The 72089-nt window shown below is 40.3% G+C and overlaps 3 protein-coding genes across 8 annotated transcripts in view; 2 read left to right on the plus strand and 1 right to left on the minus strand.

Moving 5' to 3' along the window:
* The first annotated feature begins 581 nt into the window (after positions 1 to 581).
* On the plus strand, positions 582 to 12660 carry p2rx7 (purinergic receptor P2X, ligand-gated ion channel, 7). 5 transcript variants are annotated; one of them, XM_074639504.1, is made up of 14 exons: positions 585 to 716; positions 747 to 937; positions 2520 to 2667; positions 2762 to 2833; positions 2947 to 3019; positions 4085 to 4181; positions 5189 to 5269; positions 6423 to 6558; positions 7846 to 7982; positions 8304 to 8394; positions 8704 to 8769; positions 10040 to 10144; positions 10228 to 10335; positions 11557 to 12660. In XM_074639504.1, exons 2-14 carry the CDS (start codon positions 822 to 824, stop codon positions 12103 to 12105), a joined length of 1779 nt encoding a protein of 592 aa, XP_074495605.1. In that variant the 5' UTR covers positions 585 to 716; positions 747 to 821; the 3' UTR covers positions 12106 to 12660. The 5 variants fall into 5 exon arrangements, with proteins under 5 accessions (XP_074495604.1, XP_074495605.1, XP_074495607.1 ...); XM_074639506.1 differs by lacking the exon at positions 585 to 716 and having other exon boundaries at positions 752 to 770; positions 801 to 937; XM_074639503.1 differs by having other exon boundaries at positions 582 to 937.
* Positions 12661 to 30281: 17621 nt separating this feature from the next.
* On the plus strand, positions 30282 to 37512 carry LOC141769943 (putative G-protein coupled receptor 21). Its single transcript, XM_074639475.1, has 2 exons — positions 30282 to 35573; positions 35681 to 37512. The coding sequence occupies exon 1, from the start codon at positions 31944 to 31946 to the stop codon at positions 33012 to 33014; it is 1071 nt and encodes a 356-aa protein (XP_074495576.1). The 5' UTR covers positions 30282 to 31943; the 3' UTR covers positions 33015 to 35573; positions 35681 to 37512.
* A 30491-nt stretch (positions 37513 to 68003) lies between these two features.
* Positions 68004 to 72089, minus strand: part of LOC141769956 (spermatid perinuclear RNA-binding protein-like) — an 84937-nt gene continuing 80851 nt past the window's right edge. The window contains exon 18 of one of the 2 annotated variants that reach the window (XM_074639501.1): positions 68004 to 69281. In XM_074639501.1, the coding sequence (XP_074495602.1) occupies positions 69193 to 69281 (89 nt within the window). In that variant the 3' untranslated portion in view covers positions 68004 to 69192. Of the gene's footprint in view, positions 69282 to 70799 lie in introns of those variants that run through there. The other variant, XM_074639502.1, reaches the window with a different exon arrangement.

The following is a 72089-nucleotide window of genomic DNA, read 5'->3' on the forward strand; positions in this document are numbered from 1 at the left end:
AAGCCGTTAGGATTTCTGTCCATTTGTGATGTCACAAATATACAATATTTAGACGATTCACACGGTTTTAAGCGTAAACATTCTAAATGTGTCCCAGTTTATTTCCTGTTGCAGTGTATGTGAATAACATCAGCTGACAGGAAGTAAACATGGACCCAAGCTGTTGCCTAGCAACGCAATTCCGTTGCAATTCTGTTGAAATGCACTAAAACGGAGCGTTTCAGACAGAGGGTGAATACAGGAATATTCAGGCAGACAGTATGAGGAAAATAAAAGTTGTTTTTTTAACATTACACCATGTAAACATGTTCTAGTAGAAACACAAAATACAAGTATGAACCTGAAACTGAGCACGATATGGGCCCTTTAAATAACATTTTTCACTTGCTGACTGTTTTATTCCAGAGTTTAGGCTACTCTTATTTCTCATAAAACATGCCTTCAGATTACAATACATTTTAATAATAATTATAACTCATGTAAAGCATGCATTTTACAACATTAGAAAAGAAAACTGCTTTTATTTGGTTGTCATCTGCAGAGACTTCTTGGATCAGATTGCTGTTGCAGCTGCAGTGTTGCTGCTGCTGATGAGAGCAGCTGCAGGAGTCTGGACATGTGACCTCAGCACAGGAAGAAGAGTCAAGACATGAGTCACAGATTCCTCCTCCACCAGAGAAACCACACAACAACCCTCTGAAAGCACCACAACAACCACCAGAACCAGAACCACAACAACCACCAGAACCAGAACCAGAACCAGAACCAGAACCAGGACCAGGACCAGGACCAGGACCAGGACCAGGACCAGGACCAGAACCATGCCGTGCTGCGGAGCTCTGTGTCAGTATGAAACCATCAAGCTGGTCCGGATCCAGAGTCTCCGGCTCGGATCTCTGAAGTGGAGCCTGAACGGAGCCATCCTGCTGTTCATCTGGTGAGTTAAAGAGGAGACGTTTCACTTCTTCACACTGCCAGAGACAAACCACAGCCAGAAATACATGAACTGATCATTAATAAAGCTGTTTATTAGCGTTTGAATGAAACTGAACCGCCTCTTGTTGATATATAACACAAACAAATAATCCTTAAAATGTATCTTATTTTGTAGGAACTGCCCATCTATGGCGTTTATTGTTGCAATTTTAAATCATTTCCGGTTATTTATTCAACTGAATAATGTTTTTGAATCAGATTTATAAAATGCTCAATGGTGACCTTAATTAATCTAAGTTTAAGATATGTTTTAACTTTACAGTAATAGTACAATTAATAAGGTGTTTCTATAAGACTTGAAGTTGTGATGCGAAATGTGTTAGCCTACTAATAGGTGTGTTTTACAAATGTTTTTTATTTTCTGATGTACTCATCCGTGTAGGATGTGAAACTTTTCTGTTCTCCATTTCCCAGTTTAGTTTTTGTTTTATCGTACTTTAAAGTGTTACTTTGGATACTGGTTGACTCACAAGAGACACATTTAACACACAATGGTGTAAATTGAAGCATCAGATCAGAGGATCAGTCGATTAATCGACTAGATCGACTAATCGATTAGACAGAAAATGAACCTACAATTATTTTGAGAATATATATACATAGTATATATATTCTCAAAATAGTGTGTGTATATATATATATATATATATATATATACACATTTTAGCAAAAATGCTTCTCTAATGTGAGGATCTGCTGCTTTTCGCTGTTTTATATCTTTGTCAACAGAAAGATGTGCAAAGAAATGTTATATTTGTTGGTACTCAGTTGCTTTTATTATTACATTTTAAATAATTTCTGGTATTCCTATACAGGTTAACAACTTAATACACATATTGGAATAAAATATTGTGAGTATTTACTGAGTATGTGGAAGAAATACTGATGAGACACATTTAACACAGAATGGTTAATGGAAAATTAAAGCAGCAGAGGTCGCGATAACTCGACTAGAGCTGCAACGATTACTCGACTAATCGATTAGTCTGTCACCAGAAAATGAACTGGCAACAATTATGATAATTGTTTAATCATTTAAGACGTTTTTTAAGCAAAAATACTTCTCTAATGTGAAGATTTTCTGGTTTTATATCATTGTAAACTGAATATCTTTTGGGGGTTTGGACTTTTGGTTGAACAAGACAAGACATTTGAAGATGTTAACAAGGACATCAAGACATTTTTAACTATTTTCTGACATTTTATAGAAAAATGATCGTTGATTAATTGAGTAAATGGTCTGCAGATTTATTGTTAATGAAAAAAAACACATTATTTGCCGTTCTAAACATGACTTTATGTACCGGTTATGGGTCTAGCTGCTCTTAAAAAAAACTTCCTATAATACAACTTGATGGCATCTTTCATTAGACCCTGCCTGCCTGGTACATGACCACGTGCTTTAAACTCCATGCACTCAGTACAACAGGTACAACAGTCATCACTCCAGCTGTACTACCAGCATATCTTAAACCTTAATGTGTAAAATCTGTGTAATTGTTTTTATGCGTTTTGTTTTGCAGCCTCATGTTGGTGTGGAACAGGGCGTACCAGCAGTTTGACCTGGTGGTGAGCTCCGTCACCACCAAGGTGAAAGGAGTCGCTCAGACCACCCTGCCCGGGGTCGGGGACGTGGTCTGGGACGTGGTGGACTACAGCGGGCCCTCTCAGGTAGTCTCAGTCCTCTGGGTCCTCTGGGTATATGGTCCTTTGGCCAAGAGGAGAATTTAACCATAATTTAACAATTTGTTTTGTTTGTTTTCAGGACAAAAACTCGTTCTTCGTGGTGACGAACGTCATCGTGACGAAGAATCAGAAGCAGGGGAAATGTCCCGAGGTGCTCTTTCATCCTCACTATTAATATCCATCAGATGATGTTAAATTAAAAGTGCTGACTCAGATGAGAAGTTAGCAAACCTTTCTTATTTTGCAGCAGTGTTTATATTCCAGGTTCCTCTGAAAGACCGATCGTGTCGCTCTGATAAAGACTGTGAGAAAGGAGGCTGGGACCAGCAGAGCCACGGTACGAACACCCCTCCTTCATTTATATTTACCTGCACACAAGAAACCAGGTTACGTTATGTACAGTAGTAATCCTGTATCCTAATCCTCGTATACATGCAGCTAGCGGTGGAAGAAGTACAAACGATCTTGTACGTAAGTAAAGTAGCAATACTATACTCTGAAATACTCTGTTACAAGTAAAAGTCCTCCATTCAAATGTTTACTTAAGTAAATTGCAAAAGTATTCACATCAAAATATACTCAAAAGTAAAAGTATTGGGACGTTACAGTTGCTCTTACAGTATATAAAAGCATAAAGAAATAATAGAAAAATATAAATAAACAAGTATGTAACATGTAAATTCTGTACATAATGCTACAATATATGGAGATAAATATAAATAAATAAATAATAAAAATAAGAAATATATGAAATATGTACAAATATGTGTATCAAACAATATTTAAACATAAAATGCTGAGAAGTGGGATCTATTAAGTGTATTAAATATAAATGAAGAATAGTATAAATACAAATTTAATTACTTAATTATTACTGGTTTTAATTACGTTGTATACTGCTGGGTAGTTTGTGAATTTTCTCCTGAGATTCAATAAAGTTTTATTTTAATCTTTAATAATACATCCAAATTTATTTGTTGATTATATTTTGTATTAATGATCTGAATCTGTAAAATAACTTAAGTTATCAAAGACATGTAGTGGAGTAAAATGTATAACTGTCCCTCTGAGATGCAGCGGAGTAGAAGGAGAAGGTAGCAGAAAATTAAACCCAAATAAAAAATAAAACCAGATTTCTGTCTTTACTCCGCACCTCATTTAGCAAACACTACTAGTTTATTCTAACTGTAGTGAAACTGACTTCTTTAGACTTGTAGAGGCCACTTAGTGTGACTTTCACTTCTCCGTTGTCACAGCGACTCTCTCTCCGTGTCCTCGTTGGGTACCAGTCGTCACCTGTTTCCACAAGAAGCCGAGGAATGTCTCGTTGATGTGTTGCAGTTGTATCTTCAGCCGAGTATTTCTCAGTTTGAATGCAGCACTGTTTGTTTTCTCTCTGCAGGGCTGAAGACGGGATCATGTGTGAAGTTTGACGTGTTGAGGAAAACCTGTGAGGTCTCCGCGTGGTGTCCAGTCGAAACCAAGACCAACCCTCCGAGGTAAACTCTGCTATTTAGATCAGGACTTTGTCACGTAACATCTCACTGAACAGGAATTTAACTTTTCTTGATCCTCTGACAGATAATTCTGGGGCATCAACAGGTCAAAATGTAACTAAAACCTGTAATAACTGATTTTGTTTTGCCACTAGGGGGCAGCAGAAACAAGTTGTGAATACAACACTGATACATCATCACATTTAAAGTTGATATTTTTGGTATGAATTGTTTTTTATTGGGAATTTAAAAGTACAACAACTCAAAAGATGGCGCTTAAAAACATTTATTTCCAATGTGGTCATTGATGTAAAAACAATACTGTTAGTATTGGAAACAAGCAAATTACAACATAAACCTACTAGTCTCCCTTGCGACTCCACACCCATCGTTCAAACTCCCCCCCTTAAAAGTTAACCATCAACATTCCCCACAAATCTGCCTTAACTTTTGTTTTAAAAATTGTTTGGCTTTGTTTAATATGCAGTGGCAGGTTGATCTGTAAGGAGATCCCAGAATAGAAAACGAGTTTTAACACTGCATGACATAATGCTTGCTTCTTGTGTTGGCTTCCAACCATGTTATGTGTTGGAACTTGTTAGCAAACAGTTGATTAATGACACATCCAGCAGTTATAGAGCACCATGATGATTGATTAGGAGTTGTTTCTGTCCACCTGATGAATGTAAGTCCAATATTCTCTCTCTTTTATCTCTGTTTTTGGTCTCCTCCACCACCTGAGGGAAATATCTGCCTCTTTAGCTGCTAGATGCTCCGCTATGTTCACCAGCTAGTCTCTAACTGGGTCTTTCTGTACAGTGAGTTTTTAGCGTATATGAACGTTTACTTAATTGTGTCTCTTACATATTCAAAACTAGCTTAGAGCTAGTATTCGGTATCAATTTGGGGCCACAGCTTTTGCTTTTGAGGTACAGTAAATGTTAGTCTGTTATTAAAATGTTCTGTATTGTCTCCAGTGTGTCTAATAGTTTGTGTTTTCCACGATGCAGGCCCGCTCTGCTGGCAGCAGCCGAGAACTTCACCGTCCTCATCAAAAACAACATCCGGTTCCCTGCGTTCAACTACAGCCGGTGAGACTGTTTTATATGATGGTGTTTGAAAGACTCTCTTCACTTTATGCAGTGTAGCCACAGCAACAAGTTTCACATCTGTGGAAATGAAAGAAACATATTTTATTATTTATATTAACTTTTATTTTGTCATAGAAGATCATTTTCATGTAATGCAGCTGTGAAGAGGGACAGTTTGAAGTCTCTTCCATTTGTTGTGTTCAGGGACGCTCCGACATCAAAGAATTTAGTTTCCTAGCTAGATTGACAATAAGGGGGTTTCTGAGCAGTTTACACAACACAAGTGCTCGCCATCCAATCCTAGAAAAAAAAATGCAAATTCTATAGCAGAAATCTCCAAATGTTAAACGTTTTTCATCCCAAATCACAGCATGGCTTTTTCTATGGTGTTCCTCAAGGTCTTGGTGTCTTAATGTGGTATTTTGGAGGGATTATTGATCATTTTTACCAATTCTCCAGTGGTAAAATATGGTTAAATTTAGCAGCAAATCTGTGTAACAAACGGTATCAACCCAAAAATGGCTGCATCTTATGAGACGTAATAGAGCATGGGGATGACCATCATATACTTCTATCATAAAGTCCTGATACGCGTTCACAATTTATCTTAATTCATTAATAATTATTTTTTATATATATATATTTCTTATTAATGACTAGAACAACTTGTGACAGTTGTTCCACAGTGCTGAGCAGCATCTCATATTAATCTCCAGATTCTCAGCTTTCAGATGATGTACACCACTTCTATGTGACATCTACTGTTGACCTGCTATCTCCCCCTAAAGACCCCCTGTACCCCCCTAAAAAAAGACTAAAACTGCTCTTTTGTGGGTCTCTTAGGGTTAAAAAAGCATGAAAAATCAGTCTGCCAGGATGTTAACAAAGGAGTATCTCCTCCGTTATGGTTTTAATTACTGTATTATCATGTCACTTCTGCATTTTATCATGTTGAAATGATCTTAATATTTTGCCATCAAGTTTTATCCTGCATTATTTTATTCTTATCAGATAAGAAAAGCCCATGAAACATTTAGAGCATCATAGGACACTAAAACTCTGCTGAAAACAGACTAATGACATTTCTAAAGGTTTTGCAGCTCTGACTCTCTTCAGTGGGAGAGAAACTGTGACTTTGTGTTTTGTTTTGCAGGAGGAACATCCTCCCCGTGATGAACGACAAATACCTGAAGAGCTGCCAGAGAGGAAAAGACTCGCTGTGTCCCATCTTCAGACTGGGAGACATCGTCCGAGACGCCGGAGAGAAGTTCTCTGAAATGGCCGTAGAGGTGAGGTCGCATGGTCAAATGATTCTTCTAGACACCATCACTATATTATATCATATCATATCATATCATATCATATCATATTATATCATATCATATTATATCATATTATATTATATTATAATATAATATTATATTACAACCTTTTACTGAGTGACTTCACTGCTTGAATCTCAGCGACACCAGACCAGTTAGTTTTTCTCTTGGCTTTCTCTCAGTGAGCCGTCTGTTGTCCTCAGACAGAGATCACGTAAAGTAGAAATGAAACAACCAGAAACAGGAAGTGTTGCCTCAGCAAACTTTCTTCAGTCTGTGTGGGTGAAAGTGAAAAGTCAGCACCCTCAGTGTAACAGAGGATATTAAAAATAGATTTATGCTTCACAAATCTTTGAGCTTTTCCTTCAGTAGAATTACCCTTTTTTTGTTATTATAATTTAATTTAAAAACTTTCATTCTAAGTTCATTCCTAAGTCCTTTTATTATTATTTTCTTAAAACACAAGTCATAAAAATCTTTCTACTTCTACTGTAAAAATATTTCATCCCTCTTCCAGTGAAAATCAACTTATTTCAACTAATGATAAGAAGTAAAATTGGGAATGTGGGGGCGTAGGTGTTGGGAATCTGGTGTTTTAATTTATTTTATTAATTAATACATTTTTTATTTACATTTTGATCATTTTAATTTGCTATAATTATTAGGTTATATTTTATTTTATAATCCTTCATTTATTTATTATAATTTTGTTATATTTTTTTTATTTTGAAATTTCCATTTATTTGTATTTTTCTATTTTATTATTATTATTATTATTATTATTATTATTTTATCCCTTTTTTTTAATACTTATTTTTCAATTTACAGTTACTATCTGTTATTATATGTACGTATTATTTTATTTGTTATGGTTTAGGTTGTTTTAGGCATTTTTCTTAAGGAAACAATAAAAACATGATTAAAAAAAATGTAGAATCGGTTTATTGTAGTGTTCTTACTTTTCTTACTTTCTTTTATTTTAAGACACACTTTTTACATTTTTAGAAAAATCTCAAAAGAAGTTGATTTCTGTTGGAAGATAGTTGAAATATTTTAATGCATGGGCAGATTTTATACGTAGTTAGAAAATAAGGCTTTAAGGACCCAAAAACATGCAGAGCTCCTCAGTGTCCATCTATCTTTCACTCAAATCCGGAACATGGCTCAAGTCCAGTTGTGGGTTTTTCTCAGGACTCCTTGGTGGTCTGTGAGGTTTTTGTGGTTAATGATCCAGACTTCCTGTGTCGACCACAGGGTGGCGTCATCGGCATCCTGATCAAGTGGGACTGTAACCTGGACCGGCTGATGCAGCGCTGCCTCCCCACCTACTCCTTCAGACGGCTGGACGAGAAGGAGAGCAACAAGACGCTCTACCCGGGCCTCAACTTCAGGTGAGCCGGAGTATCGTGTGCTGCAGTGCTTTTTATTATTATTATCATATTTATTTATTTATTTATTTTGCACAAACATAAGAAAACATTAAATAATATAGAGTGCAAGAAGAGGCAAAAAGCCCACTGGGCTTATTTGAAGCCTCTACCTAAATAGTGTTAAAATTTCACAACGTTATAGAGAACACAAGATTAATATACAGAAATAATATGACTCCATACTAGTGATGACAAACAATTAGAACATGATATATATATAATAACAATAAATATATCAAAAAAGACAAGAGCTGTGTGTGATATCTGCTGTCTTGTGATCAGATATGCAAAGTACAACACGGTGGACGGAGTGGAGGAGCGGACGCTCTACAAAGCATTCGGCATCAGGTTTGAAGTCATGGTGTTCGGACAGGTGACTTTATTTATTTATTTATACTCTTATTTATTCTCTTTTATTTTAGATTTAATAACTTAAAATTGAAACAAAGTAAAGTTTTTGAATTTGCAGTAGGTCTTTGTGAAATTCTGTCATGTATATTTACTAGTTTGGGTATTTTTATTTGTGATGTATTTAGGAGGAAATGGTCCAATAATCCATATCTGATCAATAAAATAAAATAACTATCATAAACTTTATTCGTCCATGCAAACACTTTTGTATTTCTATACTTTTGGAGGAGTTATAAAAACAAACAGTTGACAGTTTGATGTGTTTTTCCAGGCGGGAAAGTTCAGCTTCATCCAGCTCATCATCTACATCGGATCAACGCTGTCCTACTACGCTCTGGTGAGAGACCACACAGTGTCCATTCATTCATTCATTCATTCATTCATTCATTCATCGGTGCTGAACACAGTAGCAGTCAGTGTTATAGTGTAGACAGTGGAGGCTGCATCTGCACTAAATGAATGAATTTCACCACATAAAGAGCTGAATGAACTCAGTCTGTAACAGAAAGAAGTTTGGTGTGAATGTTGAAATTAAGAAGTGTGGCTTCAACAGAAATGAAGTGAGATGTCACAGCGGCTCTCACTGTTAGTTATACTTGTCTTCAGAAGAATTAGAGTTTCAGAGACTTTGTTTCCTGCATTCTGGTGACTTTTAAAGAATGGAAATAACAAAATATAAGTACACTGCAACAGCATTTTGATGTTAAATAGGCTTTCTTTTAATTTTACTTTTAATTCTCAGGAAAAGAATATAAATACATATCTTCTTTTTAATGGTCGTGAGCAGCTCTCTTCCACCGGGTAACGACATTTGGTGGAGACAGAGTCTCTGTATTGTCATCCAGGTGGAAACAGTAGGCTTATAGTGCCAGAAGCATGTTGAGATAATGAAAAGGGGGAAAAAGGTGTGAAAATGAGGAGAAAAACGGGAGTCTCCTGGGAAGATCGGGAGGGTTGACAAGTATGCTGTTAGCAGAGACTCCGGTCTGCTGTCTAGTTTCAATGTACTTCACTGATTAATCTCAGTATTATACTGCATTTTATTCAATAAATACCACACAAGCAATAAACCATTAGTTTATTTTTGGGAAATATGCTTATTGGATGAGTTAGCTGAGACGATCAGATATCAGTCTCCAGTGGTGGAAGAAGTATTCTGATCTTTTACTTCAGTAAAAGTAGCAATACTATTAGTGTAGAAATCCTGCATTGAAATTGTTACTTGAGTAAAAGTACAAAAGTATTATTATCAAAACATACTTAAAACTACCAAAAGTACAAATTATGCAGAATGGCCCATAGAATAATATATAGTATATAATTCTAATTATTGATGCATTAATGTGTGTTTGTTGACACATCGGCATCGTGTGTGCGTGTGTGTGTGTGTGTGTGTGTGTGTGTGTGTGTGTGTGTGTGTGTGTGTGTGTGTGTGTGTGTGTGTGTGTGTGTGTGTGTGTGTGTGTGTGTGTGTGTGTGTGTGTGTGTGTGTGTGTGTGTGTGTGTGTGTGTGTGTGTGTGTGTGTGTGTGTGTGTGTGTGTGTGTGTGTGTGTGTGTGTGTGTGTGTGTGTGTGTCTGTGTCTGTGTCTGTGTCTGTGTCTTTCAGACGACCGTGATGATCGACTGGCTGATCGGAACCAGCTGTTACTCTGCAGAGGTCGGACAGATCTACTCTGAGAGGAAAGTGGAGTCCGTCCAGGACCAACAGAAGGTGATGAATGATGTCAGAGTTTAATAATAACTTTTGAAATCTCTGTAATCAGCTGGTTTGTGATCAGTGATTGTGTGTTGCAGTGCGTCCTCTGTGTGTCCTACGTCGACGAGGACAACATTCGGCTGGTGAAGAGATCGCAGAAGAAAAGTTTACAAGACGTCAAACCGATTTCTGTTCAGCCACTCAAGGTGAGCCTGCTGCAGAGAACAACAACATGTTGAAATGCTCCTTTATTACTGATGAAATATGATGAGATTAACACCTAAAATCTATGTTATTCCAAGATATTAGTTTCAAAGAACTTTCAGGGTTGGACTTCATGATCTCTGGTAACTTTATCTGGAACCAGATATGAAGCATTATTGTCGTTTTGTAGATTCAAGTCAATTTTATTTATTTAAGTTGAGTTACGTTTTGCTCCCGTTCTAGAATATAAATATATAAAAATAAAAAAATATAAGTAAGAAACATATATAACAACAGTGCAAATAATAATGCTGAAAAATATGATCTATGCAAATAATATAAATGCATGCATTTATAAGAATGCAAGAATAGTGTAAAATAAGAATATTAGTTTAAATGTTCTGTATAAATAAACGCAGTATTAATGTCGGAGTAAACCAGATTATTGCACTAAATTATTGTACTGTTAAGTCAGTATTGCTCAGTTGAAGATGCACTAAATTATGGGGTTATGTGTGTGTATATATATATATATATATATATATATATAAAAAGTTACGCTGAATTAAACTTCCCTTTTTGTCTCCATTTTTGTGTATTTTTGCAGTTTTTTCGAGGTAAAAAAAAAAGTCTTCTTCAAACTTGTACATCTTATACGCAAGTAAACAAAATGTAAAAGTGCGTGTTTTTTTTAATACGTTTTATCTACTATATCTATATCTATCTATATATATAGATAGATAGATATATATATATATATATATAATATAAATAACGCTCCAAAGTTACGCTAAATTTGGGTGATCATGACCATTTTCATTTGTCATTGTTGTTAATTGATTTCCAATAATAAATATATACATACATTTGCATAAAGCAGCATATTTGTCCACTCCCATGTTGGTAAGAGGATTAAATACTTGACAAATCTCCCTTTAAGGTACATTTTGAACAGATTAATTTGCGATTAATCACGATTAAAGACCTAGTATAAATATGCAAATGAGGCATTAACTAATACTTTCTGAATTTCTGAAAAACTACAGAAACAAATAGAAAAAAATAAACACCTAAATGCATATTTTTGGATGTTTTCTGTTATGGAAGCAAAATGGACCAACATCTCTAAATGTCCCAGCGCCTGTGGTGTCTCATGTGTAAACTGTTTAAATTACAGTCTGAATGTTGTCATTGACTTCAGCGACGTCTTCTTGTCCTGACAGGAGGACTCGGGACACCTGAGAGCCGTCCTCTGTCTCCTCCAGCCGGGTGTCGGCGTGGATCACGACGCTCAGCTTCCACTCGACCAGAAACCCGACGCCGACCCCAAACCTCGCCGCCCGGCCTGGTGTAAGTGTGACCGCTGCGCCCCCTCCTCCGTCCCCCAGGAGGAGCTGTGCTGCCGGCTCGGCGACGGCGCCTGCATCGTCTCGTCTCCGCTGTTCGAGCAGCTGGTGTTGCGCCGCTCGCTGCTGGAGGCCGTCCTCCTGTACCGGGACCCTCTGTCTCCCCCTGCTGGCCGAGGCCAGACCACCGCCTTGCGTCACTGCGCCTACGGTCAGTACATCAGCTGGAGGTTTGGGGTCACGCCCGATGACGCCCACGCCGCCATCCCCAGCTGCTGCGTGCGGAGGATCAGGGAGGAGTACCCGAGCCCGGACGGACGGTACAGCGGCTTCAGACCTGCCAGGGTGGCGTCCATGAAGGCGTCCATGCAGTCCTGCCCTAACTTTGTCAGCTTGATTGCATCAGTTGGGAATGAAAGTCAATAAATCATCCGTCATCTCGCTGCTCAGTAACAAATATAAGCATTTTTTCTTAGACTCACTCCCTTTAAGCAGCTTTTTGCCTTTTTTATACGGCATAAATATCATTTCTAACATCACTAACAGACTAAAGTTTTCTCTCTTCTGCCAGGAATGTGTTCACATCCGTCATATCGTATGGAAAGACTTTTATTCCTACATGGGAATTAGCAAACTCCAAACAGTTCATGGCAAAAACAGTTTAATGGCAATTAAAACAGGATCAAAAAATGATTTGTCTCTCTCCATTGACTATCGTAAGATCCAATTGTTGCTGGGCGAATGGATAAACAGTTCGGCACGTCGTCAAACCTCATTTTAAACAACCCCCCCTGTTTCCAGTCTTTATGCTAAGCTAACCGGCTGGTTGTAGCTTCATATTTACCGTACAGATGAGAGAGAGGTTTTAATTTGCAGATTTCTCTCTCAGTATGAAAGCGAATAAATGTATTTCCCAGAATGCAGACATGAGATCTTCTGATTTGACTCTTGACAAGAAAAGAGAATAAACCTGTTTCTTAACATGTTGAACTATTCCTTTAAACGTCTTCTCATTGTTTAATTGGTGTAGGTCTGGAGAAACGAGTAGAGATTGGGGGTGAAGTCCATTGAAGGTGTTGGAGCTTCAGTTTGGGGATTATTATTATTATTATTATTATTATTATTATTATTATTATTATTCAGCAGGACTCAGAGTTTCAGCTTGGGGAGACACGGAGCAGCTGGTCTGGCTGAGAAAAAGAGGAAATGATCCAAAATAAGTACATACGTCTCCAGACGGAGATAAGAAGCTTCATCTATCATATCAGGACATGTTTTCATGGTGATAGCAGCAGCAGGAGGAGATCATACATGAACTATAATACTAATAATAATAATAATAATCTCTGCTGTGTATGAAACAGTCTTTGTGCTCCAGATCCACAACGTGTTGATTTGTGACCCAAATCAGTCAAATGAGGAATTTAAACATTTATATTCATAATTGATAAGAACAATGTTTTATCCTGAAGTCAAGAAAATTACTCAAAAATACATTATACATTAAACATACACTAAATTTTGGCGAGGAAAAACTGTCATGTCCATTTTCAAAGGGGTCCCTTGACCTCTGACCTCCAGATCAGTGAATGTAAATGGGTTCTTTGGGTACCCACGAGTCTCCCCTTTACAGACATGCCCACTTTATGATAATCACATGCAGTTTGGGGCAAGTCATAGTCAAGTCAGCACACTGACACACTGACAGCTGTTGTTGCCTGTTGGGCTGCAGTTTGCCATGTTATGATTGGAGCATATTCTTTATGCTAAATGCAGTACCTGTGAGGGTTTCTGGATCAATATCTGTCATTGTTTTGTGTTGTTAATTGATTTACAATAATACATATATACATTCTAGGGCTGTCAATCGATTCAAATATTTAATCCCGATTAATCGCATGATTGTCCATAGTTAATCGTGATTAATCTCAAATGAATCGCACATTTTTGTCTGTTCAAAATGTACCTTAACGGGAGATTTATCAAGTATTTAATACTCAAATATGCTTGCTTTATGCTAATATACTGTATACTGGTTATTTTACCTCCGCCAAGGCCAAAGGCGTTGGTTTGTTTGTCTGTCTGTCTTTTTCAGAGTTTTTGTTGACATTTTTCTGACTTTTTTTTTTTTACATTTTTCAGATTTTTTGGAAATTTTTTGACATTTTAAAAAAAAAATTCTACATTTTTTCAAACTTTTTTTTTTTTTTAATTTTTCAGATGTTTTTCTGAATTATTTTCAGACAGTTTTTGGATTTTTTTTTCAAAACTTTCAATTTCAATTTCTCATTTTGTCTTTTTTTTAGATCTTTTTCTGACTTTCTTTTCGGACATTTTACGGAAAAACTGACATCGATATTTTTCAAAAATACTGGCATCATATGAAAGTTGTCAGAAAGGAGGTTAAATAACACTCCAAACCAACACACATTGTTTTGACTTTTTTTTTGGACATTTGTTGGACATTTTTCAGACTTTTTGCAGACATTTGTTGGAAGTTTTCCGGACAATATTTGTCACTGTTTTGTGTTGTTAGTTGATTTCCAATAATAAATATATACATACATTTGCATAAAGCAGCATATTTGTCCACTCCCATGTTGATAAGAGTATTAAATACTTGACAAATCTCCCTTTAAGGTTCATTTTGAACAGATAAAAAATGTGCGATTAATCAAGATTAACTATGGACAATTATGCGATAAATTGCAATTGAATATTTTAATTGGTTGACAGCCCTAATTAACACACATTACAGCTAAGTAGCATGAACTTTATCAGCTCAAAAACCAGCAATACATTTCTGTGTCTCCTCGGAGTTTGATGGCCTTTTTGCTGCAGCTCCGCTCTGGATTTAAGCCAATCAAATAAAAATATTTGACATAAAAATCTAGTTCAGCTTTAATAAATGTCTCTACCCGTCGGCCTCAACACTTCCTCTGTCACATCCAGCACAATACCAGCTGGAGTAATATTAGCAGTTTGCACCCCAGGCCCATTCTTCAGGTGGACTATTTGACATTTACGAGCACTTCCAGCCCCTCACTTTCCCAACTCCGGCTCCATTGTTTTTATAAATGCTCCATTTGAGAGAAATAAGGGGCTCTTTGTTAAACAAGTCGGGTCCTGAAATAGCTCCCGACGACTTGTTTCAGGGGCAGACGTCCCCGTTTCCTTCCATTACTCATCCACCGACTGACCCCTCACTGCTGCTTTTGTTCACTGCAGTTTGGACAAGAAGACCCACTGGTGGTTAATCTGTTAGCATGTGTCTTTTTTGATTTAATCTCATTACTGAAGGGGGTCGGCTTCCAGTCAATTAGATTAGGAATATATTTTAAGACTGTGTGTGTTTTTCTTGTTTCCAGAGAGCCTGTGCAGCTAAATATAAATCATTTAGAGCTGTGTTTTTCTAATTCTGCAGGTTGTGGATGTATGTATGAGCAGTGTATAAGAGGGGTTGAAGGCCACTGGATGGATTATCTAATGGAAGTGGAGGTGGATGGATGAGCTGATGCACATTGGCAGATGGAGGTTAATGGATGGATGGACACACATGTACATGATGTGCAGTGGAGGGATTAAACGGGTGGATGGAGGGATCAGTCGGTGCACCGACAGCTACAGCGGGGCTATAAAAGTGTCTCTGCTGGACTCAACTTGTTTATCACACAAACACACGTGAGTCTCAGGAGTCACACAGCGGTTATACTGTAGAGTGCTGACGGAGGTTTCAGTCACATGAATGTCTCTCTTTGGCCTCAGATGGAACTCATAAGATGCTGTGGTGGGAAGTAACGGAGTACATTTACTCAAGTAGTGCACTTTCCATTTTTCCTCTACTCCATATCAAAGGGAAATATTGTACTTTTTACTCCACTACATTTATTAGACAGTTATATTTACTTTTTAGATTTATATTTTACTTAAAGCTGAAGTAGGCTTAGTCGGCGAGATTGGAGTAAATATGATTCAAAAAAGTTATATTTATAAAACGGTCGTTATATCGTGACAGTAGTACATGAAACAGGTAACCTGAAACAAATCATGTTCCTCTGTATCCTCCGGTGCTCCTAACGGCATCTGCAAGATTTCACAGACCGGAGGAAAACAAGCAGTAAGAGCTGATCTGAGGTCTGCTGTCCATCTGCCGTCTACGAGAGCCGGCTGTCAATCACTTTGAACTCCAACCAAATGGTCAAACTAGGCAGCGCTGATCAAATATGAATCAATATTCTGTTACGTTAATGCCTATTTCTCTCCTCAGATGTTCTCAGAATCATCTTGTAGTGCACGGTTCAGCTGTAAAATGAGGAAGTTTGTGACGCCGCCGCCATTGTGAAATCTGGTGAAGAAACGCCAAGTTCTGGTCACATGACTGGAGCTCAGCCAATAGGAATGCTCTCTCTCAATGAAATGACCTGTGATTGGTCACAGTCTCCCGTCACGGGCTAGATGTTCTAAAGCCTGAAAACAGAGCCATGAGGAGGAGCAGAAGTCTAGTCATCTCTCAGAACACTTGAATTACAATATGCTGAAAGATTATTATGGAATTTTTATGCCAAATATATACTGCCTACTGAAGCTTTAATTCCCCGTTACGGTGAAAATCAGCACACTGGAGAAAGACACACATGAACACAAACAACCTTCTGTCAGTATAAGCATTAATGGTTCAGAGATGATTGTTTAAAAACCTACATTTATTCTGTAGCTAAAAAGTTGATTTTGGATGAAATATGATGTTGGAGAAGTCTCCGAGGATTCTCTCTAAGAAATCTGTTATGAATTATGAAATATTGAGAATCCATCAACATAGTGCAAATAATGTGGAATGGAAATAATATACATCAGTTGGACTATTTAAATTAAACTCTGGGACATAAAACACGATGAAGGATGTGATGTAAAGGATTTCTCTGCAGCTTTGTTTACTCAGAGATTTAATGAATTGAATAAAAACAGGCAGTTTGTTCCTTCGGAGTTCAGTCTGAGTTTAACTTCCTTCAGCACCACATGACAGAAAACAGACTGTTATTAGAAATAAACTGGAAGTTTTCACGAGTGAATCAGCTGAGAAAATGTTTTTCTCCGACAACCTTTTAAGGGAGATACTTTATTCAACTACTGTTTCTTTCTCTTTTTTAAAAAAGTAATTTTAGATTATTTTGTGGCTTTTTTTGCCCTTATTTTACAGTCAGTAACAAACAGGAAACATGAGGAGAGAGAGCGTTATAACATGCAACAAGGATTCCCCAATCATGCACCTAAACCATCAAAATGCTCAGTCAGACAGTATGCATACTAATTGCAGTCGATGTTTGAGTGTACTGTTGATGCATATAATGAAAAAATAAATGAAATATATTATTACTACAGATTAAACTACCCTGCAGATAAAAGTATATAAAGTCATTCAAATTAGCATCACCTTTATCAGCTACAATATTAAAGTGATGAACATATTCAGTGTTGAAATATATATTATTCTGAAATAATGAGCACTTATAATTTACTTACTTTTGCTACTGCTAATACTTTTGTGTTTTACTCATGTAAAATTGATAATGCTGGATTTTTTACCTGTAACAACTCCCTGAATTAAAAAAAAAAGCAGACTTATTTTTTTCAATCTAAATTGTTAGTGTTTATTGTAGAATATTTGCATGTTCCACACCTGTCCCGCCCAGGTAATTGCCTATTAGATAAAGTTTTATTCAGTCTCGCACATGCCCTGCAATTTAACAAATTAATGAATAAAACTTAAAAAAAATAATATATAGCACAATTAAAAACCAGTAAAAACACCCTGACTAATGCCTTTTTGCTGATCTGTTTACGGTTTGCCAGTTAGTTAAAGATTATGGTTATCCAGGGAGCAGAGGTGCATCACCAATAAACACCGGATTGTTTAATACAATATAGTTTTTAATTTAATATAATATAATTTAATTTAATTTAATTTAATTCTATTTTATGTTATTTTATTTATTTATTTAGTTGTTTATTAATTAATTAATTAATTAGTTTATTTATTTATTTATAAATGTATTTACTTACTTACTTACTTACTTATTTATTTACTTACTTACTTACTTACTTACTTACTTACTTACTTATTTGCTTGCTTGCTTGCTTATTTGCTTGCTTGCTTGCTTATTTATGTATGTATTTATTTATTTACTTACTTACTTACTTATTTGCTTGCTTATTTATTTATTTATTTATTTACTTATTTATTTATTTATTTATTTACTTACTTACTTATTTATTTATTTACTTATTTATTTATTTATTTATTTATGTATGTATGTATGTATGTATGTATGAATGATCCTGTGCTACATACTCCAGTACGGTAGGTGGCGGTATGTAGCTAAAAGTTGGTATTGCGATCTACCCCAAAATAATGCAAAGAAGAAGCTGCGCGTCATCGTGTGACGTAGTCAACACGGCGGGTTCTTTAATTGAAGAAGAAAACCTGAAAACACAGAAGGTGAAATAAACACGAAGAAAAACCAATAAAACACTGAAACTGAGTGGATTTATCAAACAGAGGAGAAGAAGAAGAGATAAATATCGTTATATAAACTGCTTCTGTTTCATAAAGGTGATTTAATGAGCTGATTAATGATCACCTGTAGATCACCTGACTGCTCACAGACAGGTAAGAAGCTGCTGGATGGTGATGTTGGTTAAACCTGTTGTTGTTGTTGTTGTTGTTGTTGTTGTTGTTGTTGTTGTTGTCGTCGTCGTCCTGCTGCTCTGACTGTCTGCTTTTTATTTATTTCCACTTTAAAATCAAACAAGTGATTGTGTTATATATATGGGAGGAGTATTGTGTCTAATTTATTCTCTAATTCTGTCTTTATTTCTATATTTATTTATCCTTTTCTTGATTATTCTGGTTATGTTTTGCTCAGAGGCCTAATGATGCTCTTTAATAATAATTATGATGATTACCAGATGTTTTTATTTATGTTCTTGCTGTTTAGTGGCTTTTCTTTTGTTTTTTGATAACTGTTTTTATGGCATCTACTGTTTTGTATATATATATATATATATATTTATATACATAATGTGACTAGATGTCACATAGAAGTGGTGTACATCATCTGAAAGCTGGAAACCTGAAGATTAATTTGAGATGCAGCTCAGCGCTGTGTGTATAAGGGCATTATGATAGAAGTATATGATGGTCATCCCCATGCTCTATTGTGTATCATAAGTTGTTACAGCAATTTTGTGGGTTGATTCCATTTGTTCCACAGATTTGGTGCTAAATTTAACAATTTTTTTTTACCTATCAAGAATTGATCAAAAAATCAATAAACCCTCTAAAATACCACATTAAGACACCAAAACCTTGAGGAACACCATAGAAAAAGCCATTCTGTGATTTGGTGACAAAAAACTTTTGACACTTGGAGATTTCTGCAAGAATTTTCATTTTTCTGTTCAGTAAACTGCTCAGAAACCCTCTTATTGTCAATCTACCTAGCAAAGATCTCTACATACCTATACGTCCTTATTCTTTAGGTCCTCTAGTGTCATATGATACCAGTATCTTCACTCTAGCTTTAAAAAACAGCCTGCTAGAGCATCTTAAATACAGTTATGCTGGTCAGGAACACCAAGAAAAAAACAGGGTTTAAAAAGGCATTTTGTGAATGGAGTATGGTCTGTAGGTTTCAATCATCTTGTTGTCTGTTTTTATGTTGCTTTAGCAGCTTCCACACTTTATATACAAGGTTTTAATTTAACAAAAAGCTGAATATACTAGACTTCAGTAGTTAATTGTGTATTTCCCTCCCTGATCTCGGCCTGTTTCACTCCGTGCTCACTGCAGCCGTGATGAATAGATGCTAGTTGCTCATTAACACCCTTTAAAGAGGCCGTGTCCTTCTTTCCATCATTACAGTCCCCCTTTTATTTCCATCCCTTCTTCCCTCTGTTTTCCCCTCCTGCAGTCACACGACAATAACAGCGATCACATCTCAATCTTTTCATCATTCTGGCATCAAATGGAGCATATTTATGAGCCTCAGTGAATCCACTGTACGTGTTAATTAGAGGTTGTGAAAACTATGACATTGTTCTCTTGTTGATCCGGTTGGAAACTCTGAAATGAAAAGAAATTGAATCAAATTGGCAGACAAAACCACGTGCAGAGATTTACATGTACAGTGTTGCATGCAAACACACTGTACATAACATGCATCCAGTATGATGAACACATGCCGACACACGTGATGACTGCACGCTGAAGAAAGTCACAAAAACACACTCTGAACGTACGCACACACACTTCACAAAAACACACTCTGAATGTACGCACACACACTTCACAAAAACACACTCTGAATGTACGCACACACACTTCACAAAAACACACTCTGAATGTACACACACACACCTCACAAAAACACACTCTGAATGTACGCACACACACTTCACAAAAACACACTCTGAATGTACGCACACACACTTCACAAAAACACACTCTGAATGTACACACACACACCTCACAAAAACACACTCTGAATGTACGCACACACACCTCACAAAAACACACTCTGAATGTACGCACACACACCTCACAAAAACACACTCTGAATGTACGCACACACACTTCACAAAAACACACTCTGAATGTACGCACACACACCTCACAAAAACACACTCTGAATGTACGCACACACACCTCACAAAAACACACTCTGAATGTATGCACACACTTCACAAAAACACACTCTGAATGTACACACACACACTTCACAAAAACACACTCTGAACGTACGCACACACACTTCACAAAAACACACTCTGAATGTACGCACACACACTTCACAAAAACACACTCTGAATGTACGCACACACACTTCACAAAAACACACTCTGAATGTACACACACACACCTCACAAAAACACACTCTGAATGTACGCACACACACTTCACAAAAACACACTCTGAATGTACGCACACACACTTCACAAAAACACACTCTGAATGTACGCACACACACCTCACAAAAACACACTCTGAATGTACGCACACACACCTCACAAAAACACACTCTGAATGTACGCACACACACCTCACAAAAACACACTCTGAATGTACGCACACACACTTCACAAAAACACACTCTGAATGTACGCACACACACCTCACAAAAACACACTCTGAATGTACGCACACACACCTCACAAAAACACACTCTGAATGTATGCACACACTTCACAAAAACACACTCTGAATGTACACACACACACTTCACAAAAACACACTCTGAACGTACGCACACACACTTCACAAAAACACACTCTGAATGTACGCACACACACTTCACAAAAACACACTCTGAATGTACGCACACACACTTCACAAAAACACACTCTGAATGTACGCACACACACTTCACAAAAACACACTCTGAATGTACACACACACACCTCACAAAAACACACTCTGAATGTATGCACACACACCTCACAAAAACACACTCTGAATGTATGCACACACAACTCCCCCTCCCCTCGCTGCACACTTCAGCCATGCTAATTGAGAAAATCACTCATGTGGGGGGGAAATGGCTGAGGTGTTCCTGATCTGCTATCTGTCAGCGCGCTAAGCCGTGAAGCGCCGCCGAACAAACCCAGCGCCACTTCTTTTCCCCGCTCCCATTAGCACGGCACATACAGCACCGTCCTTAATCACAACCCTGAGATGAATTCAAGAAGCGGTGGATTTAATTAAAAGCTAAAATTAGCGCCCGTCTGCCAGCCGTGTGTGTGTGTGTGTGTGTGTGTGTGTGTGTGTGTTTGGGAGCGTTGTAAGCATGTGAATTCATCTGATTGCAACATGGGAATCTTTCCAGGGAGCCATTAGCTGGAATGCCTGTTTGGAGAAGTGTGTTTAACCTGCAGGGAGTCATCTAATCTGCAGCCCTCCATTTAAACAATGGAATGTAATTATGATAATGTGGAGTTATTATGACGGGTGGGTGAGCAGCTTACAGCCACACTGGGCCTCTTGTGTTGGAGAACTAACTCAGTGTATTCGTTTTCTTTCACATAAAGTGACTCACAGGGAATCAAACCCCAACCTCAGAAGTATACAGATATATTTGATATGTTTACCAGCCAGTATTGTTTTCACCTTGTGAGTCTGTGTGTGTCCACAGAGGACACCACAGAGGACACCACAGAGGAGGGTGTTTATATTTCAGATTTTGTCACCATGATAGCATCACAACCTCTACAAGATGTAGTCATGAAGTAGTCGTAGTTTAAAGATGGGTAAGGTCTGAGCAAGGGTCCTGGAAGTAGGGGGGTAACAAGTAGGGCAGGTCGACATGGCTTATAAATAATACCTTGATATTTTTAGTAGGGCTGTCAGTCGATTAAAATATTTAATCACCATTAATCTCAAATTAATCACAATTTTTTGTATTTTTTAAAAATGTCCAACAAATGTCCGAAAAAAAGTCAAAATTTTTTTTGTAAGTTTGGAGTGTTATTTAACCTCCTACCGGACAAGTTTCATATGATGCCACTATCTTTGAAAAATGTCGATGTCAGTTTTTCTGAAAAAAGTCTGAAAAATGTCCAAAAAATGTCCAAAAAATGTCCCGACAAAAAGTCTGAAAAATGTAAAAAAAAAAATGTCCGAAAAATATATCAGAAGATACCCCAAAAAAGTTTAAAAAATGTAAAAAAAAAAGTTTGAAAAATGTCGAAGAAAATGAAAAATGTTAAAAAAAAGTCGAAAAAAATGAAAATGTTAAAAAAATATCCCAAAAACTGTCCGAAAATAAAAAAATTAAAATGCCTGAAAAATATCTGAAAAATGTAAAAAAAAAAAAAAAAATGTTTGAAAAATGTTTAAAAAAAGTGAAAAAAATGTTCCAAAAAAAGTATTAAAAATGTAAAAAAAATGTCCGAAAAATGTGAAGAAAAACTCTAAAAAAGACAGAGAGACAAACAAACCAATGCCGGTGAATCCTCCTTCAAGGCCTTTGGCTTTGGCGAAGGTAAAAATATACATACGGTATATTAGTATTTCAGTAATAAATACTTGACAAATCTCCCGTTAAGGTGCAATTTGAACAGATAAAAATGTGCAATTCATTTGAGATTAATTGCGATTAACTACGGACAATCATGCGATTGATCAGGATTAAATATTTTAATCAATTGACAGCCCTAGTATGTATATATTTATTATTGTAAATCAATTAACAACACAAAACAATGACAGATATTGTCCAGAAACCCTCACAGGTACTGCATTTAGTATAAAACAATATGCTCAGATCATAACATGTCAAACTGCAGCCCAACAGGCAACAACAGCTGTCAGTGTGTCAGTGTGCTGACTTGACTATGACTTGACCCAAACTGCATGTGATTATCATAAAGTGGGCATGTCTGTAAAGGGGAGACTCGTGGGTACTCATAGAACCCATTTACATTCACTGATCTGGAGGTCAGAGGTCAAGGGACCCCTTTGGAAATGGCCTTCCTTGATGACAAGCTAGTATGACGTGGTTGGTACCGATGGATTCTTTAGGTTTTCTAGTTTCATATGACCTACCTATCTTCACTCTAGCTTTAAAACTGAGCCTGCAAGTTGAGTTAATGCGTTAAAGAAATTAGAGGCGTTGAAATGAATTTGCATGAACGCATTATTATTATCGCGTTAACTTTGACAGACCTAATTTTCTTACATGTGAACGTCTCCTCTGAGGGTTCGTTCTAATTACATGTAAATTGAACTTTCTCTGGCAGAGATGTGACTGAAGTCTGATTCCAGCTTTAAGTAACTGAAGGAGAAATGAAACAGTTACTGGTGATAACTGGTTTCAGCGTGTGTGTGTGTGCGTGCGTGCGTGCGTGCGTGTGTGATGATTACAGTGTTGTACTCTGTTAGAGAGCATCACTAATGTGCTGGCAGAGTCTTTACGGTCACTAAGCCTCGGTGAACTGACTGCAGCTGATGGTGATGAGGAGTTGATGTAGGTGAGGAAAGTCATGGTCACGCTCTCAACAGGATCAACCCACTCGTTTATTTAGATTCACTCTCAGTCAACCAGGTAGACATCTCATAATAATGCTCATGTTTTAAAACATATTGAGACTTAAATGTTTGTAAATAATTATTTTTTTTAAATCATACAAGAGGGTAAGAGATGCATTTGTTTTTGGTTCTGGTGTCTAATTGGCAAACAAATCAGATCTGTCAACAGTTCTTATCATTTTTAAGCTTTTTAAAGGATGAAATTCGGTCTCACAGCGATTAAAACTGCCTGATAAAGGTGTTATGAAACTTCCAGGAAGACCGGAGATGATTGGTTTACTGGTAGTGTTAAAGATCAGCGATGACCTCAGTGTGCACTGACGGGATCTGACTCATTCCTGTTTGTTTGTTTGTTTAAACAGAAATAACAGGCTGAAAGAAACGATAACGGGGATTAAAGAAGACGTCAGAAACTAGAGAGCAGCGGGGCTCGACTGTACGGGTTGCCAGGTTGCCATTGGCAACCAATTCTTGTCCTTTGGTTGTCAATTTCTCAATTGGTAGCTGAATGGTTACTACGCATGCCACATAAAGCTGGGCAATAATTCAGTATGATAATGTATCGTCTTTCAATGGAATTGAGATATCGGGATACACAATTACGTCGTCTAAATTGATAATAACAAGCTCAAACTAACTCAAATTTCTCAGAAAAATCTGATCAAACTTAGTTAAACTATTGTCTTAATCTGATTTCTCTGTATTTGTGTGCATGCATGTAAACATTGTCAGCATATAGTTGGAAGTATTTATTAATTTTTTCACTCTATAATTTCATTTGAAACTCTTATGTTCATTTGGCACTAAAGTTCTTAAATGAGAAAAACACTCAGTACTTTTCATTTGTCAAGTATTTCATTCACACAGGAGTATACAACAATAAGCTTTTAGAAAAATTAGGAGAGCATAAATATATTTTTGACATTTGTTGCATTAGTGATATTTAAATATTGCTGAATTATGAAGCGAAAAATAAAAAGGCATTTAAGTCTAATTATCAGGCTAATAGAAGAGAATAAGTTCAGTTGTTCGGTCTGTCAAAGTTAATGCGATAATAACGCCTTAACACAAATTCGTTGTAACGCCACTAATTTCTTTAACACATTAACGCAACTTGCGATTTTGAAGTTGTAGCGGTTCAGTTTTAAAGCTCGTCGTGAAGGAGGTTAAATAACGCTCCAAACTTGCGCTAAATTTTTGCGAGGAAAAACTGTCATGTCCATTTTCAAAGTGGTCCCTTGACCTCTGACCTCCAGATATGTGAATGTAAATGGGTTCTATGGGTACCCACGAGTCTCCCCTTTACAGACATGCCCACTTTATGATGATCACATGCAGTTTGGGGCAAGTCATAGTCAAGTCAGCACACTGACACACTGACAGCTGTTGTTGCCTGTTGGGCTGCAGTTTGACATGTTATGATTGGAGCATATTGTTTTATGCTAAATGCAGTACCTGTGAGGGTTTCTGGACAATATCTGTCATTGTTTTGTGTTGTTAATGATTTACAATCATAAATATATACATACATTTGCATAGAGCAGCCTATTTGTCCACTCCCATGTTGATAAGAGTATTAAATACTTAACAAATCTCACTTTAAGGTGCATTTAGAACAGATAAAAAATGTGTGATTAATTTATTGATTTAACTACAGTATGGACAATCATGCGGTTAATTGCGATTCAATGTTTTCATTAATTGACAGCCCTAAAAATATCCAAATGCAACCATTGTGCAAACATTTACCCAAACCCAAGAAAATGTGAACACCTGTGTACGGATAAATCTCAGCCGTAGCAGCGTCTGGTCACGTGTGGAGCTTCTGTAACGCTTCAGGATTTAAACAGAAAGATTATGAGATGTTTATAAAACATCATCATCCGTCAGTGTGACGTCTTTTCTCTGAACTCTGACACTAACAGGCTGCAGCCTCCTGTAATGGCGTGCTGTGCGTGGGTGTCTGTTGACCGCGAGGACGCCGCGACGGCAGACTCACGCTGTAAATTGCAAATTTCCCCACCGTGGGACTAATAAAGGAATATCTTATCTTATCTTCAAAGCTAATAGCTGGTGGCACCAGGCAGGCCGTCCCCTAATGAACCATATGTCCGAGGTTAATTCAATTTGGACCGGGACCGCTCGCCGGTCAGAGCGTTTCTCTGGAAAATAAAAATGAATTTATGCACATATGAATGATGTATGAGTGCATGAATTATATATGAAGCTCCTGAGTAGTGCACAATAGAAGCGACCAACGTTCACACAGCCGTCCCCGGTGATTTCACACTGCAGGAGACATTTTTCTTTAAAGGAACAATCCGTGATCTAAATGTAAAGATCTCCATCCTCTGAATGCTCTAGGTCTCTAGTTTGATCCATCCATCCTCTGAATGCTCTAGGTCTCTAGTCTGATCCATCCATCCTCTGAATGCTCTAGGTCTCTAGTCTGATCCATCCATCCTCTGAATGCTCTAGCTCTCTAGTTTGATCCATCCATCCTCTGAATGCTCTAGGTCTCTAGTCTGATCCATCCATCCTCTGAATGCTCTAGGTCTCTAGTTTGATCCATCCATCCTCTGAATGCTCTAGGTCTCTAGTCTGATCCATCCATCCTCTGAATGCTCTAGGTCTCTAGTCTGATCCATCCATCCTCTGAATGCTCTAGGTCTCTAGTTTGATCCATCCATCCTCTGAATGCTCTAGGTCTCTAGTCTGATCCATCCATCCTCTGAATGCTCTAGGTCTCTAGTCTGATCCATCCATCCTCTGAATGCTCTAGGTCTCTAGTCTGATCCATCCATCCTCTGAATGCTCTAGGTCTCTAGTTTGATCCATCCATCCTCTGAATGCTCTAGGTCTCTAGTTTGATCCATCCATCCTCTGAATGCTCTAGGTCTCTAGTTTGATCCATCCATCCTCTGAATGCTCTAGGTCTCTAGTCTGATCCATCCTTCCTCTGAATGCTCTAGGTCTCTAGTCTGATCCATCCATCCTCTGAATGCTCTAGGTCTCTAGTTTGATCCATCCATCCTCTGAATGCTCTAGGTCTCTAGTCTGATCCATCCATCCTCTGAATGCTCTAGCTCTCTAGTCTGATCCATCCATCCTCTGAATGCTCTAGGTCTCTAGTTTGTGGCTGTGAAGTTTCATGAGGCTGTGATTAACCTAGAGGTCACCACAGGTCATTTTATACCGTGAGGTCAATGAAATGTCTCCTATGGGGACTAACATCATCACACATGAATACAGTTGGGCTCATTGGATCCACAAGAGTCTCAGCTTTACAGTGAGACCCAATTTATGTGATTCAAGACTGTTTAGGGACCCCAGGATGCAGAAATATTCAAACACACCATTTTAGAATAGGAAAAATAACACATTTATACTGCATGTGATTATCATAAAGTGGGCATGTCTGTAAAGGGGAGACTCGTGGGTACCCATAGAACCCATTTTCAGTCACATGAAAATGTAGCCAAAATTTAGCCTAACTTTGGAGCGTTATTTAGCTTTGGATTCCTCAGGTTTTATAGTTTCATATGATATCTGTAGCTTCACTCTCGCTGTGAAACTGAACCTGCTGCAGCCTTTAAAAACAGACAGTAAAGTTCGGTGCGATCCCGCGGGTCTCAGGCGGTTAAATATGATCAAAGGGGCTTCTGTATGATTTTCTCTGTATTTATTGGGTAATATAACGGTAACAGAGCCTCCTGACCTTCCTAGAAACATGTATTATATTTCTGTTTTTGGGTCAAACAGCCCTGAAGGCTGAACTAAAACAGCCCGAACACAGTGGCCTTCATGGGGAACATAAAACAGCTGATTCTACCCGTGAATCATTTCATTTCAAGTCTAATAACATTGTCATCCCTCAGCAGGCTTAAACTTAAATAATAGTGTGAGTTTCCAGAATAAGAGGTCTTTTAGCTGTGACCCCTCAGGTCTTCAGACTGCTCCGTAACAGTCTGGGCTCCGGGGCGGTTGTGATTTTCAGATCTGGCCTGCTGGCTCTCGAACCGTCGCATCACAAGCTCTCCTTTTTCGTAACATTCGGTCACAAGGTGTCTCTCCCCGCCGGCCGGCTGTTTACTCAAAGCGGTGTGTTGACGTTGGTAAATGTCTCTGCATTCATGTTAACATGTCCTCTTACAAGATGCCAGACAACCGACCGCTTGTTCAGCCGAACTCGACGTTCGGCCTCATAACTCGGGCAGATGTGGCACCTCTGACCTCTGACCTGGGAAATAAAAGCAAAAGCACAGACACGTAAACACAGAGGCTAATGGCCTTCCTTCCCACCTCAACGCTCACCATATGGTAACAAGAACTAGTGTGTGAATGGTGTCTCTGTTCCCCACCGACAGCTAACGGGAAGACGTTCTCGCAGTTCCCCCTCCGGTTCCTCCTGAATTAAAGATCACAGGAGAGGCTGTGGTTTGATGTGGTGAATCAGCAGACGGCACAGCTCAGTTTAGTGACGCATACTCTTTACTCATACCGCTTTGGTGTTTTATTTTCATGGTGTCAACACCAAGCGTCTGCATTCCCTGCAGAGCAACTAGTAACAATAAATACAATTAAAGAAACAAGTGTACAAATTTGTATATTTGTGTGCTTGTGATGTGATCTGATGATTTCAGGAGGAAGTAGTTTCGCTGACGACCTTGTCTGGAGTAGGGCTGCACAATTAATTGAATATTAATCTCGATTAATATTATTTTGGTTTCACACAATTAAATGAACACGATCAGGCGATGATACATGTTGGACAAGACAAAAATGCACTGAATTCAGGTGAAGAAGAACCTGATTTTAAGTCTCATTTTACTGCAAAGATTTGTTGATTAGCAGGATTGTAGCACATTTTTAATCTGTTCAAAATGTACGTGCGTGCGTGCGTGCGTGCGTGCGTGCGTGCGTGCGTGCGTTTGTGTGTGTGTGTGTGTGGACATCAGTCTTGTCGTCTCCATCACACCTTTACCGGCTCAATCCTCTCTCCTCTCTCCTCCATCCTCCATCTTCCATCTTTTCATCCGTCTCTCCTTTCATTGGACGCTGCAGGAATTCTCCTCTCTTAATCAAAAGATTCACCTCACTTTATTCTCCTCTGATATATGTGTGTGTGTGTGTGTGTGTGTGTGCGTGTGTGTGTGTGTGTTCCCCGCTGTGTCTCTGAACAGGTGTGTGTTGCCGTACGATTCCTACTTGAGGGAAGCCTGCCGGGGAGGGTGTGTGTGTGTGTGTGTGTGTGTGTGTGTGTGTGAGTGAGCACGTGGGTGGGCGTGAGCGGTCTCTGTGGAGATGGAAACCTGCTCGCTGCTCATTGGCTAATAGATGTGGAAGGGGTGGGGGGGGGGCTTCCTCTTCCTCCGAGGAGCGGTGAGGGGGTCCACGGAGACGAGGATGGAGTGGATACAGAGACGTGAGGGACGTACAGTGACAGAAACAGTGAAGAGGAAGAGGAGGATGAGAGGAAATACAACAAAACCATGGCTGATATACATCCACTAAATGTTACAAAATCTACTGATCTGAGGTGTGATGATGTTGAAACAATGTTACTTCCTAAATTAGGAAATTAAATGTTCAATTTGATCCAAAGGCTTCCCTAATCTACAGTATAATCCATCCTTCATCACATTTTCTACCATATGTTAATCTCCTTTTATACAGTCCTCACAGCTCACTGCTCACATTAACAGCCACAGAAACATCAATAAGACACAACCAAGCTAAAATAAATAAATAAAAACAGCAACCCTATCAGTTTTAGTGATCCAGTTCTGCACGAGTGATGGTTTTAAAAATGTTTTAAAAAGAATTGAAGGAAATAAATGGTGATTTAATCTCATGTAGCAAAATGGATATTAGTATAGTAGGCAGACAAAAACTCCAGAAACTCCAACCAGCTTTCTATATTGTACTGTTATCAAAGAACGTATACTGCAACATCAGCTCCCAGCAGCAGAGCTACGTTTCCGTCATTTTGGTCTGAAAGGGACGACCAGACGCCAGTAAAAGATCTGCCTAAAAAGTGCCGTGCAAAAGTAAAACAAAATAATTTCTAATCTGTTGTCATATTCTTCTTTCTGTGGAGCAATAAAACATTATAAATTAGTGTTTCAGTCCAAAATGGCGTCAGTGGGTGTTGTCATGAAAACACCGGAGTTTCGTCTGTTTGCTTCTACACTCTTTGCTGTTAATGGCTTGGAGAATAACAACAGCCTCGTTGTGTCGCTTGCTACACATTTCTATTCACCTTTTGTGCGTGGATTTCTCAGAGATGTAACTACACTACGTGACAATTTTGACAAAAATTACTCCAGTTCAGTTTGCAGGAGTTTGGATAGGCATGCAGGAAGTGACCTGAGTATCGTAGCGACAGGGAGGAGTGCTGGACTCAGTAGTTTAAGTTTGCTGTTTTGATGTTCCAAAATGCAAATGTTCCTTTTGTTAGTGTTCGTAATGTAATGGGTCTGTTCAGAACAATGGTGGCTGATGTTGGGAATTGTGCTGGTTTATAGTTTTAACCATGAATGTGAAGGCTGTTGCATTTCTTGAGTACAGCTGTATTTTCTGGGGTCGGAGAGAAAAAAAAAAATCATCTATCCTGCTTTTGATTTCAATGATTGAGATTGTAAGCCAATTTTGATCAATTTCTGATTTAGAATTGCATAAAGCAGCTTATTTGCCCACTCCCATGTTGATAAGAGTATTAAATACTTGACAAATCTCCCTTTAAGGTTCATTTTGAACAGTTAAAAAATATGCGATTCATTTGTGATTAATTGTTATTAACTATGGACAACCATGCGATTAATCGTGATTAAATATTTGAATCGATTGACAGCCCTATAGAATAGCAAAGGTCTATTATGACTGATGTTTTAGTCTGTTGTTGTGAAGCTCACAGATTTACAAAATTAAAAAGCCGTTCACTCTAAATGTGGTATATATTATATTTTTTTCTAGACCTTAACATTTATGGGATTATATTTAATTGTGTAGTTTGGACCTGCTTCACATTGAAATAACTGAAAAGCTGTTAAAATGCTGTTATGTAACCATCAGCAAATCAAACAGATCCATACATACTGGGATACTGTTACTGTCTTCATCCAAACTGGTTCTCCTGCAGTCGTACAGTGTCAATACAGTGACAGTGGGGGAAAGATTCAAAGGAGATGGAGGGAGGAAGAGGAGGAGAGTCGACTAAAAAAATGGGGAAAGGCAGAACAAGAGGGAGCGAAGAGAAAGGGAAGGAAGGAGGGGAGGGAACGAGAGAGAGAGAGAGAGAGAGAGCGGTGGGGAGGAGAGGGAAGCAGCGCTGCATCATCACTACTGCCACCACAGCAGAGAGGAGAGGCAGTTTACTGCCTGCCTCCCTGATCTCTCTCTCTCACACACATTCATGCATACACAGTCTCTTCCTCACACACACGCACACACACTGGAAGTCAGCCGGCTGTCTCTTGAGCCTCACTAGAAGCTTCACAGAAGAAGAGATCCTGGTGACATTATCCATCACATCTGGATGTTCGCCTGCCTCCACGACTCCAGACGCCGTGTGTGTGTGTGAAGGAGTGTGTGTTCATCCTCCGTCAGCGGACCGTGGACGAAGCCGCCACTTCCTGCTTGTTTGGACTCTCCTGCTTGTGTCAGCGTGGAGGAGCGTTAACGTCGGAGCTGCCGGGAATTTCATAGCATTGTTTTTTTTGCAAAGGGCGGAAGTGGATGCTTGGATTCTTTTGGTGGCAGCGTGCCGGAGCAGAGTGCTTACCTCAGGATTTGCAGTCGAGAGGTAGGGTGGAGGGTAGGGGGTAAGGAGGGTGGGAGGGTATGATAAACAGCTGCGAGGGGAGGACGGTTTGCACTGCAGCATCAGACTGGCATCTCTTGTTCTATGTTTTTTTTGCGAGGTTGCACACATGCACATATTTCCCTCCCAGCAGCAGCAGCAGCAGCAGCAGCAGCAGGCTGCGTTGTGCTCCCGCCGATGGATTACTGCTACTTTAAGGACGGGCTCGCTGCCCGCTGACGGAGAAAAGATGCTGATTTAAGAAGAACAGGAGCACTCTTTGTTTTTGGAGCAACTTCAGGATTAGAAAACAGACTTGGGGATGCGTTGAGCTGAAACCGCCCCCCCCTCCTGCTCCCTCCCCCTCTCTCCAGTCCAAACATGAACTCTTCCTCCGATGTGAACCAAAGCGGCTCTCCCCCGTTCTGCCTGCTGGGCGCCGTGGGTTACTCCCGCAGCCTGGACACCTGCGTGCTAGAGGTGGTCATCATCCTCTTCCTCACCGTGCTCATCATCGCCGGCAACCTGGTGGTGATCTTCGTCTTCCACTGCGCCCCGCTGCTGCACCACCACACCACCAGCCACTTCATCCAGACCATGGCGTACGCCGACCTGCTGGTGGGCGTCAGCTGCCTGGTGCCCTCGCTGTCGCTGCTCCACTACCTCCGAGGCCTGAACGAGGAGCTCACCTGCAAGGCGTTCGGCTACATGGTGTCCGTGCTGAAGAGCGTCTCTATGGCGTCGCTGGCGTGCATCAGCGTGGACCGCTACATCGCCATCACCCGCCCGCTGTCGTACGCCACGCTGGTGACGCCGTGCCGGCTGAGGGTGTGCATCGTCCTCATCTGGGTTTACTCCGCGTTGATCTTCCTGCCGTCCTTCTTCGGCTGGGGGAAGCCCGGTTACCACGGGGACATATTTCAGTGGTGCGCCGACTCCTGGAAGACCAACCCGGGGTTCAGCACCTTCATCGTGGCGCTGCTCTACGCACCGGCAGCGCTCACTGTCTGCTTCACCTACGGGAGTATATTCCGGATCTGCCGGCAGCACACGAGGGAGATCACCCAGCGCCACGCCCGCTTCAGCTCGCAGGCGGAGGGCGACAAAGGCGAGCGCGGGGAGCGCTGCGAGGGCTGCCCGGACAAACGCTACGCCATGGTGCTGTTCCGCATCACCAGCGTCTTCTACGTGCTGTGGATGCCGTACATCCTCTATTTCCTCCTGGAGAGCGCCGAGCTGTATCACCACAAGGTGGCGTCCTTCCTCACAACGTGGTTGGCGATCAGCAACAGCTTCTGTAACTGTCTCATCTACAGCCTCTCCAACAGCGTCTTCCGGAAAGGCCTCGGCCGCCTCTTCAGCCCGTTGTTTCCCTCCTGCCTCGGCTGCGTGGACGCCAAAAAGGCTCTAGCTCCCGCCGGCCCGCGACCGGACCCTCGATGCCAAGTATGAGGCCCCGACGACGGCGAAGGATTCGGTTTGGTCACTTTGGCGGCGTCTCTGTGTCTTTACTTGGCTCTCAGCTGCGTAGCATGACACAGGGCTTTTTGGTCCCGCAGTGAAATGTGTTGAGGACCCCCCTGCACGGAGCACGGCGAGGTGCCCGTGCAGATGCCCGTCGGTTGTCTCAAAGGCTGATTTTGTGGAGGTTTTTTTGAACGCTCTTCAGTGTGATGCTGCAAAGATCACAAGCTGACGACGCGGAGGGAAGAAGGTTAACATTGATGACGATAGACTGTAGGATTCACATCCTGCCTGCACTGACTCAACAACTCCCAGATGCAAAAAAAAAGGAAAGCACAGCACGACTTGTGTTGTTCGATCCTCTGAAATGCAAAAAATGTTTCAAATCTTTTCAATCCTGACTGAAAAAAATCTGTCTTCTTGGTTCTTTCAGGGTAGAAATAGGTGATGCAAAAAAAACATATTAAAACACTTGAAACAGATGTTTCCCTCCAGGGAACTCCAGATGCTAATGAGTTAATGAGCTAATGAAAAATCATTCATCTGATAATCAGCCTGTGAGAGTTAAACTGTGTCGGATGGACTTTCCCAGAGAGAAGATTGAGGTCTGTTTCGGAGCTTTTATTCCTCTCTTTTGAAGCTGGGTGTTAGTGGGAAGCTCCAGGTATGTTTACACAGTCTCTGGTTTCACATGAAATAGTTGATTTTAAGAATTAGCTTTACTTTCTAAGGTCGCGGCGTATCCTCGTCAAAGAGACAATACTATTTATTTGGAGAGTTGTATTCTCTGTTTGTTTCCTCCTCAGGTTTATCAGCAGTTCTTTGTTAAGCCTCCGGGCTGTTTGCCTTCATGACTCTTAAATCACAAGCCACATAGCGTCTTAAGATAATCACCTCCCGACTTGTCTGCTGTCTGCCTCGATGCAAAGACTCATTGTGATCTGTAACGTCTTCTCTTCTAGCAGCCGATAGCCGTTCAGATCAGCGTGAAGTGGAGGATAAGTGTTATCGCCGTGCATCACGAGCCTGTGAGAGGGTCAGAGCACTTTTTTTTCTGAGAGCCAGTGACCGCTTGTGGCTTCATGTAAATATACTTTAAGAGTTTAAATATTTAAACAGCGGCTAAAGGGGCCTCCTGCTGTAAAGTAGACCTCCGGGAGTACAAATGGTTTTGTGGATGAAGTGTTGTGTTTTATAAGATAATTTATTTGTCACAGCCAAGAGGTCTGACGTGCTACACTCGAGACACTAGTGTTGAGAAGAAGAAGAAGTGTTTCTTTATATACTGCACGAAGATTTAAGATGCAGTTTGGATTTAAAGTCACAATGAAATGGTTTCTGAGAGCGTCTTGCTCCTGAATTTGACATATTTGTGGTTAAAAAAGAAGAAGAAAAACAAAAACATACTATGGCCAAAAGTATTTGGACGGTTTGGGCTCCTTAGATCCAATAAGGGGACATTTTAAAACAACAGCATACAACGGTATTTTCAAAGGCAAAATCACATTTCTATTTTTTACTATCTAAAAAAGTCATAGAAATGTGTATTTTCTGTGGAAACAGCATGCTAAAATGTCAGTAAATTATAAAACTGAGCTGAAAAACCAAACCACAGTTTACAACACTCTGGTGTTGTGATTTTATTTATTTATTGGGGAAAGTTCACATTAATAAATATCGCTGCCAACCAGACACAAATAGCCAAAAGGTTAAAGAGCCGTCTGTTTCATTTACTGTAAGTGAAACAGACAACTAAGAAGAGAGTTATATCAAGTTAGTGTTAATACGTAGCCCATAAAATGACCATTTGTATATCAGTTACTCACCCCGTGTTACCTTGAATTCTTAAAGAAAACTTAGTTTTTCTCTCACGCCTCCATTGTGAACGGAGAATCAAAAAACCTGACCTTCCTCCGTGCATGAGACGATATCAGCTGAAGTGTTTTAAATAGTATGTTTTTGGTGAAAATAGATGCATGATGTGGCTGTTTTTTTATTCTTTGTTCACCGTGGAGACATGAGAGAAACCCAAAGTTTCTTACATAATTCAAGGTAACACAGGGTGAGGGATTCAAAGCGGTTTGATTTTAAGCCAAACACTGGACCAGTATACTGAATTTTACCACTAAGTGTTGCACTTGACTCTGCAGCTGCTCCATCAAAACTCGGAGAAGCAGCTTGTCACTAAAATGAGAATAGCTAGTCCACCTTAACAGCCCATTCTGGGTCGAAGTTGTCGCTAAATTTGGGGCTAACCTCCTTCACTTTAACCAGCAGGTGGCAAGACACAGGAGCTTGGCTTGGGTCTTGAGGAGTTGTAGCATTTATTCACTGAGTCTAAACTGTACACACCCTGCACTGCTATAACGTTACTGATAACTTCAAACTCACTGTCGGTCTGTGACACACGCTCTCTCTCTCTCTCTCTCTCTCTCTCTCTCTCTCTCGATCGCACTCAACCAACGTTGCGGCCCACTAGCCTTGCAATACACTGTCTGGTTGAAGCCCGTCTTGTCTCGTCACCCCAAAAAACACATGAACTTTCTAGTAAACAAACACAACATGCACCGTGCGCCCCTTCCCCCCTCTACTGAAATAGAATCTCCTTCATGTTGCTGTCCTGGCTCGGCAGTAATTCACGCACGGCCTGTCAGACACTAGTGGCTCCTTTAGTCCGTTTATAAACAAACATAATATTATGTTAATCACGTTGTCATATTGCTTATCAATAATGCAATACAAGCTGGATTTAGCGCCGTGACGCAGTCGGCACCTGTTGCTGATGTCGGCTACTTTTCAGTTTGCCAGAACGTGTCATAAAGACAAATGTCGGTTCGGCCGGTTTGCATAAAATCAAACGGGTGTAAGCTCGTACACCGGACCGGACCGGCAAAACCGTGAATCGGCCCATCTCTAGTAGGTGTGATGTTTGCTCTGTGCTAATGTGAAGGTGGTTCAACTCATCACAGTTTCCTGGCTGGCCTTTAGCCGCTCTGTAGGGTGGCCACAAAAATGTTGCCATAAATTGTATTAAATATGATTTAAAACGTATCCAGATGTTTACTTTGATGTAAAAATACGTGAAAATTTGAAAAATATACATGTTATGTTTTATGTGTATATTACCACAAGAGAAATCATTTTAAAAGCAAGTTTGAGACTTTGTTCTTGACCTTGGAAAAAGTCCCCACAAGGCCCATTTAGTAGTTGATCTGGAGCTTTCAGTTGTATCACACTGATCTTCCTCAGCAGATGACGTTTGTCCGTTTGTCATTGACTTTTAGATGTTCAAATTAAAGGTGCTATTGATAACATTGATGACATTCAGCCACTAGATGTCGCGTTCTCCCTCCGTCGTTCCATTGCATTCACTTCACAACAAGTTGTTGCCAGACACTTACCGTCAATCTCTCTTCTTCCACACTAACCGATGACCCAGAAACACCAACGTTGTTTAACTATTGGCTCACAATCCATGTTAGAAGTGGGAACTAAACGTCAGATATCCTCCACAGAGATGAACAAAACATTCATTTTGGACCTGTCAAAATTAAAAAAATTATTAATTCACAATCATAATTTTTTCAGGAAAAGCCATACTTTTATTCAGCACCTTTCTAAAAGCGCTGTAGATGTATTATTTTTGTGACGTCATTGTGACTTTAAAAGCAGCTGAGTAATTGTCTGTTACGTTTTCCCTCTAGAGAGACGCCACATTTCACCACCGTGGTTCAAGGGTCAGAGGTCAGAGTACGGTTAGGGTTCAGTGTTTAGCGGTAAGACGAACACACCAGCTGCTGTCGGGGGGATCGAACCTCCCCACCGACCCCCGCTGCCCCCCTATATGTTCTATTTATATAACATTTTTCTATGTATGTGTTATGTAACTGATATGAAAATGTACTTTCCTGCAAAGTGATGATGACACGTTTGATCCCTGCTCAGTTGGTTGTGGAAGATGCTCCGCTGACAGACTTTTTCCTGCATGATTCAGTCTGGATCGATGTCTCTGTCTCATGATGCTACTGAGAGCAATTTATATTACTGACTGTCCTCCTCGTCTCAGCATCCCGACTACTGTTGTGCAACTCAGACGGCTTATCGTGTTTTCTTATGAGGGGGGAGAAAGAGCTCCTGTTCATGGCCTGCCTGTGATCTCCTCCTGGCGCTGCTGTCGGGACAAAATGACGCAAATCTGCAAAACAAACAGAGTTTCAAGAGCTAAAGCATCATTTAACATAGAAAATTACAGTACGATACTTTATTTGCGTTATTTTTCCTCGACAGCGGTGCGATGCTGCTGGGAGTCAGTGCAATACAGCTCGCTGGTGTTCCCTCAAACCACAACAGCTCAATAATAGTAGAATAAAGATCCGAATGAAAGGGCTTTCATTATCTTAATTCTCAGCATGTGATCTGAACAAGTTGCTGCAGATTTATTGTAAATAGGGAGGTGTAATCGTCTGATTAAAGTGAGATGTTCTGACTCTGTGTTCTGGATTGATTTGGTACCAGAAAACCTAAAAAATGCACCATCAAACTAAACTGGAAAAACAAAGTTCGGAAACTTGTGTTTGGTGGATTATTTCTCTGTTCCAATGCTAATGGTCATTGTATTTTACATCGTTTACCATTGGAAGAGCATTTTGTCAAATTTTTCTTGGGCGCTACCCACATAATCAGCTGTGCTGCTCCTCCCACAAATGCATGATCCTTACAAGTTGGACATCATTGCGAAGGTAAATAAACAGGCTTTACAACGATGTAAAATACAATGACCATTAGCAATGTAACAACAGAGAAATAATCCACCAAACACAAGTTTCCGAACTTTGTTTTTCCAGTATATATATTACAGTAGAGATGGGAAGGCCTCTCTGAAAGTCTGTCTAATCAGGATTAATTATTGCTTCCTCAACCCCTCAACAGCCCTGAATACAGGATGGGAGGAGGAATGGGATTGCATCTGGTTGAACCCCTCATGGTGTGGTAACCAAAACTTTATGGCTGTACTTTACTGGTTTGAATCTTACAGGACTCAACATTAACTTTTTCCCCTCAGTGTCCCGCAGCTGTCCCGAATTCTTTCAACTGTCCCAGATTTAACAACCAATGTCCCAAATTTAAGTCTTTTAAAGCTGAAGATACTGGTATCATATGAAACTATAAAACCTGATGAATCCATCGGTACCAACCATGTCATACTAGCTTGTCGTGAAGGAGGTTAAATATTGCTTCAAACTTACGCTAAATTTTGACGAGGAAAAACTGCCATGGCCGTTTTCAAAGAGGCCCCTTGACCTCTGACCTCCAGATATGTGAATGTAAATAGGTTCTGTCGTGTTGTGGTACAGTTTGAACTCTGGCAGAATTACCTAAAATATGAATTTATGGTGCAACGCAGCAGGAAATCTCTCATAATTTTATTTAATTTGGATAATTCTCTGTTTCCCTCAAAGGTCGTCTCTGTCAAGATGATTTGCTTCTGGTCAGCGGTGCAAATTTGTGTGTAGAAGTTCACCAAAGTTGAACTCGACGTGAGACATTTGAGTTTACTGGCGAGCAAATCTGTTGAACTGAAGATTTATGAATTGATTGATGGTGAAAGCTGCTGTTACTGGGCCTTGATTTATCATTTTATAACCTGTACTGCTCCTTCAGCGATTTTCTTATCATACTAGATCTAGTATTTGGGCACATGGGACGACTGTTTATTCCTAAAATATAATGTTTAGAGTCTATTGCAAAACCAGTAGTGCCCAAATAATAGCTTTAGTATGAGTAACGGTTTGACCAATTTGTTTTTTAATTTCTTCACATTCGTGCTTAGGCAAATTTAAAATTTCAGTTGCGGGAACAAATAGGTTAAATTTGACTCCCCAAAAATACAAAATCACGTGAAAAAAAAAAATATTCCTCGCTTGACAGGTAAGTTTTAGATATTTCGTCCTACTAACATCTGATTCCAGATGTTTTTTAGTAACACATGTTATCTGTCTCTGTCTCCAGTGTGTCTCTCAGCAGAGAGTCCTGCTTTATTCGGCTCACATGACTCTTTCTTTTTCTGTCCCTGCTGTACTCACATGATGCGACTGTTTGATAGAATTGATTAGGCTCACATGAAAGTTATTGATCAGGAGAGAGAGAGAGAGAGAGAGAGAGAGCGAGCATCTAATCTCCCGAGTACAATGTGGGATTTTTCCGGTGAGTTGGTCCGAGCTGTGTTTTCCGGGCTTCAACATGTCGTCCAACACTAATGTTGATTTGTGTTGATACAGACGGATGGAACTGGGTTTTGATCAATAAGGCTTTCTAAAAGCCAATAATAATATTTTTGGTTTGAAGTATATTGATAGTATTTTCATGCTCTCTCTGAAAACAGTGTGATGAACAGATGGTTTTGGAGAACAAAATAAAATATTGATAATAAGATAACCAGGGCTGTCAGAGTTAACGCAATAATAATAATAATAATAAAGCAAATTCGTTATAACGCCACTAATTTCTTTAACACATTAACGCACCCTGCAATTTTTAGGTTGTAGCAGCTCAGTTTTAAAGCTAAAATGAAGACACTGGTATCATGAAACTAGAAAACCTAAAGAATTCATCGGTACTAACCATGACATACTAGCTTGTAGTGAAGGAGGTTAAATAACGCTCCAAACTTACACTAACGTTTGGCGAGGAAAAACTGTCATGGCCATTTTCAAAGGGGTCCCTTGACCTCTGACCTCCAGATATGTGAATGTAAATGGGTTCTATGGGTACCCAGGAGTAAAAAATGTGCAATTAATTTGCGATTAATCATGATTAATTATGGGCAATCATGCGATTAATCATGATTAGATATTTTAATTGATTGACACCCGTAGTACTAACATAGAAGAATAAGAAAATCATTAAATATTTATGTTAATAATAAAACTGGAACAAGTGACATTTTCACCTTTTTCTTGAAAAATGACAAAAATGTATTGATTATCAGATATTTGCCATGTTTTCTGTCGATTTGGATAATCAGTTAATTGACTGTTTTAGACCCGTTATCTCTAATTATTACACGGCTGTGTTGAATACTCAATTCTGATTGGTCAATCACGGCGTTCTGGGGTCTGTAATTTCTGTATAACAGACCGTTGCTATGTATAACAGACCGTTGCTATGTATAAGTAAGGATCTCATGTCAGCTGCTTCCTGCTGTACGTTGAGTTTGTTGCGTGGCACAACACGGATCCCACGATGCCTCTCCTTCTCTCACAGCTTTGATCCCCTCATTCAAAAACATGTTATGTCAAAGTTTATGTTTTTATTTTCCTGTGGGAAAATCACCATGTTGTCAGACTCAGACTGCAGTCAAAAGTTACACAGAGCCCCCCCCTCAGGGGGAAATGCCTTTTCACAGAGGCCAGCAGTGAGGCCAAATTTGGACCAGGACTGAGAGCAGAGAAGGAGGGTCGGCTGGGGGGGGGGATTTTATGTATTTAGCTTGGAACGGTCCGGTCCGGCTCGGCTCTCCTCTGCCCACACACTATCATTTCACAACGTGAGATCTGACAAATGTGACGTCTGCTGGCAGGAAAGCAAAACTCACTGTTGAATATCGTTGAACTTGTTGACATTAATGTGAGTTTTGAGGAATGAACATGAGCTAATAGTGTTGGAATAAAACCCAATTCACCGATTCACAACAAGGTTGGTTTCTGACTAGGGATGCACTGATACCACTTTTTTTCAGACCGAGTACAAGTACTTACATTTGGGTACTCGCCGGTACCGAGTAACGATACGAGTACTTCTCTGTGCCCAAAGACCCTCGTTAACAGCCAGCTGGAGGGTGTGAGCGACACACGGCAGGCTGGGGAGTCCCGCATACGAGTCGGTGCGCCGCCACCGGCTCTAGGTCGGATTGGAAAGGCTCGGGGCGAAGGTGCTTCCCGGGGCCGTGGACAAAGTGTCGCCCCAACCGTGTTGTGTCCCCAGGGCGGGGCTCGGCCCACGTAAAAGGCACCAGGGGTCTGCGGTGATGTCTGCAACCCACCTGACCCCAAGGAGTCTAATGCACGTGCGAGTCAGAGGTTGCAAGCAAAACCCCATGGCACAATGAAAGTGAGGGCCGGCGCGGCGCCGCCTGACGTGGGATCCCGGCCCCGCGGAGTCGGGCACACCACCGGCCCGTCTGACCCGCAACTTCTGGGAGGCGGAGTGTGAGCGCGTGCGATAGGACCCGAAAAATGGTGACGAGAGGTTAACGTCACGCTGCTTTAAAGTGGTATCGGTGCTGTTGTATCAGAGCTGTTTTGCGAGTACGAGTACATGAGCACAGTATCGGACCCGATACCCGATACTGGTATCGGTTTTGGTGCATACCTAAGTCCAACCATGACGTTGTTTCTAAACCAGAGTAAGTGGTTTTGTTGACACGTGAAAAGGCTAAAATGTGTCCTCTTAACAGGCGTAATGTCGTGCTATTTAGATCCTCTGTGTTATAGAGGAGTGATTCTGTTTCTCCAAAATGGATACTAAATTCGGAACACCTCTTCATTTCCTAACACAGTTATCACTGTAATAATCACCCGGTTGTGGTTCTGGGCCCGCGTTCAGCAGCAACACTCATCTATAATCATCTATTCGCTGCTGTAATTCAAACACTTAGCGGCTCGTTCTTTTCCTCCCAGGATGCTCTTTGTGTTTCCGCCGCACTGCGCTGTTAATGACACTAATGTGGGCGCTGCTTTGTTGTAATGAAACAGTCACTTTACAGGAAGAGGCTCTGTGGAGACGTGGCTCAGTCAGTCAATAATAATAGAGTTAATTAAGCAGCATTATGAGAAACAGGAAAGCCCGTTAGTCCTCCTTTTGGTGACTGATTTTTAGTAAATTTATGAGAATTTGCAAGAGAGAAGATAAAGATTTATATACATAATTTACTATTTAATTCATTTATTGTCATTTAATTTAATTTGTCTTTTTTCAAAATTAGATAATTTTATCAGTCCCTTTATTCTTTAATCTGAAAAGTGAATAAATAAATATTGTATTTTATTATTTTTTTAAATTGTGTTGTTTGTGTAACATTAAAAAAAAAATCAAAAAAGAAACCTCAGCAGCAGCATAAAAAATAAATAAATAAATCTTGTGTCTGGTGTAAGCATGGAAACAAGATTAAAATGACTGAATAGTGTAATTCTTTGCAGTGTGTGTGTGTGTGTTTGTGTGTGTTGTAACGCCAGTGAACCTGGCCGATAAGAAGGTGGAGGTCTCCTATCTGTAATCAGAGAGTGAAAAGAGCCCGTTCATGCTGCCGGTTATTCTTAGAGCCGAGGAAATGAGCCTGGAGCCAGGACGACTCACCTGACTGCAACCACACACACACACACACACACACACACACACACACACACACACACACACACACACACATGCAGACATATGTAGACTCACACAGCCAGATAGATATGCTCAGATACACCACAGACACAAAGACTGCAGTTATATAACGTGAACGGTTCTGAGAAGCATAATAAGTTCAGCAGTCGGGGTCAATGAAACACAGATAGTGGTGGAATATGTAACTAAGTACATTTACTCAAGTACTGTACAACTAAATACTTCTATTCGCTTCGATACGATCACGATACTTGGGTGCCAATTTGATATGTATTGTTATTTTTAAGTATTGCAATGCGTTTTGATATTACGATTTATTGTGATTTTTTTTTAAACTTTAGACTAACTTTTCTAGACCATAGGGAAAAAGCTGAATCATACACTTCTCGGGACTTTTAATTTGAAAAATATCTAAATTAATCCAGTAAAAAGCTTTGATTTTCAGCATGTATGTAGTCAGAGATTGTATATATATTATATTTTGTGTATACAGTTCCCTTTGTTAACACCTTATTTTGAAAACCGGACGTAGTCCCACGTGTCTACTTCCTCTAACTTCTCCAAGGTGGTCTCTAGCTCTCCCGTCAGCTCCGTTCTCTTTATCCATCCATGGTCAGCTCCATCGGGGCCGCTTGAAGATAAATATCAGTATCTGGGTGCTCTACAGTCGTAGCGTCGGCCCATTTGACCACGGAGACAAGAGCGACGGCCGGCTCGACCGCACGTCACCGTAACGTTTCCTGCTAACTTTTTCAGAATTTTTTTCGGATATTTTTCAGGCATTTTTCAGACTTTTTTTTGGAAATATTTAAGACATTTTTCACACTTTTATTCAGACATATATCGGCCTTTTTCGGACGTATTTCTGACTTTTGTTTGAACATATTTCGGCCTTTTTTCTGAAATATTTTGGCCTTTTTTGGACCTTTTTTGTGCCATTTTTCGGACATATTTCAGCTTTTTTTCCAGACTTTTTTCAGCCTTTGTTCCGGCTTATTTTCAGACGTATTTTGGCCTGTTTTTTAGAAGTTAGCATGCAGCGTTAGCCGTGATGTCTAGCTCTGCTTTTCCTGTCAATGTGTGAAACCCAAAGTGTTTCCATCCTTTACTGGATGTGTAGTGTTTACCACGCTGGATTTAACATGTGAGGGTGCAGGTCGTATCCACGCTGACCCTCCAACGTTTTCTACTTTCTGAGGTTTGTTTTGGTTGACGGATACGGAACGGATATGATGTCGCGTTACTCAAACTACCACAATAAAAGCAGTAAACACACACAAGACTTTCAACCAGGATGCCTTTGTTTGTGTCCCGTGTGAAACTAAAAGCAACGCTGACTTATTTCGTCACGTCAGTCTTTAGTCACGTGACTCGTCGGCATCACCAGGCCCGTGAGTCACGTGAATCGTCAGTGAAGTTAACGTCTACCACGACCGTTTCCTAAACCTACCTAACTGGTTGTGTTGCCTAAACCTAACTTCCTGTGAAAACAGAAATTTAGTTTGAAAGCACACTATGCATGTAACGAGCGTATATTGACACGCCGTCCCTGGTTCGTCCAAAATTAGCGCAACGGGTTCCCTGTGCGTCGGTCTCCGATGCCGAGGGGCGCTGACCAAACGGCGGTATTTGACGAGTTTGGAGTGAGAATGTGTTGCACAAAGCTGAAAACAGGCTGTTTTTCTGACTTTTTTAGAGATACGTGGTTCTCACAGGACAGCGACGCCACAAACATCTGATGATTTTATAGACCATGATGCATTGCTGTAGATTAAACTAGCCAACAGGATATAAAGAAGTTAAAATTCAACATACACATTAATGCAGCAGTAATCTGAAAACCTCCGCCTGTAGATCTCTGAAGTAGTGTGAACCTTTCGCTGTTTCTGTGTTGCAGGTTTACAGTTGACAAAAATAGCATTCATTAATAGCAGCATGATGTAATCTTGGTGCTTGTATTTATTTATTGATATGTGTGTGTGTTTGTGTGTGTGTGTGTGTGTGTGTGTGTGTGTGTGTGTGTGTGTGTGTGTGTGTGTGTGTGTGTGTGTGTGAGCCCCTGATAACCAGAAATAGAGACAATATAAACACTGATGATTATCACGGCCAAAGAACACTACGCTGCAAAAAATATCTGCCGCTAATATTAATGTAGCTCCTCAACATCCATAAATCATCAATTATTACCACGTTAGGTTTGGAACAATATTCAGATTCTTGTAGCAGAGTAAAAGTACTCAGTTTGTTTCTGTAATAGTTGTAGGTCGACCACTTTATAGACATTTCTAGCAGTGTATGGTGGTCTGGAGGTCTGGAGGTCTGTGGTGGGAACCTCTGGCTTCCTTCTCTTCAGTATTCTGACTTCCTGTCATTCTTCTCCAGCTCACTCACTCCTACACTCTCTCTCTCTCTCTCTCTCTCTCTCTCTCTCTCTCTCTCTCTCTCTCTCTCTCTCTCTCTCTCTCTCTCTCTCTCTCTCTCTCTCTCTCTCTCTCTCTCTCTCTCTCTCTCTCTCTCTCTCTCTCTCTCTCTCTCTCTCTCTCTCTCTCTCTCTCTGTCTTTCTCTGTGGTCAAGTTGATGTTTTCATTACAGTCATTTTATTTTTTTACCCTACAAAGGCAGAGAGCAGCAACGGTCTTCAGGCTGAAGTGTAAAACAGATAGAAAGGTTGTAATTCTTTCATTTTGTCATTTTAGGTTGATTAATTTGTCCCAAAATATCATAGAAACCCCCTAAAAACCTGGATAATGTTCACAGGATGCTCAAATAAACAGCAGTATCTAATCCAATCAGCTTTCTCATCCATTTCAACGAAACTTTCGTTGCATTATTATTTACAGTAGGGCTGCAACTAAAGATTACTTTCACTGTTGATTCATCTGTTGATTATTTTCTCGATTAATTGATTAGTTGTTTGGTTTATAAAATGATCAGTGTTTCTCAAAGCCTAAGATGACGTCCTCAAATGTCTTGTTTTGTCCACAACTCAAAGATATTCAGTTTACTGTCATGGTATGTGTCCAGTGGGGCGTTTTTTTTATCGCGAGGGCACACGCCGCTTCCCACGCATTGGACGCTTGGTGGACCGCCACTAGACACAACACACTCGGCTCCTGATTGGAAGAATGCTTTCTCTCCGTGGGCTGCTGCTCCCAGCTTTCAAACCGGAAACAACATGGAGGCTCGTTTGGAAACTTTCTTCTCTTCTTATATCACCAAAATAGTTCCCTGAAATGTGTTTCTGAAAACATTTGAGTTGAGAAATAAGCCACGCAGTTGCTAAATCTGTCTTTATTTTGGATCGACAACGGTTAGTTTAAAAGATTCTCGGGAGTTTTGAGAGGCGGCGAGTCCCGTCAGACGCCCGTGATTTGCATAATGTAGCCTAGACCTCGACTTTATGCAAATAAGGAGCGGCCGTCGTGACGCTCCGTCTCTCGAATCGCGCCGCCACGCTACCAGAATGCATTGCACGGCTGCTTATATAGACAATGAATGGGAAGCGTAGAAAGGACGGATCCTGTGGACATGTAACATCAGAGAGGAGTAAAGAAACCAGAAAATATTCACATTTAACAGCCTTTTTTTCTTAAAAAATGACTCAAACCAATTAATCAATTATCAAAACAGTTGGTGATTAATTTTGCACAATTTCAATATAAAAATCGTACCTTTTTAATATTGAATTTATTGGACGAGCTACCTGCTCGTCTACCTGCGTGTACTCTGCCCGTGCAACCATTGCATGTCACGTCCACAAGCAGCTATAGCTTGACAGCTGTGAGTACTAACAACAGTCATGTTCATCATGATAATAGTGGGAGGAGTGTCTTTGGACGAGGCCTGAAGAGACGGACTCTCAGTGTTGATGACTTGGCGACTTTCTCTCTAGATTTAGAGACCTCTGGAGCTGCTAGCTACTTTCTTTGGAAAAGAGTTGCCAACACGGCGCTGGGTTTCAGGTTGGATCATTTTTAAAAATCTAGCGTCCTCTTGCTAGTTCCTCAGGATTACCAACCGTAGCTATAAGTAGATGACTTTAAGGTTGTCTGACTGACAAACACTTCCTCTGTGGTTATTTGAACCTGTTTTATCTTGAAACATTTATGCTTCATGCTCTCATTAGATGTTTTATATGCAAACAAACCAAAGGTGAGCAGCTCAGGTTGAACTACAGAGACTCTGAAGACGTTACATCAGCAGCAGGAACTCAGTGACCGTGTTTATTCTCTTTAACTGTGGAGGGACTTTCTGAGGGAGATTACATTACTGGACAATTTACATGTGAAGGAATCCATGTGAAGAGACAAACTGTACTTCTACACTCATGACAAACTGTACTTCTACACTCATGACGACCCAAAGCACTAAAACTAAAGGTCTTAAAGGTACAGGAGTCTAAAAATCTTGTATCTACACTAGAGGTGGGCGGTACACCAGTTTCATCACCGTCACCAGTGTTACGTTTGGCCACAACATGGATTTGATTCATAACCCCGATAAACACACACACCTTTTGGTTTAGCACACACACGAGGGAGATACAACACCCGATAAACTCTACATCCACACAGGTTGTCTGTGGTTACGTACAGGCTACCGCATGTTGTGCTACAATCCTGCTAATTAACACATGTTTGCAGCAAAATTAGACTTAAAGGGACTGTTTGTAACTTTCTAAGCGTATAAATGTAGCGGGTCGGGACACATGCGCGCTCGCGTGTTGCCGGCGTCCCCGCTCCCCTGCCTGCTCGCCTTCACTCAGACAGCGCGCGCGTTCTCGCGTACTCGCTCCACCTCTAGACGTGAACGCGCGCTCACTCCACACTGCAGAAGAGTTAGTTTAGCTCTGAGAATATCTAGTGAATGTACAGGGGACGTTTGTGCAGAAATAACTGCTGCAGCTCCTCCAGACCAACAGAGGTTTCCAATGTCTTGTGAAGTGACGGAGCTCCGCAGAGAGAAACTTCCTCCGAGAAAACTTCCTCCGGCTGTGGGCGGAGGAAGACGAGTTTCTCGCTGCAGAGCCCCGCTGCCTGAGCCTGCGCTGAGGCAGGAGAAGCAAACACAGTATCAGCATTGATTCATGGAGAGACCTTTGTCTGGTCAGCTAACATTACTGCCAAGCAGCTGAAATATAGAGTGATATTGTGGTTTTAGCTGACGTGTGTCGCCTCACTGTTTTGAGCGATGCTCGTTCATGTCTATTTAGAGCAGTGGTCTCAAACTCAATTTACCTGGGGGCCGCTGGAGGCAGAGTCTGGGTGAGGCTGGGCCGCATCAGGTATTCCACAAAAAAAGCTTTGTTAAAAAAAAAAAAATCTTCTCAAACGTCATTATTAACAGTTCTTTAACTTGAATGGGTTCTTCTGAACATGAACTGTCCTGAACATTAATGGAACATTGAAGAACATGAACGGTTCTTCTGAACATGGCCTCTATTGCGTCTCCCACTTTTCCTGAAATTGTCTGTGCTCGTCACCAACCTTTCTCTTCACTGCAGGCTTTGAAAAAGACATATATTCATTCCACTTGGTGTCACTCCGCAATAAAGTTGTGCCTGCTGTGTTTGTGTTGCTCTGCAATTACACCACCAAACCGCTAGTTGGCGGCGGCGTCTCTATGAGTTTCCTTCTTCTTCTTGTACTACAAACAGAAACTGAGGGAGTTGGAGCTAATAACTGTTGAACCACAGAACTTTTACTGACATTACTGCAACGCCGAAAAGAGACAATATATCTGAATGGATTTGTGTGAACAAACATTGAAAAGATGGAGGCAGAGAGAAGTAGAACTTGGTCCTGGCCGCTCAGCATCGCTGAGAGACTGGACCAATCACAGCTGTTGCGGTCTGCGTCGCCGCGACGTGTAGTTACATGTCTGGAGAGGTGCACGTCAGGCTACGGCGTCGATTACACGCAGAAGTATAAATCAAGCTTTAATCAAGCTTATGCGATGTTACACGGGCGCCGCCATAGTTGTTGTGAAATGTTTCTCTGCTTGCATCAAGCCCGGCCGATTGCCCGCCCCCGGGAGCCATATACCCCAGTGTGATTGGTAGGTTCGTTCAGCTCGGGCTCGCGCAACAAAGGGACCTTCAACGGCAAACTGCCATTCACATAAAACTCGCGGGCTGAGGGCGCCTGGTTAGCTCAGTTGGTAGAGCGGGCGCCCATGTAACAAGACTTGGTCCTGACCGCGGCGGCCCGGGTTCGAATCCGGCCTGTGGCCTTTTCCGCATCCACTCTCTCTCTCCCCCCTTTCCAAGACTCTATCCACTGTCCTGTCAATAAAAATGAAAAAATGCCCCCAAAAAAAAAACTTTGCGGGCCGCACTAACATTAAACTTTCATATCAAGGTGGGGGCCACAAAATATCGTCTTGCGGGCCGCAATTGGCCCGCGGGCCGCGAGTTTGAGACCCCTGATTTAGAGAGAGCAAGCTCGAGCCCGACGCTGACTTTCGTTGATTTCACGGCCACAGGTGTCGCTGTTAAGAAGCATTTATGAAAGTTACAAATAGTCCCTTTAAAATAAGTTTCTTAAAACTTTGATTGCTCTGCACAACACATCAAAAGAATCAAGTGTCCTCTACCTTTTAACCCACAAACTGTCCTCACTTTTCAAAAAGATCTTATCTTACGAAACACATATAGAAATGCATAATTACACACAACCATATCACTGCTAAACTAATCATACATTTCAACTCTATAGTCAGAACCTCTGGCCCAGTTTCAGTGTCTCTACGCTACATACCAGGAACACCAGTCACAACTTGGCTGCTGATTTTTGGATCTTGATAAAAAAGCGTGTTGTTGTCATGTCTCGATACGAGAATGTGATTTATTTAACGAGCTTCGGGTGTGTTTTCGATCAGTCAGAGCGAGTTACCAAACAGGAGAACAAGTGACGTTGTTTTAAAGCGGTTTTCCCTGAAGTGGCCTGTTAGCATTCTTAACATTCAGACTGTAACAGCTGCTGCTTCTCAGTTTTAAATGAGGCGTGTTAACAACGCTAACAAGCCATTTTAGGAAAAATAAAGGATGAATGTCGGCACTTCAGTTTTAATGTGTCATGAAAGTATTCCAAACATGTGAGTGGTCTTTGACTTGCTCTTTGTAAGGAGGCTGTGTGTCTTCTAAAGGGACGACAGAGAAAGAGACAGTGTTTCTCCTCCCTGTCGGCTTTCCGGTCACACGCCTGCCGATTATCAAACTCATATCTCTCCGACATGTCGGCTTCCCAGGAACAAAACAAACACTTCTTGGTTAATGCAACTTTATCTTATCTGCCTGAAGAGTTCCTCGAATTTCACCAGGTCATGGGAGAGAGTTACTGAAACAAAAACATGAAAATAACCAAAGTAAAAATAAGATGTTTTTTAGCTGCAGGGGATAATATTTAATTCCGGGAAAAGTTACTGTGTTTGTTGAAGTTAGAGACGTCAGAGATGCAATGTGTTGTCTGCAGGACGGAGATGCAGTCAACAAAATTCAAATCAATGTTTAAAAAAACAAAAACATGGGAGTGGTGAGGAAGTAAAAGTACAAATACCACAGTTTAGAAATAAAAGTAAAAGTCCTGCATTTGACTTTAAAAGCATTAAAGTATTATCAGAAGAACGTATTTAAAGTATAAAAGTAAAAAACAGTTGTATATTACACTGTTGGATTACTGATCCATTAACACAGAAGCATTTTAATGATGTAACTCGCTGTATTAAAGATCATTTTACTGTTGAGTGGTTTAATTTACTGTATAACAAGGCGTTGTGTTTTATATTCTCATTATATTGAAAGCCTCATCTGCAAAGGAACTAGTAGCTAAAGCTGCCACATAAATGTAGTGGTGGAAAAAGTACAATATGGAGTATTAAAGTAACAATCAAAGTACTCAAGTACTCTCCGCGCGCTCCCTCGACCCTCTCTACACGCTCCCTCGACCCTCTCTACGCGCTCCCTCGACCCTCTCTACGCGCTCCCTCGACCCTCTCTACGCGCTCCCTCGACCCTCTCTACGCGCTCCCCCGACCCTCTCTACGCGCTCCCTCGACCCTCTCTACGCGCTCCCCCGACCCTCTCTACGCGCTCCCTCGACCCTCTCTACGGCGCTCGCTCGACCCTCTCTACGCGCTCCCTCGACCCTCTCTACGCGCTCCCTCGACCCTCTCTACGCGCTCCCTCGACCCTCTCTACGCGCTCCCTCGACCCTCTCTACGCGCTCCCTCGACCATCTCTACGGCGCTCGCTCGACCCTCTCTACGCGCTCCCTCGACCCTCTCTACGCGCTCCCTCGACCCTCTCTACGCGCTCCCTCGACCATCTCTACGGCGCTCGCTCGACCCTCTCTACGCGCTCCCTCGACCCTCTCTACGCGCTCCCTCGACCCTCTCTACGCGCTCCCTCGACCCTCTCTACGGCGCTCGCTCGACCCTCTCTACGCGCTCCCTCGACCCTCTCTACGCGCTCGCTCGACCCTCTCCACGCGCTCGCTCGACCCTCTCTACGGCGCTCCCTCGACCCTCTCTACGGCGCTCGCTCGACCCTCTCTACGGCGCTCCCTCGACCCTCTCCACGTTCTCGCTCGACCAGTTGACTTTTGAGTCTTTGGAGACGGGGATGGAATAGATGGTGGCTGATGTGTCCGCTCTTTTGATTGGTCACATTCAAAACTTACGGTCTCTGACGGCGAAGGCAGAACACGATTAATTCATAAACATGTGACACCGTTGTCCAATCATAGAGCACAGAACACGTGACCATCCACTCCTGACCAATCAAATCAATCGTATGGTATCGCATGTTCCCCAGAAGATGAATCCTACTGACTTTGCTAATCAAATGTTGGCGTGCTGACATGCTAAACTAAGATGGTGAACATGGTAGAGAAAGGAGGTCAGACCACCATGTAACAGACCTGCAGATCTGCAGACTTACAGTTTAAGGCTGTATTGAATTTAAATTCCAGCCTAAATGGGCATGAGTTTCAGTGGACACGCTTTAGTGTTCACAAGCTATTCGGGTAGAAGCTAACAAGGAATGAATGGATACAGCATTAAATTACACCGTCACAGACTAACTCCTGGAATGTAATGAAAATCACGACCCGATGATAATGAGTTATTTAAGAGGATCAGAGCGGGAATGTTAACTTTTAAGGAAATTTTGGGGGATTTTATACAAACATGGCATCTGTATGGACAAGAGGAATGATACACATATAAGATAATATAAGATGTGATTATATTGAAGACAGACTTGGAAACCTTCCTATAACTATAATTAACAAGGCAGAACACTGACTATAAACAGACACAAACTGAATCTGTGGAAGTCTGATAAACACTTGATGAGATAACAAACGCTGCAAATGACCAAACACAGAGCCAAAGATAGGCGAGGCCACGGCCCTTTAAGGGTTTCTCCTCAGTTCATAACGAGAGTCTTTTCATCACTGTTGGACTCGACATTCCTCCTGCCAAAGCTCGACAAACGAGATTGTTGTGCGGCTTTGGCAGAAGCGGACCGCAGCTGTCACGTTAACAAAGCTGTTTTCACTTTGAATTGATCTGAATAAACGTTGTGATAACACTCGGCAGCGTCCGAGCGGACTCCACGCTGCTCTTTTTCTGCAGTGAAACCACATTAACCACCACGCTGTTTGTTTTCCTTTTCTTGACTCGAAGCTGAGAGTTTACATGACGATGCTGATGAATGATTTCGGAGGACTCTGGGGACCCTGAAACCTTCGTTAACACTCTTCAACAATTAGGCTTCATTTCAAAAAACACTTCAGTGCTTTTCTCCCCTGATTGAGTGTCATCAAACAGTCAGCTGTCTGTTTGTAACAGCGCCACAGATAAAAGTTAAACCCACATCCAACTGAAATATTCTTTATTTTATTAATATTGTTATATATTAAAAAACCTGACACCTGAATTGTCTGGACTATTGCGATTAATGTCTCTAATAAAGGACCGAAAGCAACACATAAGCCCTTTTCCCGCTGTACAAAAAACCCACTAACACCCACTAACATCTGGCTTTTATCTTCAGTTGGAAAGATTACAATCAGCATTCATTCACGGGACAAATGACTCGCTAATTTTCGCCCATTTTCCGGCACGATGTGACGCGTGTTTAAGTGAATATCTAATAAATAAAATCAATAGGGATTTGGATAATTATTATAATTTATTAATGTAAAAAACATACAATTAATATGAATTATAATAATATAATTAATCTGCTCTCCACCAGACTCCAGTCAGATGAGTCATTTTACCTCGCTGATTTCTGACTTTGGTTTGATCAAAATAATCATCAAACCAACTCTGGTTCGGTTGATATAAATCTCTGCTGCAGTGGGATCGATGCAGGTTTTAATAAACTCCAAAAATGTCTTGAACGTCTCAAAAAATAAGAGAATGTAGGTTAATTAATGATGTATTATTATTCCACCTACCTGCATATTAGGGCTTCACAATTAATTAAATATTAATCACGATCACAATTTTGGCTTCCCACGAATTAAATGAAGATGATCGCCTGAGATATTGACGTTTAAAATGCACTTTCTGTTCAGAGAAAACTGATCAAATCAACGCTTCCTAAACTAACAGCCACCTGCCGGCGATCCAGATGTTTTGGCTTCACTTTTGAGGATAGATATTATCCACACAACCAATGTGTTTATGATTAAATTAAGAGCATAACATTGTTTATCTAGCCTCTCATACGATACTCTGTCTGCCCAGATTGTGTGTGTTTGTGCTGCGTTCATCTGTAGCTCTGCTGGTAGCTTCGTGCTCGCCGCCGCCGCACACATACGCTCCGTCAGCACGGAGTAACTTCAGCGAGTGTCCGACAGACCGCGTGTGTGTGGTGGCGAGGAGTGTGGGTTTGTATTTGTATTTGTATAAAAATTAATCTGAGATTTCAAGAATAAAGCCATAATATTATAAAGTAGTAATTTTTACTTTTTTTTTTTTTCGTAAAGTTATGACTTTATTCTCATAATATTCTGACTTTATTGTGTAAATCTCAGATGTTTTTTCCCTCAATGTGGCTCTAATACTCCGTAGTACATTGTCTCTTTGGCCTTCAATGCATTAGATTTATATACTATATACTTAGACTATAAACTGAGTTACCTTCATCACAATGATCACATGTTTTGCGGCTCCAGACAGATTTTTTTTTTGTCTAGAATGGCTCTTTTGATAGTAAAGGCTGCTGACCCCTGGTCTATACGGCCTGCGCCCGGCCCAAACCGACTCGCTTGGCCTCAAGCACATTTATAGACGGGAAAAAAAGAGGCAAATTGGCCTCAGCTGAAAAACTGCTGTAATATCATTAGCGTTATATCTTTTGTGAATCGGACCTTGAGACAGAGCAGATACACAATCCATTCTTTGTGAATTCGCCCCTCAGTGTGCAATGTAAATATAGAGTATCATGACTTCTTCCCATGACCTTTCCTTCCTCTATTCCTTCCACCCTAATATGTTTCCTCCCCTCCTTGCTCTCTTCCTCCCCTCCTCCTCCTCCTCCTCCTCCCTGCCTTCCCCAAAAGCAGCAGCAGCAGCAGCAGAGTCGGGGTTCAATCTATTATTCAGCGAGGCTTCTCTGCTGCACACAAACAGCATCAATAATGAAACCAGCAGCTAATTAATCATTGAAAACAGCCGGAGCATAATCTATGGACCACAATGGAGAATATGCAGTGTGTGTGTGTGCGTGCGTGCGTGCGTGCGTGCGTATGATGGTTGGGTTTGCGTGGGAGGCAGGTACTGTAGGCAGCGTTGCTTCCTGCTGCTGTAATCACACCAGAGGGAGTCTCTACAGTAAACCTGCAGGACTTCCTCCTTGTAGTTGCGCCCCCTACAGGACGGGCTGCTGTGCTGCTCCGCTGTCACTCAAGTACTGTACTTAAAGGACCAGTGTGGAACATTTTACGGCATCTATTTGCAGAAATGGAATAAAATAATACTCATAACTATGTTTTCATTAGTGTATAATCACCTGAAACTACCTATCACCTGGACTCCTCTTCATGGAGTCCGTCATGTTTCTACAGTAGCCTAGAACGGACAAACCAAACTCTGGTTCTAGAGAGAGACATTCATGTTTTTATGTTACCTGAAGGCCACAGAGACGCGTGTGAAACTGTGATAACAGTGAGCGGAGGGGTACTCAGTTGGTTGCAGTCTGCAACCACACCACTAGATGGCGCCAAATCCTACACACTGTTCCTTTAAGTACAAAATCGAGGTACTTATAGACACATTTTTTACAGTTTTTTTGCACTGGTGCACCTAACTTTTTCATTTAGGTGCATCCAAAATTTTGCACTTCTTTTGCAATGTTACATTTTAAGCATTTTGTCAGTTCCCATAGGTAATTTAGTGGTCGAAATTCCACCAATTGGATACCACTGGACAGGAAGGGGATGAAAAACTGTAACTTAAAGTACTTTAACTACATTTAGCTGATAATACTTAACATACTTTTACTTCAGTAAGGTTTTGAATGCAGGATTTTTACTTGTTTGGAGTATTTTCACAGTGTGGTATTAGTACTTTTACTGTAGTAATGATCTGAGTACTTCTTCCACCACTGCTAAGCGTCCATCAGTAAAGTGATGTGACCACGCAGCAAATGGTCTTATCTCCAGTGTTAGCTTCAGATGAATTTAAACTTCATAAATCCATTTCAACCACAATTGGATTATTATTATTATCAGATACAAAGACCAGCAATCTTTTCTAATAATAATAATAATGTAATATTTTGGAGACGTGTGGTTTTCACATGACAGCGACAGCTTTGTAAACGGGTTTGAAAGGTTAAAACGTTTAGCTAAATGTGAATAAACATGAATTAAACCATCAGTGACCAACAGTTCTTTGGCGTTTCATAACATTTTAAGGTCACAAACTAGCTCACCCAGATCGCTATCGTCTATTTTGATCTCTGAAGGCAACGTAATTAATTTAGATTTTATCAAATTAGCATGTTCCGTACTGACGGCACAATCAGACGAGCATTGATCGGGCTAAATTTACTTGTATAATAAAGTGAACAGCAGGAAATAATGTGATTAAGCAATTCATCTGGAACTATTTTGGTAATTTTCAAGCAAAAATGCCCAAAAAATAACATCATGGTTCCATCTTCCAGCCTCCAGATTTGCTGACCTGACTCTGTCAGATGGTTCGTTTCACGGAACCATCCGAGAAGCCGTCATTGGAAACTGTTTGGAAAAGGGCGGGCGCTGTCAAAAAATACTTGGCAGGTGATTGGATGAACCATCTGTCAATCAAACTAACGAAAGCGAAACTAACTGAAGGCCAAAAACATGGCCTTCAGCGCCGTTCTTTTGGTTTCAAGTCGGACACAAACGCATCACTTGGAGCCCGACAAGATGGACTTTCATGTGACATTTCATATTTGATCTTGTGACATCGCGAGAGTCCGGCTGCCGTGCGAGGTTACAGATCTGCTGTTGTTCTTAAAATGGATTAATAATAAGTAAATTAAAATGATTTAGCTGCTATCGTGCCTGGAACACCTCCCAAGGGAGGCGTCCAGGGGGCATCCGTACTAGATGCCCGAACCACCTCAACTGGCTCCTTTCGACGCAAAGAAGCAGCGGCTCTACTCCGAGTCCCTCACGGATGACTGAGCTTCTCACCCTATCTCTAAGGGAGACGCCAGCCACCCTCCTGAGGAAACCCATTTCGGCCGCTTGTACCCGCGACCTCGTTCTTTCGGCCATGACCCAACCCTCATGACCATAGGTGAGAGTAGGAACGAAGATTGACCGGTAGATCGAGAGCTTTGCCTTCCGGCTCAGCTCTCTTTTCGTCACAACGGTGCGGTAAAGCGAATTCAATACCGCCCCCCCGCTGCTCCGATTCTCCGGTCAATCTCACGTTCCATCGTCCCCTCACTCGCGAACAAGACCCCGAGGTACTTGAACTCCTTCACTTCGAGTAAGGACTCATTCCCTACCCGGAGTAGGCAATCCATCGGTTTCCTGCTGAGAACCATTTTGTGAATGCCGTTTATTTCACATTTATTTTTAATATTTTATAGACTAGATGATTAATCAGAAAGGAATCAGCAGATTAATAGATAATAAAAATAATTGTTAGTTGAAGCCTTAATAAGAACATTTGTTTATTCTGAGAATTTATGCTTTTTTAAAAACAATCTTGTGTGATACTAAACAGATTTTTGGGGGTTTGGGCATCATCGGGCTTAAGGAAACTGACTTTTTCTGACTTTTTATTGACCTATTGATTTATCATAGATTATCAGCAGATTAATGAAAATAGTGGTTAGTTGCAGACTTTAGAAATCCACATTAAACTGTAACAGTAAATGAGTGAAGACTGAATATTCCCCTTCTGGCTCTTCCTCCCTTCTCCTTGAATGATAGATACTTTCATTCAGTATGTGTGAAATACAGACGACTCCTCTGACTTCAGACTGTTACCTCTTTGTCTGCCAGCGACAGATCAGTTAACTTCTCTTCTTTCTTTCCTCCATTCATCTCTTAGAAGCAGTGTGTGAGTGTCTGTATTTAAATTTATATAGACAGGATATAGAGGTTGTATTAATATTTCAGACTGCAGCCAGCGGCTGGAGACGAAACGGGCTTCAGTTCTGAGTGGAGTAGTGTGAAATGGATTTTAATGCAGTTAATTTAGTCTCCTTCGTTGATTGACTTTATGACTTGGACTAACCTGAGCCGTAACTTTAATATACAACCTACGTTTCTATTTGAATTCCCTGCTTTATGTCAATGACGAGGCCAATTCCTACTGTGTTTAAATACTTTATATTCAGTATATTAGCCTGGCTTCAGACCTCTGATCTACTGACCACATCAAGTGGAAATGCGTCGGCAGGTTGACAGTAGATGTCACATAGAAGTGATGTACATCATCTGATCTAGTCTGATCCATCCATCCTCTGAATGCTCTAGGTCTCTAGTCTGATCCATCCATTCTCTGAATGCTTTAGGTCTCTAGTCTGATCCATCCATCCTCTGAATGCTCTAGGTCTCTAGTCTGATCCATCCATTCTCTGAATGCTCTAGGTCTCTAGTCTGATCCATCCATCCTCTGAATGCTTTAGGTCTCTAGTCTGATCCATCCATCCTCTGAATGCTCTAGGTCTCTAGTCTGATCCATCCATCCTCTGAATGCTCTAGGTCTCTAGTCTGATCCATCCATCCTCTGAATGCTCTAGGTCTCTAGTTTGATCCATCCATCCTCTGAATGCTCTAGGTCTCTAGTCTGATCCATCCATCCTCTGAATGCTCTAGGTCTTTAGTTTGTTGCTGTAAAGTTTCATGAGGCTGTGATTACCCTAGAGGTCACCACAGGTCATTTTAATACAGGGAGGTCAAGTTTCAAAAAATGGTCTCACTGTGAAAATGGCCATGCCAGTTTTTCCTCGCCAAAATTTAGCGTAACTTTGTAGCGTTATTTAAACTCCTTCCCGACAAGCTACTATGACACGATTAGTACCAATGGATTCCTTAGGTTTTCTAGTTTCATATGATATCTATATCTTCTAGCTCTAAAACTGAGCCTGCTACAGCCTCGGAAAAAAAGTAAAGTCGCCCGAGAGCGCCGGAGCCCTCAAGCAGTGGAAGAGGTTATAATCGGTTATCAAAATAGTTGGCGCCTCATTTTCTGTCGATCAACTGATTGATTTAGTCGACTAATCTTTTGCAGCTCTAACTGCAACCATCCATGCAGTGCTGCAGCAACTGCAGGACATTTTCATTTTGCATTAGCAGCAAATGAACACAACTCACACGGCTCTGATCCGGCTGGAAACTGATCCATAAACAGTAGAGAGTGAAACTAAACTCAAACACAGAGAGAGTCGGCGTCAGTAAGACTGACTGTCCATCCTTTGTTTTGCTCTTCGTGCTACTGAGTGGATGTATACTTAGCGTAGGATAGTTTTTTCTTTGTAATATTAGTGACTCTGATTTTTACACCATTTCTCATGGATTTTTTAATAACTCAGAAAATAATAATAGTTTTTTTTTTGGGTCAACACAAACTAAAATAAAGCCTTTTCCTCCATGACCGTCCTGTTTCCGCTCCTCGTGGGGGAGTCGGGCTGGTTTTCGGGCCCCGTCTGGATCGATTATCCTCCGGCTGCTTCACTACAATACAGCCCAGTGTTGAGGAGGGAGACAGCAGCTCTGTTATCAGGCGGCCTCATGATCCGCAGGTGCAGAAAACACCAACCAGAACCGCTCTCATGTTGATCCTCAGCCTCACATGTGACTCAGATTTCATCTTTCGTGTCTGACGATGAATTTGTGTATTTCAGGAAACAGTGGAAATTGCTCATCACAAGTTCCCAGAAGCCGGTATGATAGATCCAACTGGACTCATCGCACTCTGGGAACAGCTTAAAACCCAAATAGATGAAATTTAAGTTAACATAACATAGTTTTAAAGCTAGAGTGAAGATACTGCTCTCATATAAGACTAGAAAACCTAAAGAACCCATCGGTACCAACCATGTCATACTAGCTTGTCACGAAAAATAACGCTCCAAACTTACACTAAATTGTGGCGAGGACGAACCGGCATGTCCATTTTCAAAGGGGTCCCTTGACCTCTGACCTCCAGATGTGTGAATGTAAATGGGTTCTATGGGTACCCACGAGTCTCCCCTTTACAGACATGCCCACTTTATGATAATCACATACAGTTTGGGGCAAGTCATAGTCAAGTCAGCACACTGACACACTGACAGCTGTTGTTGCCTGTTGGGCTGCAGTTTGACATGTTATGATGTGAGCATATTGTTTTATGCTAAATGCAGTACCTGTGAGGGTTTCTGGACAATATCTGTCATTGATTTGTGTTGTTAACTGATTTATAATAATAAATATATACATACATTTGCATAAATCAGCATATTAACCCACTCCCATGTTGATAAGAGGATTAAATACTTGACAGATCTCCCTTTAAGGTACATTTAGAACAGTTAAAACCTATGCGAATAATTTGCGATTAATCACGATTCAATATTTTAATGGATTGACAGCCGTAGTCACAGATTGAAGATTGCTTGTGTTACCTCATCATACCTTTATATGATGTTGAATATGTGATGGCCTTGGATATGATTCATTGTACATCGTGTTATTGAGTGTAATCCTGTTTTTTTCACGATGGGATAAACTTGATGTTTCATATTTGTGGACTGGAGGAACCTCGTGATGAACAAACGGAGCTTCTGTTCACTGCTGGAGGTTAAAACTCTCGCTACCTTCTTGGAAATCAGTCCAGCCTGAAGAGTTCTCTGATTGACTGTAGCTGTGATCTACAGGATCAGAACACGGTGTGGTGACGGTGTGTGAAGTGAAGTGTTGTGTTCGTTCTCAGTGTTAGAAGAGACGAAGCAGCCGGTGTTTCTGCTGCTGATCTCAGGTCAGACGCTCAGAGAGGTTTGCTTCCATCTAGTGGTTCATTTTAACATCTGCTGTAATCTGATGATGAGGAGAGTTTCCTTTCCATCCGTCTTCTATCCTTCTGACATTCTTTCCTTTCTTACTTCCATTTTTCCTCCTTTTTGTCTCTTCCTTTCTTATTATTTGTTATTCTTCCCCTCCACTCTCTCTCAGTTTTCCTTCATCTTCTTGTTCTCCCTCCTTTCAACCCCTTTTTGTTTTCCTTCCTAATACTGATTCTGATACCAGAAAAAAATAGTAGGCCTAGAGACGATCCGATACCAGTGCTATAAAAACAACATATATATATATATATTATTATTATTATTATTATGGCTGCAAATAACAATTATTTTCATTATCGGCTAATCTGCTGATTATTTTCTAGATTAATCGATAAATTGTTTGCTAATTATCGTGATTGTACGTAGTTAATAGCGATTAATTGCAAAATAATCGCACATAGATAGACAGATAGATAGATAGAAACTTTGATCCCGAGGGAAATTCAAGTTTCCAGCATCACCGTTCCATAGTGCAAAACATGTTCGTAAAAAGGCAGTAAACAAGTTAGTAGTGCAAAGTACAAAGAACAAAAAATTATACCAGATATAAAAATACAAGGAGATGAAGAAAACTGTTAAAAGTGAATATAGTGCAGAGTAACAACTGTGATACACGACTATTAAAAAAGTGAATATAGTGCAGAAGAGACTGTTAAAAGTGAATATAGTGCAGAAGAGACTGTTTAAAATGAGTATAGTGCATTATTATCTGTCCTGCAGACCGTCCTCCTTTGTCCCTCCTTTGTACCTTAGAGGGAGATTTGTCAAGTATTTAATCCTCTTATCAACATGGGAGTGGACAAATATGCAAATGTATGTATATATTTATTATTGGAAATCAATTATCAACACAAAACAATGAGAGATATTGTTTGAGCCTCTGTAAGGTTGGACGGTCGTATACGGTCCTGATAACCTGGATATCTGCAGCTTTAGTAGAAAGAGGAAAGTCCACCAGCAGAGGAGGCTGTGGTCTCACGTTAAAACATGTTGAAGCTCAGATGGAGAGAAGGATGAGAGGATCAGTCAGAGTCCTGGTTGTTGTCTTCTTTTAGACCCGGACACCTTAAATAAACATCTCCCTGCTGACCTTTGACCTTTGAACCAAATCGTTTACAACCCCTATTCTATTGTGGGAAAAAAAACATCCACAGAAAAGTTTTCAATTATTTATTTATTTATTAGAATTTGTTTTTTTGTGTCTCAGAACACACAAACAAATATAATTTTTTTTTTAAAAGTTTGGATGTGATAAGGTGACAAATCAGTAAATTAATAAAAAAATATTTTGTTCCAAATAAGTGATGCAGTGAACGGAACCAAAACATATGAAAAGAAAAAAAATATATATAAAAAAGAAGAAAAATGAAGGCAAATAATCAAAATTGTATAATAAAATATATAAAAAATGTAGTTTCAAGCAGTCATATATAAACTTCTAAATTAATATTTATATTTATTAGAGGTAAAAATATGTGCAGACACACTTTGAGACTCTAATTAACATGTTTACACACATAAAACCATACTGCTGATAACAACATGATCATATCATCATAAATATGAATGCTAAATGTAAACCGTGTGATCGTCCTTCATCCTCTGATGTCAGAGATGTTTGTGAAGGTGAACAATCTGCAGCTGAAGAGCGTCTGTGCCGCTGCTGCTGCTGCAGTGCATCATGGTCCTCCTGAGCGCCGATATAAGATGACAAACTGCCATCAGCGAGGGCGGCATGTGCACCGCGTTGCGTAATCCGACACCTTCTGGCTTCTTTCTCACCGCTAAAAATACCAGCAGGATCTGGACCTCCATCTGATACCGTCCTCGCCGTCGCCGTCTGCACTCGCCTGCTTCTTCTTCCCTCAGCAAACACAAACATCCTTTTTTAACCGCCGCTGATTTTAATCACGGCATCGGCGTCGCTCTGTCTCAGGTCTTTACCAAACAAACAAGATGGAACAACTTCTGTCTGTGACGCTCGGACCGCTGCAGCACGTCTAGATGATGCTGCCCGAACAAAGAATGATCTCTCTGATTCCAGAGATTTTATTTTATGGTGAAGGATCGTGTCTGTTCACGTCTGCGGGCCTCCTGAGGTCTGATGCTGCTGAGCTGCAGAGCTGCAGGATCCCGTCGAGGGTCAGCAGCAGGACAGGACAGGACAGACCTGCTGACTGACAACTCTGGATGGAAACAGCAGTATATGCTGTAACACTCTGCTGTCAACGTTCAAACGCTCTTTCAGCACCGTCTCTAATCTGACAAAGTGCTGATTTGTGTCCGTCTGCATTTCATCACCGTATTCTGTTGGAAGATGAAACCTTTTAGGCTCATAAAATACTTTACAAGCCCCCCGGATGATGTAGAAATACTTTGACATCAAGCTAATAACAAGCCCTCAGTTTCTCAAGTCGCCATTTTTGAGATGTAAAGTTTCACTTTAAGGAGAAAATGTTAAAAGCTTTTAGAGTCAGCCCAGCTTGTTAAATACTGACAGGCTAAAAAGTCATAAACAGTCATTTTGACGAGCAGTGGCTCAGTTAACCCCTGAGACACGCGGGATCCCAACCGACTTTACTGTCAGGAAGGTTTATTAACGCCTCAAAGTTGGGCTAAGTTTTGGTGAGGAAGAACTGGCATGGTCATTTTCAAAGGGGTCCCTTGATCCCAATGTTCGATGGCTTTCCTAGCTAGATTGACAATGGCCGATACTCAGTTGCATAAAGTTGAGGTCTAGGCTACTTTATGCAAATCAGGGGCGAGGGACAGGTTTAGCAACTACATGGATTATTTCTACCATAAAATGTTTTCAGAAACACATTTGGGTGAAATGTTTCCGTGATATAAGAGGAGAAGAAAGTTTCCAAACGAGCCGCCATGTTGGTTCCGGTTTGAAAGCTGGGAGCAGCAGCCCACGGAGGGAAAGCGTTCGTCCAATCAGAGTGCCTTGTGTCTCAAAGCGCGATAAAAAACTTTTAGCCGGAGCCTGAACAACTGTAAAAGACACTTGATCTTAATTATCGTCACTCAACAAGACACTGACCTCTGACCTCTGACCTCTCTGCTAGAGACGGACGTCTTTATATATTTACTGTTGAGAGGTAGAAACCTTGTGTCTTCACATGTCAGCTGTTGAGCATTTAAACTAGGGATGCACCGATACCACTTTTTTTCAGACCGAGTACAAGTACAAGTACTTACATTTCGGTACTCGCCGATACCGAGTACCGATACCGAGTAGCGATACGAGTACTTCTCTGAGCCAAAAGACCCTCGTTAACAGCCAGCTGGAGGATGTGAGCGACACACGGCAGGCTCGCCACCATCTCTAGGTCGGCTTGGAAAGGCTCGGGGCGAAGGTGCTTCCCGGGGCCGTCGACAAAGTGTCACCGGGGCGGACTGTCCTTAGTGCGCCTCAACCGCGTCATTCCCCCAAGGCGCACGTAAAAGGCGGCAGGGGTCTGCGGCGATGTCTGCAACCCACCCGACCCGTCTTGAAACACGGACCAAGGAGTCTAACGCACGCGCGAGTCAGAGGGTGCAAGCAAAAGAAAGTGAGTTCCGGCGCGGCGCCGCCTGAAGGGGGATCCCGGCCACGCGGGGTCTCGCCCGTCTCGCTCGCACCGTTGGGGAGGTGGAGCGTGTGCGCGTGCGATAGGACCCGGAAGATGGCGACGAGAGGTTAACGTCATGCTGCTGTAAAGTGGTATCGGTGCCGTTGTATCGGAGCCGTTTTGCGAGTACGAGTACATGAGCACACTATCGGACCTGATACCTGATCCTGGTATCGGTATCGGTGCATCCCTACTTTAAACCAAGTATTTAAGCTCTCAAACTCCATTCAGGTGTTTTTATTAAAATGTTTTGGGGGATTGTTCATCAGATCAAACATTTGTAGAATCTCTCCCACAAAGAGACGAGGTTTTTCAATATGTGACTGTAAATAAAAGAGTATTCACTGCCGAAGGAGAAGTGAGAGTTTATTTAATATTCCATTCATAAACCAACAGGTAAAAACATCAACACTCTGACTGATGGAGTGTTTTTTATTCCCTCTGCTGTGTGATGCTTCTGGCAACAACAATAACCTGAACAATAATAGGCGGTGCTAGTTTTAATCCAGCGGTAAATTAAAATGTGTAAACTCTGTTTTCAGTCTGCTGTGCTGTAATGCTCTCAATGCTGTGTGTCGCGTAGCACCGAGGTGAGATTTGGGGGAACATCGGTGGGATACTGGAGACCAAATTAAGCCTCCTGCAGAGTTACAGACACATTTTTTTCTCATAAAGTGCTTCAGCTTCTCATAGAAACAGCTGGTTTGAGCGTCTCGTTATTTGATTCTCTCAGTGTGTAATCAGACTTTCTGTTTAGCTCAGATGCAATTAGCTCCGCTGCAGCAGCCGGGTGTGACCGGAGGAATGACTCGCCCTGATGATGATGATGATGATGAAGAAGAGGAGGAGGAGGAGGAGGAGGAGGAGGAGGAGGAGGAGGAGGTCAGCAACAAACACATTTCTCAAACTTCTTTCATGCCTCGTCTTTTCCTGTTACACATTATTTTTTTAATTTCAGAGTTTTACATGAATGTTACAAAATCAGAAAAGACTATGATGTCACACAGTAAAGACAACAATCAAAGAAAACGGCTGGAGCTGTACAGAACTATGAGTATGGAAGTTCAGAAACGACAAAAATATTGAGTGAGACCAAAATTAATCTGTGCGAATCAGTAAGGCTACATCCATACTTGAAAAAAATGTACCTTAAAGGGAGATTTGTCAAGTATTTAATCCTCTTATCAACATGGGAGTGGGTTAATATGCTGCTTTATGCAAATGTATGTATATATTTATTATTGTAAATCAATTAACACAAAACAATGACAAATATTGTCCAGAAACCCTCACAGGTACTGCATTTAGCATAAAACAATATGCTCCAATCATGACATGGCAAACTGCAGCCCAACAGGCAACAACAGCTGTCAGTGTGTCAGTGTGCTGACTTGACTATGACTTGCCCCAAACTGCATGTGATGATCATAAAGTGGGCATGTCTGTAAAGGGGAGACTCGTGGGTACCCATAGAACCCATTGACATTCACATATCTGGAGGTCAGAGGTCAAGGGACCCCTTTGGGAAATGGCAATGATTTAGCCTAAGTTTGGAGCTTTACTTGGCCTCCTTTACGACAAGCTTTATCAGACTTTTTTTTCTAACATTTTTCAAACTTTTTTCAGACATTTTTCAGATGTTTTTCTGACTTTTTTTGGACATTTTTTGGAATATTTATCAGAATTTTTAAGGACTTTTTTCTGACAGTTTCAGATTTTTTTTGGACATTTTCAAACCATGAGTTTCTCCTCGCCAAAATTTAGCGTAAGTTTGGAGCGTTATTTAACCTCCCTAATGACAAGCTGGTATGACATGGTTGGTACCGATGGATTCATCAGGTTTTATAATTTCATATGATAACATAAAAGCTGCGTTAATGCGTTACAGAAATGAATGGCGTTAAAACAAATTAGTGTTAACGCGTTATTATCGCGGTAACTTTGACAGCCGTAATTATTTTATCTAGAAACATCTATTGATCATGATTTATCGAGAGGGCACGCTTGGTGGACCGCCACTAGACACAACACACTCGGCACCTGATTGGACGAACGCTTTCCCTCCGTGGGCTGCTGCTCCCAGCTTTCAAACCGGAACCAACATGGAGGCTCGTTTGGAAACTTTCTTCTCTTATTTCACAAAAATAGTTCACTGAAATGTGTTTCTGAAAACATTTGAGGCGAGAAATAATCTCGCTAGTTGCTGAATCTGTCTTTATTTTGGATCGATAACGTTCGTTTTAAAAGATTCTCGGGGGTTTCGAGAGGCTGATTTGCATAAAGTAGACTAGACCTCAACTTTATGCAAATAAGGAGCGGGCGTCGTGACGCTCCGGCTCTCGAATCGCGCCGCCACTCTACCAGAATGCATTGCACGGCTGCTTACATAGACAATAATTGGGAAGCTTTGAAAGGACGGATCCTGTGGACATGTAATATTACTGTATGTTCGTAACTCCTGCCTCTATTCTGTTTTGGCGATTGATTCTCCTCACATGCAAAATGTCCTGCTGCTTCCCATTGCGCTCTACTTGTAGATACATTACAGCAGAACTGTGTGTGCACTTTTGTCGTTAATGAACTTCCATACAATCAGAGGGCAGGACTGTAATCACAACTAAAGATGCTAAAGAAGTAATTTCTTTGATATTATTCTCCAATTTTTAAGCCAAATCTAGAAGTTTATAGACAACATGAAGACCTTAAAGTCCATGAACTAAATTCTTTAATGAAAATGAAAACAACAAAAACCCATACAGTACACTCTCCCCTTCTTTTGTGATTAAATCCTCTGCAGTAAAATCTGTTTTATACATTCTACCAGAGACATTCATCAACACTTGAACGGTACATAATATCACATCAGATGTTAAAATATCCACATTGTGTTAAAGCATCAGCTCATATACACAGTACAGCAGTTTCTCTCATCTGTTTCTGTTCACGTCACGTGATCAGATTCAGTTGGTTTGAAGGTTCCTGAGTTGAATATTGCTTTAGACACTTGTGCTTTCCAGTCAGGCTGCAGCGAGGAATAACGCACCGAGAACATCTTAGCAGGTCATTTCATCTGGTGACGCTTCAACTTTATCGGTGCTTTAAATTAAATAATTTGTCTCACTTTAACTACACTTTTTGTGGCGGGCTGCTGCCCAGTGAAGTGCTAATGGTTACTAGCGTTGTAGCTCGCTTCAGTAAATAGTTTTTCACCTGTTTCTTGGCAATTTTGAATAATTTTGATAAATTCTCTTGAAGGAAAATTCCACAATTTTTTTTATTTACAATTTAGAGTATCAATTAAAGTTCCAGGTGTTTTATGCAGTTAGCATCAGGTGTGTCTTAGCAACATCTGGGGAAATCGGTAAACTATGATAACAAACTTTCTAAAAAGCTGAAGTGTCCCAGCTCGTCCCTGATCCACTCGCAGCTGTTGCTTCATGTACACTATTTTTTAGGGCTGTCAAAGTTAACATGATAATAACACACATTTGTTTTAACGCCACTAATTAATTAATGCATTAATGCAACTTGAAATTTTTTAATTAACCTCCTAAAAATCCGTCGGGCCCGGCAGCTATCTTAATCTTTCGGAGGTTGTAGCGGAATCAGTTTTAAAGCTAGAGAGAAGATATCATGTACCTTAAAGGGAGATTTGTTAAGTATTTAATACTCTTATCATAAAGTGGGCATGTCTGTAAAGGGGAGACTCGTGGGTACTCACAGAACCCATTTACATTCACTGATCTGGAGGTCAGAGGTCAAGGGACCCCTTTGAAAATGGCCATGACAATTTTTCCTCGCCAACATTTTGTGTAATTCACGAAAGTCAGAAAATATCCCAAAACATTTTTAAAAAATAAAAGAAGTCTGAAACATGTGAAAAAAAGTTTGAAATATGTCGAAAATAATTGAAAGAATGTCCAAAAAATATCCCCAAAAAGTCTGAAAAATGTCAAACAAAATTAAAAAAAATAATAAAAAGTGTCTGACAAATGTCCCTAAAAAAATTGAGAAAAAAAAAATGTCAAGAATAAGTCGGAAAAATGTTAAAATAAATAATAATAAAAAAAAAGTCAAGGGACCCCTTTGAAAATGGACATAACAGTTTTTCCTCGCCAACATTTAGCGTAAGTTTGGAGCGTTAATTAACCTCCTTCACTACAAGCTAGTATGACATGGTTGGTACCGATGGATTCATCAGGTTTTCTAGTTTCATATGATACCAGTATCTTCACTTTAGCTTTTAAACTAAAAAATCGTAAGTTGTGTTAATGCGTTAAAGAAATTAGTGGCGTTAAACTGAATTTGCATTAACGCGATATTATCGCGTCAACTTTGACAGCCCTCGTTAGCGTTCAACTACAGCTCTCACGATAATACATACCGCGAGATGATAAAAATGTATCCATCCTTTTAACCTCTCTGGATTAGACTGTTGTCGCCAATGTTGCCGACATGTCAGGTAATTCATATGATTACATTAAAATCCATAAACAGTTTAATATTGACTATATTGCAATATGTATTGATACTGTGGTATATAAAAATGACATATACCGTGTTCCTAATTAGCAGAGATAAGTTTCTAAAACCCTGCTGCACCTTTTCTTTGAGGACCATCAACAACCATTTAAAACAGTAGTTTCCAACCTTTGTTTAAATTTGAGAGCCTTTAAAATAAAGAAAAGTCTGTAAAAAATAAACATAATTATGTGTAGTAGAAATATGTTTTTCTGCTCGTGTGACCCCTAAGATTTGTCCTGCGACCCCTTGTAGGGGCCCCTCCCCCCAGGTTGGGAACCATTGATTTAAACTAACAACCCCAACAGACGTGTAACAGCAGGAGACTTCACAACAGGTGACAAACTTAAACAATTTAAGAGCTTTTTAGTTGGATAATAAGTCAATAAAACGTTTCTGATCTTAAAAAATGAAATGGAAAACGAGTACTTAATCTACTTCATGTGATCATGTTTAAATAGGGGATTATATACCATAAACATACCAATACAGTGTTATAGACAATTTGTAAAATGTATTTAACTCCTAAAATGTATAGATATCTGAGAGAGCTTCAGTCACTACTGTATTTACATTCAGAGATATATTATAAATACGTTTCTTTTACCCGTCGTTGGGTTTTTACATATTCAAACATATTAACATGTTTATATATATATATATTTAAAACTCACATACATCCATATATACAGATAGTAAATATGTACATACAGTAGGTCACATTGTTGTGCCGGTGCTGATGGTCCGTTTTGAATTTAGCATCTCAAGTCGCTTTGGAAAAGACTCCCGAAGGCAGAAGAAGTATTGCTTTGTGTTTTATTGACATTTTTCTGACGGTCTCGTTCCGCGGCTTCTTCTTCGCCTAAAAAACCCGACCTGGACTCGACAAGAGTGTCGCCCGCGGTTGTTTTCCTCTCCTCCATATTGCTTTCAATATTGCTGCTGTGTCTCGTGTGGAGGGAGGAACCCGTGGGAGCGGCGGCGCAGTAATTGAGAGGCGCTGACAGAGTTTAATAAGGGTGAGGGATTAAACGGAGGGAGGTCGAGTCCGGTCTCGGTACGTCGGCGGGGTCAGAAAAGATCCTGAGGGCCCAGGTGGATGATGATAGGTGTGGCGATGGTCTGCGGCTGGTAATAGGCACTGTCGATGTACAGGCCGCCTACAGACAGGAGACACCAGGTTAACAGAGATAATCATTAGCACTTAATACAGATCCTCTGAAGGGATGAACATGAATGGATTTGTGGAAGTGTTCTATATGATCACTGAAAACTAGTTGCACATTCAGAGCAGATTACATACGTTATCGTGGCTGTTGTTGTTATTGTTGTAGCTGTTCTCAGGAGGCCTAAAATAGCTCCCAGGATTCTTAGCGCTCAGGGGAAATCAGTAGATTCAGTGCAGCCTGTCACTTTTATTGACCTCTATCAAGGAGCAGCAGCGACAGCAGCAGCTCTACACAGTTGTTTCTCAATCATAAATCTTTAGCACTGCTGAATTCTGGGTGTTCAGATTTGCAAACAAGTTATAACAAATAATGTTAATAATGTGTGAAACAGCTTTAACTTGCAGGATAATTCTGGTTTATTACAACTTGGCTCTTATTTTTGTCGTTCTGACCATCATTTCTATCAACTGACAGTGTTGAATTACTGTCAATAGTATAGAAGCAAAGAGACGAAACTCCTATGTTTTTTTGACAACAGCCGCTGCCGCCATTTTGGACTGAACTCGCTTATTATTTTTATAATATTTCATTCTTCAACACAGGCCATTTTGGTAGAATATGACTAGAATAGAAATAATTTTGTTTTACTTTTGTACAAAATGTTCTATATTTATTATATTTTTTATTACCTCATTATTATTACATTTCTAATTAAATTAAAAAAAATCTGTTTCTTTTTTTTTCATACTTTATTTTTTTCCCTTGTTTTTTTTTTATCTGTTATTAATTTATTTATTCCTTTATTGTTTTTCTAATTTCCAATCAATTTAACTTTTTCACTATAAAATATCTAAACACTAGGAATTATATAAGTTTGAACAATATCAGATGAAAGCAAATGTATATTATGTTAAATGTCAAATGTACATTTTTGTTAACTCATGTACTCCTGCAGATAAAATAAAATAAAAATGTATACATATATATATATATATTAATATACATTTGCTTACTGTATATATAGTAGAGTAATAATTTTAATGTATGCTTTTGTTCTCCAGATGCTTTTGGCTAACCGCGTGTTTCTCGACTTCTTTTTAGTGACGTCGTTGCACTTCTAGATCTCATTAATGAACTTGGTGAGTACAACAATATTATTATTATCATTATTATTAGCTTTGAAAATATCATCCAAGTTGTAATAAAACAATTAAAATTCTTTTAAGCGTCCACTTCTCAGTGGACATGTGAGGTAAAAGAAGAGTATGTTTGATACCAGAGTTAATGTTTACAACTAAGGAAGCTATACAAATACAACTTCATATGCCACAATTTTTAAAAGACAACCACTGGTCGAGTAAAGTAAAATACTATTTTATGTTAGTGTATACTGCTGCAGGCAATACAATTCATTTTCAAAATGAAGAAACTGCAAATCATACCTGGATGTGTGAATAAAACGTGTATGAATCAGGATAAAACCGTTACGAATCACAAGCTACTCGGCTGTTGACAAAAATATTAATTTATTTAAACAGAATATAACCTACAAACAGGTCAAAATAAAATCTCTCTCTGAAAAGAAAAAGTAGTTTCACTCAAAACAAAATGGCTCAACAACAGTAAGTGTAAACTCGGACTGTTAACATCCAAACAAAAGGAAAAAGGTTTCTCAGTGCAACCGACTATTATAAAAACCTCCACAGAAACCTAAAATATCATCAGAAGACAGAGAAATGAAAATACAAAACAGCGTTCACATCTATGAGTGATAGTTAAAGGAATAATTAACCTTTTGACAAAGAAGCTCTTTGATCAGTTACATTTTATAGTCTACATGTTATCAGTTTTATATCTGCATATTTCATGTTGTTTAGTTCCCTACAGTGTCTGTTTCTTTAGTTCCCTACAGTGTCTGTTTCTTTAGTTCCCTACAGCTGATTTTTATTAATCTCTCTACATTTATTAGTCAGTGTGTGTTTTTTTAAGTTCCCTATAGTGACTGGTTTGAATTCGCTATGGTGGATGTTGAGTTAGTTCCCATATAGAGGCTTTTCGGTTCCCTACATTGTAGTTGTTGGTGTATGGTAGGTGTTGTTTTTTGTACAGTAACTATTTAGTTCTGAAATTCCCAAAAAATTCCTTACAATGGACATTTTGATGTCGCAGTTGATGTTATTTTAGTTCCCTATAGTGGCTGTTAATTTAGATTGCTATGGTGGATGTTGAGTTAGTTCCCATACAGAGGATGTTTAGTTCCCTGCATTGTAGTTGTTGGTGTATTGTAAGTGTTGTTTTTTTGTTCCCTACAGTAACTATTTAGTTCCATACTGTAGGTATTTAATAGTTGGTGTATGGTTGGTAATTTCTTTAGTTCCCCACAGAAGATGTTTAGCTCCTTACAGTTAATTTATTTAGTTCCCTGGTTTAAAACATTGTATATTTAGTAGTCTGTATGGTAGGTTTCTTTAGTTCCCAACAAAATATTTTAGTTCCTTACGATGGATATTTATTTCCCTACATTGACTACTTTAATGTCGCAGTTGATTTTATTTTAGTTCCCTATAGTGACTGTTAATTTAGATTGCTTTGGCGGATGTTGAGTTAGTTCCCATACAGAGGATGTTTAGTTCCCTACATTGGATATCGAGTAGTTTGGTGATTTCTTTAGTTCCCTACATATGATTTTTTAACTCCTTACAGTGTGTATATGTATTTAGTTTAAATTCAGTTTGATACTTAGTAGTTGTTTTAGTTCCCTACAATGAATATTTAGTCAGCCACTGTAGGGAACTTTAA

The sequence above is a fragment of the Sebastes fasciatus genome, chromosome 6, assembly GCF_043250625.1.
Source record: "Sebastes fasciatus isolate fSebFas1 chromosome 6, fSebFas1.pri, whole genome shotgun sequence".
In the NCBI taxonomy this organism is placed as follows: Eukaryota; Metazoa; Chordata; class Actinopteri; order Perciformes; family Sebastidae; genus Sebastes; species Sebastes fasciatus.

Excerpts from the sequence above, each read along its gene's own strand:
- p2rx7 (XM_074639503.1), top strand. The coding sequence starts at position 822 with ATGCCGTGCTGCGGAGCTCTGTGTCAGTATGAAACCATCAAGCTGGTC. Across the intron at positions 2,668-2,761 it reads ACTACAGCGGGCCCTCTCAG|GACAAAAACTCGTTCTTCGT; the intron begins GTAGTCTCAGTC and ends GTTTGTTTTCAG. Across the intron at positions 8,770-10,039 it reads CGCTGTCCTACTACGCTCTG|ACGACCGTGATGATCGACTG; the intron begins GTGAGAGACCAC and ends TGTGTCTTTCAG.
- LOC141769943 (XM_074639475.1), top strand. The coding sequence starts at position 31,944 with ATGAACTCTTCCTCCGATGTGAACCAAAGCGGCTCTCCCCCGTTCTGC.